This window comes from Trachypithecus francoisi, unplaced genomic scaffold (genome assembly GCF_009764315.1).
Source record: "Trachypithecus francoisi isolate TF-2019V2 unplaced genomic scaffold, Tfra_2.0 Lachesis_group4, whole genome shotgun sequence".
NCBI lineage: Eukaryota > Metazoa > Chordata > Mammalia > Primates > Cercopithecidae > Trachypithecus > Trachypithecus francoisi.
Genome location: NW_022681469.1, coordinates 135,927,605 through 135,999,693, shown reverse-complemented (window position 1 = coordinate 135,999,693; position 72,089 = coordinate 135,927,605). Strand labels below are relative to the sequence as shown.

The 72,089-nt window shown below is 38.7% G+C and overlaps 1 long non-coding RNA gene across 1 annotated transcript; it reads right to left on the bottom strand.

The window, feature by feature from the left end:
* Window positions 1-33,983: 33,983 nt before the first annotated feature.
* LOC117073222 lies at window positions 33,984-61,517 on the bottom strand. Its single transcript, XR_004433174.1, has 2 exons — window positions 61,440-61,517; window positions 33,984-34,049 (listed from the first exon to the last, which is right to left on the bottom strand). It is a non-coding gene; the product is annotated as an uncharacterized LOC117073222 (long non-coding RNA).
* Between the last annotated feature and the right edge of the window lie 10,572 nt (window positions 61,518-72,089).

Sequence of the window (72,089 nt, the reverse complement as noted above, 5' to 3'; positions counted from 1 at the left end):
TAATCATGGCACCAGCTCTGTGACCTTATAGTCCTCTGATGACTCCATTGATCAGTATTTTGACTTGTCATTAGGCATATGATCACAAAAGACCCTTAGGAAAAACCTGGGCATTATTCATCTTCACTTGTATTCAGAATATATTGCTTCTGTTAAATCAAATTTAGCCTAAAGCTGCCTCCTTACATATTTTAAGTTCAGTCTAAAGGTTTCTCTGTACGTCATGAAGTATTATAAGTGGATGTGTAAACAGGTGGTAGCCTACACTTGTGCCAATCACTGTGTTTTGGCCAATCAAATGTGACAGATTGTTCAAACTGTGTTCAAATAAGGTAAATGCCAAATCATAACCAATCCAGTTGTCTCTGTACCTCACTTCCGTTTTCTGTACATCACTTTCTATTTTCTGTCCATAATCTTTGTCCATCATGTGGCTGCACTGGAGTCCCAGAGCCTACTCCGGCTCAGGAGACTGTCTGATTTGCAAACAGTTCATTGCTCAATTAAACTCCTTTAAATTTAATTTGGCTGAAGTTTTTCTTTAAACACTTCCCATGGCATTCTTTTAAAAGCAAGAAAGACATTTCACAAAAGTTACTGGTAAATCTTCCCTAGTGACTCTCTGGACCAAGTTGGCACAGACCAATCACAAGGACAGGAATCCATGATTGACTAAGACAAATCAGAACCAACTTCCGGAGATAGGGTCAATTCCCTAAATTGCTTTGCTACTAGATAATGTGGGACTGGATAGGGTGAATGATAGAGAGTCAAACATCACAAGTGCCAGAATTTTATTTTAATATACTTGAGGGAACTCTTTGTGCGGTTCTATGTTCTACATCCTTAAATAGACAACACCGAACATAATTTTGCCTTAGTTTTTGGATGATGATTCAGAAATTGTTCAGGTATAATCTCAGTCACTTCTATTTAATTAGGCAGGTCTGTTTGCTCTTAAACTAAATAGTTTCTGGATCTTTTTTGAATTCCATGACTACTCTTCTAAATACTTTGTCTCTTCAGTCATTGTGATGCTAACAACTTAAGTTCTTGTGATAGACAGCAATCTCCTTCCCAATTTTGCTTTGCTATGGGAGAAAATATTGTAGGAGACCTCTTAATCGATCCCACTTAATTTACTTTGTGATTGGTGGACGATTCTGATTTCCACATAAAACACATGCCTGATGCTCTCAGAAGATTGAATATGTGTAACTAGTGAGTCACTCTGTGCAATACCTGTGCATTTTTGCTCTCACTGGTTGAACTGTATGCTTCTTAAGGATCAGGTGTGTTTGTTCCCAAACCTGTTTCTGCCAGTTGTATTTGGGACTGTATCTCCTAAAAATTTAAGAAATCTAAGAAAAGCAAAACAAAACTCAAGTTAACAAACAAATACATTTTTTTCCATAAGAGTTCAAGGAAAGTCATTAAAACAAAACAAAACAAAACAAAAATGGCCATAGAAGAGAGAGATATAAAATAAAAAACACTAAATATAGAAAGGTTCTACATACATAGGTTTTTGCAGGGATCTTTAAGTTTGTGTTCTACTTAAAGAATCCCAAACTAGACATTGTAGAATATGCATTATAAATGTGATTCATACAAGAAAGGTGATGGCAAACTCTGATCAATAGATATACTCTCGAAGAAAAGGCCTTGGTCATGAATCAAAAGCTTGATGAATGAACATACAATGATGTATTTTAAGTTAAAACTTAATGTTAAGTGTATATATCATTTTGTATAATTACCCTCTTTAACTAACTTCTATTAACTAACTAACTTCACATCAGACAAGAAGACTCACGGTATACTGGAAGGGTGAGGTAGGAAGTGTGTGTGTGTGTGTGTGTGTGTGTGTGTGTGTGTGTGTTTATGTGTTTGTTTGTTGGTGAGGGATGGTTGTTGGGATATAAGAGTCAGAATGCTAAGTCCTTACCCAATGTCTAAGTCATTTAGACTTTAGACATTGTCTAAAGTTAATAAATCAAAAATCATACAAATATACATTCTTTAGCACTTAAAAATAACTACTCAAAAAGAGCTAAAAGTGTTAAAAAGTATTTGTCTTTGGAAAGTAGGGTTATGATAGTGGAGGGTGGGGCTACATATAAAAGCTATTGTTTTCACTATGTGCTTATTGTTTCTGAGTTTTTTAATGATGTATAAATTTTACTCTTATAAATATCAACATATTAAACAGGAGCATCTACCTGTCCTGATTTTGCTGTGGCAGCCAGCCTCTAACACAGCCCCCACAGACCCTGGCTTCCTGTATCACACCCATGTGTCCTCCCCTCCCACATCTCATGTCATATCAGATTGGTACGTGTGGCCACTAAGATGCTGCAGAGGATGGCAAGTCAGTTCTGAGATTAGATTAGAAAAGACCTTGTGGCTTTGTCAGAGGCATTGGAACCAGAGCGACTCCATTTTGAGTGAGTGCTAAGGCAATGAGGCTGAGACTTGCTGTACTGCATTCTCAGAAAGTTAGGCATTCCTGGACTAGATGTTTATGGTTGAGAGAACAAATTAATAATGTTTACTAAACAGACCCAGACTTGGGAGTGTCCGGATATCCGGATACCGGGATGACAAAGACATTCCTAATTTTGCTTTAAAGATAATAATATTAAATCTTGCAAAGTATAGTAATTAAAACAAGTAATCCTTTATCACAAACTCTTGTAGCACAGCACATCTCCCCATTTAAACAAGCACTGTACCTAGGGTAGATGCGTTCCTCCTGTTACTTTCAGGAACGCCCTACTCTGTCTATGGAGTAGCTGTTCTTTCATCACTTTACTTCCTTAATAAACTTGTTTTTAATTTGCACTGCAGACTTGCCCGAAATTCTTTCTTACGCGAGATCCAAGAACCCTCTCTTGGGGTCTGGATTGGGAACCCTTTCCTGTAACAGCTTCTGTCTCCCTCTTTCTCTCTCTCTCTGCATTCTCTCTCTGTCTCCCTAAGTGCTCCTTCAGGGGGAAGCCAGATGCCGCCTTATAAGAGGCCTTGTGGAGAGGCACCTGAAGTGAGGAACTGAAACCTCCTCCCAAATCCTTTAAATCTCATTTCTTATTTGTTAATTCTAGATAATAATACCTTCCTTGTGACTTATTGTAAAGTTTAGATATAAAGTATTTAAAGTTCAAGATATAGACCCACAATCATAGTTGACCTTATCATTCTAAATATTTTAATTATCAATATATTTCTTAAGCTTGAAAAGTCACTCAGCTTGTATGTGGCAGACATACGAATCTAGAACAGATTTATCTGCATCCTAAGTCCATTATCTGGAGTGAGTACTGCGGAATTGCATGCTTCCAGAAAAGGCAAGATAGAGAAGAAAATAAATATTGCGTATATCAACTCAGACTGACAGGAATGGATGAAATAACCTGCTAGAAGACTTTTGAACAAGAGAGGAGCTTGGTGGCATGGTAGGGGTAAGAGGAGAGGAGTCATATGTGTGGGCATGGATTAGCTTTTTATTGGAAATATGGAGAAAGATCTTCATGTCTATCATCAGAAGAAAGATCAACCAGAAACTTCTTGGAAATTTGAACCAGAGTCTCAGAGCCTTCCAGGTTTGCAGTAAGGCAAGTCAGGGCTGTAAAGTTGTTAAAATTGAGCCAAAAACAGATGACAGGTTTTGGTAGGAAGTTAGAAGCACTCATTTTGACTGGAAGGCAGAAATGAAGTAAGTTTAGACAACAGGCAGTGACTCCAGCACTGAGAGATGAAAGGCTAAATGAAGAGAACAGAGGACAGGATGTGGAAGGCCCAAAAAGAAATGCTTGTGCTCAGTCTTGTGAGCTGAGGATCAAGAGACTGGTCATTTTAAGGAACACAGCCTCTAAAATGTGGTAAAAAAATTAGTTGTGCATTTGAACTATTGGGTGAGCTAGATAGGATGAATGCTCCTCAAGACTTGGGAAGAGGTATCTGATGTCGGTGGTATAGGATTTGGGGAAGACCATTTTCCTTTCCCTGCACTTGGTCACTAACCATGGTTCACTCTGGTATCCTGAGAGTGAGAGGACACCCCACAGTGGAGACCAGCTGCACCTGGTCAGGAGTCCATTTGGCTTTAGGTAGTATGAGTCAAGGTGGAGCTACAGTTTTTTTTTTTTTCCTGTGGTGCTTTGCTGGATGGAGTAGAACAGTCATTGCCTAAAGGTTTGTGGCTTGCTAGGCCACCCCTTTCCTGGTCCTTTGATTAGAAAACACAGGCTTTGTTGGGCTTTTTTGTCTGTGTTTGTTTTTATTTCCAGATTGCCAACATCTTCAGCTTCGGTTCTGCGATCAAGGAAAAAAACAAACAAACCCAAAGAACTCACCATTATGCTGTTCCTCTCATCATAAGGTTCCAATAGTTCTGCATCCCTTTTTTCCATCCTTCAAAGTCTTCTTGTGTTTATTTTATACATAATGCCCAGGATTTTTAGTTCTGCTTAGTGGGAGGAAGAGGAAAAGATAAGTCTACTCCATCCACTCAAAAGTAGAATTCTGCTCCTCTGAACAGTGTTTTAAATTTCTTGTTACCATTGTCAAATCCATATTGCTCAACTAGATCTGTCCAAAGAGCTCTGGCAAGTGAGTTTGCCTTATTGAATGTTTTCACCTGGACAGACCATGAAAAGCTCAAATTAAGCATAAATGTATGGGCTCACTCCTTGCTCCTTAGCACCTTAGCCCTCCTCCTCTTTTTACTCTATTCTGGTTATTATTACCACATGACCATCCAAGCTGGAAACCAGGAGCTATTCCTGTCTGCCTTTCTTTACCTCACCTGCCATATCTTAGCCAGCTAAGTACTAAGCTGTGCCCACCTTTTCTTTCTCACCCATTACCTCTGTGGGTTTCAGCATATTCCAGTTCCAGTAATTTGTATCATCTTCTGTTCTAAACATTCTCCTCTTGCATGTTTGAAACTTAATGTGACCTTCATTTTTATTTATTCGTCTTTTCTCTTCTTTTTTTTTTTTTTTTTTTGAGAGAGAGTCTCATTCTGTCACCCAGACTGCCAGACTGGAGTGCAATGGTGCGATCTTGACTCACTGCAACCTTCACCTTTCAGGTTCAAGCGATTCTCCTGCCTCAGCCTCCCCAGTGAGTAGCTGGGATTACAGGCACTTGCCACCATGTCCAGCCAATTTTTTGTGTTTTTAGTAGAGGTGGGGTTTCACCATGTTGGCCAAGCTGGCCTCGAATTCCTGACTTCAGGTGATCACCCACCTCGACCTCCCAAAGTGCTGGGATTACAGGAGTGAGCCACCGCACCCGGTCCATTTTTCTATTCACTATTGTTCCACTTTTTTTTCTGTCCTGTGTGGTTACTCACCTTTGCCTATACCCAAAAGTTTCAAATGTCATCAACTCTACGATTGACATCTTTCCCATCAGGATCTTCCTATCTATTTCCACTCTCATCCTCTGGATCTTAAATACTAACAGAGCTGTGCTCATGTCCAGGTCTGCATCCCCTCTCATCTGTGTTATCACAGTTGCCTCCTAATTGATCCTTCCTCCTCCAGTCTGCAGCTGTCTTTCGTGTACACTGATTCATTTTCTTGAAGCAATGTTTTTCAATGAGGTTCTCCTGCTTCAAAACTTCCAGTGGCTCTTGATTACCAGTAGAATCATGTCCAGGGGTTTTAATTTGATGCTGGAGACCCTCCACAATCACATCTTTTATGCTGGGTTTCTTTTCTGAGTTTTGCTTGTTTCTCTCCTCCAGACCCTGTCGGCCCTTTGCAGCGACCCCAGGCAGGTTATGAATGATCAGCTAGTTCATCCTGAACCAATGCTTTAATTCAAGGACAGCACAGATTAGGTTGTTTGGTTTATTACTTCTGGCCTTGACTGCAAGAGCTGTAAGGTGAAGGAGGGAAAAAATATAACAAAGCAAAGATGAGTGATGTGAGAAGACATACATTTTAAAAAAAAAATCACTCCACGTTGAAGCTATCCTGATGTAAACAAGAGTGCTGGGGAAGTCTTTCTCCACAGGCTGGAGGAGGGAGGTGTGGGCTCCCAGTGGGCCATGCCTGTGACTTCAAAGATATGATCGTACCAGTTGGCAATAAATATTTATAAAATGAGACATAGGTATTTAGACCATTAGCCTGCCACATCATCCTTCTGCACAATAAAACACAAAGTTTAAATCATGATAAAAACAGGCAGAACAAATAGTAGTGGACCTAAATTGAGGCTCGGGTAAATGTTCAGATTTATTTTAAAACACAGATCTGTGCATGTGGGCATTATAGACAAAACCAGATTTTCAAATGGCCACAACTGTTTTGCATTCATCTCCCTTTGTTTCTTTTATATTTTTAATGAAAGGAAAAGGTTTTCTCTAAACTCATGGTCTCTTTTCTTTTGTCTTATAACACTTCATTATATCCAATATGACTAGGGATATCTTTGCCTTGTCAAGTCATGTGATTCATTTGGTAAAATGAAAGAAAGAGGCACTTGACTCTCAGGAGGCACATTCATTTCATCCAAACCAAATTTTTAAACTTTCTTCAAAGTGTAAGCTAGGCAATTTCCAGCTATGTGTCTAATGCAGAACCTTTCTTCTCCACAGATCTTCCTTGAAATTTGCCTACCACAATCACAAACTAATAAGCTTCAGGAGTGAACATAGGCTGTTGAATTCACAGAAAGTTTTAGGGGAAGTTTAGGGCTTATCCCAAATTCTGGCCTTTCTGAAGTCCTTGCTGATTATCAACTAATGGTTACATTATCTTTCCTTTGAAACTGTGGGAAACAACTAGATAATGGGACAAACTCACTTAAGTGAAGCAGCTAATGCCTGACAGAGGTTTAACATGCTATACCTTCCAAACGAAAGAGACTGTCTTCCCAGGCACCCTCGACGTCTCTACCTCTGAGGCCTGGCTGCAGGTTGGGGGGTCTCCCAGTCCGGGGCACTATCCAAACGTTGTCACTGAGACCACCTTTGTAAAAATTATGACAGTGAGAAAATTATGACCATGAAAGAGATCTGCCATAACTAACTCTATCTTGCCTTTAACCTGCAAACTGCCCTTGGTCATTTCCAAGTGTGGGGCAAACTAACTTTGGGAGAAATTTAGTTTATAGTTTAAATGACAATTGTTCTTCCCCAAACTAAACAACTTTTATAAAACTAATAAAAGACCAAAAGTTGACGAGGATGAGAGGGGCCTGAATTCTGCTAAGATGTTGGTGGATTACCAGCCATTGTTATGGAGGTCATGAGATTTTTTAACTTCTTCAAATACTCCTATAAATAACATCACTATTGTATAAGGTTGGTGCAAAAGTAATCGTGATTTTTTGCCATAATGGCTAAAACCATGATTACTTTTGCACTAATCTAATAGACCCTAAGATTGGCCTTTTCAGACTGTGGATTTCTGATGACTGGATGGCTCCACTCAGACCCATGACTCATGACAACCTGTCCTGTGCCCCCCACCTGGGAGCAGACTCAGCATACAAGGACCATTTTTCACACCCCATGATTGCCTCGCCTACCAATCAGCAGCACTCATTCTCTAGCCCCCTGCCCACCAAACTATCTTTAAAAACCTCTAGCCTCCACATTTCTAGAGAGGCTGATCTGAGTAGTAATACAACTGCAGTCTCCTGTTTAGCCATCTCTACATATATTAAACTCTTTCTCCATTGCAATTACCTTGTCTTAATAAATCAGCTCTATCTGGGAAGTGGCAGAGAAGAACCCATCAGGCAGTTGTATCATTTCAGCAGGGACTTTTATGGATAGATGTGTGGATTCTGGAGTATAAGCTCCAGAATCACAGGATACGGCATGGGAAAATGCACATACAGCCTAGAGTTTAGTGGTAAAAGATTGACTTTCACTTAAATGAACTTGAACCAGTGATTTGGAATTTCTGACCTTTAGTTCTCTCACTTATAAAATGGGAACAATATTGAGTTCTCAGTGTTTTTGTGAGAATTCACTGTGGAAGGTCTATGCTCTCTTCTCCCTGTTGATGTCATTGCAGGAAGGAACAGCTTCAGCCATAGGTGACAGTGGCACACATCTCACTGAAGACAGGGAAGGACAAGTTTAAAACATGGATTTTTGTGTTGTACCATGTCTTACGATGGTATCATTCAACAATTTTTAAAATTAGATTTTGGAAAACATTTTCTTATCTTCTACCTCATTGTATTCTTTCAACTGTTCAGTGAAGCCAGGTAAAAGAATTATGCTCACCAGCAAAAAATGAGATATATATGCAAGAATTGTCCACAGCCACATTGCTATTTTGTTTAGAAGTCAGTCAAGAAACATCTTCATGTACTTCTTTATGTAATTCAATAGAATTACAAATCCTACTGGCAAAGCCCTTTTCAATTGAATAAGAGGAATTAAGAAACTTCCAGGCAAGAAACCTTTGATGGTGGCATCCATCAAAGGTTTTAGGGATGAAAGAAGTTTTCCATAAAGAAACTTATTATTTTTAATTTTTAGTTGAGCCCAGCTTACAAAATCTTTGTAAGAGAACATGAAAGAAGAACAAGTCTAATTTTGATACATTTTATGTTTGACCAGAAGGGCTCCTCAGTTCAATTACTTGGTTTCCAGGTCAGAATTTCCAGGTCAGACTGATTGTGGCACCCATCAATCAGTATTTGTAGCCCCCCAAAGTTCACTGGATACTGTTTCCATACATTAACAATGGATAGTTGCAACATCTTGAAAATATATATTTTAAAGATGAATATGATTGAAATCTCTTTCATTTGTATTTCTCCTTCCTGCAGTACTTTAAGCCTCACTGCCAATTTACAGAGCACAGAATAAAACAGAAGACAATAAAATGATATGGGTTGCAGCTTTCCAGTTGTAATGAACAAAAGGATAGGAGCCTCAGACCCCTAGTTCTGAACCCTGCCTGGGTTCCTCCCCAGCTCTGTGGCATTGACCAAGTTATTTGATGTCATGAGTGTCAATTTCCTCATATACAATATGTCCTCACTTAACATCATTGATAATTTCTCGGACACTGTGGCTTTAAGAGAATCAACTCTGAGAAAACCAATGTTTCCCATAAGCAAATTAATATAAACAAAACTTAGGTTCTTATGGCATATTTCTGGTCACACAAACATCACCAAACTTCTAGATAAAGACCAAAACATTAAACATTGAAATAAATGTGAGCAATATATACATTTAGGAAAGATTAATTAAAACAAGTAAGATAATTATTATATTTACTCAGTTATTTTAGTTCAGGGTCTTGGGTGGCCGGAGTGTACCTCAGCAGCTCAGGGCACAAGGTGGAACCAGCCCTGGACAAGACGTCCTCCGATCTCAGGGTACATTCACACCAGGACACTTTAGGCATACCAGTTCACCCAACGTGCACATCTTTGGGATATGGGAGAAAACCGGAGGGCCTGGAGAAAACCTGCAACAGATATGGGGAGAATGTGCGAACCCCACGCAGTCAGTGTTAGAACAAAAAAAAGTGTGGTGACCTTATAACAAGACCACGTTGAAAGAAGTGATGCTATTTGAGGACCAGCTGTACAAAGATGGTGATGAGGTTGAGGAGGATGATAACTACCTCCTAGAATTATTAGAAAATTAAATGAAAAGTGTTTGAAAATTGCTAACACACGATCAGGAACATGATAAACACTCAACAAACGTATGCATTTGTTTTCTTTCCTCCTACATGTTGTCTTCAGAGTATCTTTTTGGGGGCTCATTATACCAAATTCCAGTTTGGATAGAAGCTTAGAAAGTTTCAACTTCCCTAATTAACTAGCCAGATCTTTAATTCTTTTGTTCAATGAATCACAAGCAATTTAGCTGAGTAAAAAGTTTGATGTAACCGTTTCCTATAAGAACGTGTTTAAATTTTGTTTTTGAGGTTGCAAGAGCATTGGTGAACTTTTGGAGAGGGGATTTTTTTTATTTGCTTATTGCTTTATTTTTAAAAATACTAATGAGATTGGTAAAGACAGCTGATCTACCCCTGAGACAACCCAAGAGCAGGAAAAAGAGATCCACTGAAATTCTGACCTGGAAACCAAGTAATTGAACTGCGGAGCCCTTCTGGTCAAACATAAAATGCATCAAAACTAGACTTGTTCTTCTTTCATGTTCTCTTACAAAGATTTTGTAAGCTGGGCTCAGCTAAAAATTAAAAATAATAAGTTAAGTTTCTTTATGGAAAACTTCCTGTGTCCCTTAATGTCCACTGAAGTATATAAAAAGCTCATTTGTAATTAGGCCCCCCGGCCTTCTAGATCCCAAGATTTTTGAAAACGTGGGGAGGAAAACAAGCCAGCAATTTTTTTTTTCCCCCAGTACCAATAGTCTACCTATTGAATTTACCTTGGGGGCTTTCAAAAAAACAAAACACTATGGGTATGTTTATTATGTAATGTAATGTAAGAATCCACTTACTCACTTTGGGAGGCCGAGACGGGCGGATCACGAGGTCAGGAGATCGAGACCATCCTGGCTAACACAGTGAAATCTTGTCTCTACTAAAAAAAAAAAAAAAAAAAAAAATACAAAAAACTAGCCGGGCGAGGTGGTGGGTGCCTGTAGTCCCAGCTACTCGGGAGGCTGAGGCAGGAGAATGGCGTAAACCTGGGAGGTGGAGCTTGCAGTGAGCTGAGATCTGGCCACTGCACTCCAGCCTGGGCGACAGAGCGACACTCGGTCTCAAAAAAAAAAAAAGAGCATCCACTTACTGTTTTGGTGATTGACTAGAGCCTTGAAGAAAGCTGAAGATATGCACTTAAGCATTCTACTTAAAGCATAATGTGATGGCAAATTTCATATGACATATGTCCAAAGACTATGCTATATTTTGGGATAACCATGTTTTCCTTTATGTAGATTTAGATGCCTTTATTTCTATCCAGCTATTGCATGTACTGGTGAAGTTTTTAATTCACTTATTCAACAAGAATTTACTAAATGCTTGCGACATCCTAGCCAGTGTTCGAGACATGAGAGTTATAGCAATTAAAGGAAGTTTAAAAATGTTTGCCTTTAAGGAACTTGCATTCTAATATAGGAAGTTAGCCATATTTTAATATGTAATATATACTAGTTAGTATATTAATATAGGATATGAGCATATAGTTATTGACAAAACTTAATGTGTCCAAGACGAGCCTGAGTAGAAGGAATCACCGGCTGTCTTCTCAGTGGAATGCCTCATGTACTCCAGAGTTTATCGGAATCTATAAGGTGTTCACCTTGAACTGTTTTTGATTGACTAGGCTATCTTACACCTCTGTAGGGACAGAATTTAAGTTGTAGAAACTGATAAGAATGCATAGTTTCCTATCCATAGCAAAGCAAATGCTTCCTGGGCATAGCAACAAATATTAATTTTCTCAAGCAAAGAATATAAATCTCAAAGAACCAGCTTTAACATCTTACTGTTCACTCAGTTAATAAACAAAATAAAATATTTGACTTGTTTTTATTTTATATTTGTATGAGACACACATCAGCATTATGCTGTTTATATATTTATTTATATACAATATTATATTAGTATATAATATGGCATATTACAAGATGATAATGTGCTAGGAAGCAAAACAATATAGGGAAAAGAGATGGAGGAAGAATTCCAGGTGGAGGGAAATGCTAGTGTGAAGGCCCAGAGATGCAAATCTGTCTAAGTATCCTGGGAATAGCAAGGAGGCTCAGAAGTTTGGAGCAGATGAGGTTGGAGAGATACGGGGGGGGTGGGACAAATATGATATAGCCTTGGAGGACTTCAAAAGCTGTGACTTTTCTCTGGATGACATGGGAAGCACAGATAGGCCTCTAACAGTTCTGGGGCCAGGGCAAGAGGGAAAATAGAGATCCACAGCCACACCCTTGACCTTGCCCCTTAGCCATTTTTTAAGCTTAGAGGTGTGGTCAGATCTTACGCAGGTTGTCCTAGAGAGGATAGACAGAGAAGAGGCTCTCACAGAAGTGATCTGGGATCATTTGCTCAGAGAATTCCTGTCCAAGCTCCTCATATTGCAGCAGCAGGCGGAGAGAGAAGAGAAAGGGGTTCTGTATGATCGCTGTCTCTTGGTTCTTGAAGACAACTGTTAGTGAGAGGAGGGGCTGAATGAGGCTTAAAAATATGGGGCTCAAGCCAGGGCTGGTAATAGGGAAGGAGTGGAGGGTCCCAAACAGAGCTGTAAAATAAGTGGACCTAAATAGTAAAAGTGTCTTTTTAACTCTTGGGTGGAAAACATAGCATTAGGGGTAGGGAAAGCAAGGTCTAGACAAGGCGGCAAATTAGGAGGCTACTTCATTAAGTCAGACAAAAGGTGATGGATGTTTGGAATAAATGGTAACGGGAGAGTCTGAGAAGAGTTCAGGTTCTCGATATATATTGAAATTAGAAGTAAGAAGATTTGACAGAGCCCACATCCAATGTGAGAGAAAGGGAGAATTCAGAGATGTCTGTAGAAGTATTGGCTTGATTATCTGGAAAGAAGGAGGAGTCGCCCAGGATGAGATGAACTTTAGCTAAACATTTTGCTTTCAACATGTTTTTTCTTTTGTTCAAAGGAGGTTAGGCTGGGATAGAGAGGAGTGTAAGGATTGATTAGGGTAGTCTGCTTTCTATTTTGAAGGCTGGTTTTTGAGGTTCAGGAGAAATTCTTTTTTGTTGTTTTTGAGATGGAATCTCACTCTGTCACCCTGGCTGGAGTTAGTGATGTGATCCCGACTCACTGCAACCTCTGCCTCCCGGGTTCAAGCGATTCTCCTGCCTCACCCTCCAGAGTAGCTGGGATTACAGGCACCCGCCACCATGCCCAGTTCATTTTTGTATTTTTAATAGAGACAGGGTTTCACCATGTTGGCCATGCTGGTCTTGAACCCCTGACCTCAGGTGTTCCGCCTGCCTCAGCTTCCCGAAGTGATGGGATTACAGGTGTGAGCCACTGTGCCCAGCCAGGAGAAATTTTTATTTGGAGGAGGAGCCTATCAAAATGATAGAAATCTGGGAGTGAAGCTGTGGTGTCACCCTTCTTGGCTTAGAAGACCGGAAACACAACTAGTCATAGTCAAAATTGTTTCTCTCTCTCAATTTTTTTACCCAAATTCAAGTAAAATCTCTTAAAGGTAGAACTCAGTCATCACTATCACTCTGGGGAATTGGGACAAGGGTCTGTGTTCAAACTTGAGGCAAAGCAATGTAGAAAAAAAAAAAAATAACATCTTGAAAGACACCATGCCTAAGATGGCAAGGGGTGACCTGCCACAACCTTCTGATGAGAAGACCACAGAACCTATTCAAGGCAAGATGTCTCCTCAGATGAAAATGACAACAGAGTGAAACTGCAGCTCATTTTTGGGGAGGGAAGCCCTAGCTCATCCTGGATTTCCCACAGTCAATCAGCATGAACGCTGACACTCTTGTACCATGGGCAGTGAATCCTCATAGACTATACCATCAAGAAGACACTTGTGGCCAGGCGCAGTGGCTCATGCCTGTAATCTCAGCACTTTGGGAGGCCAAGGCGGGTGGATCACCTATGCCAGGAGTTTGAGACCATCCTGGCCAACATGGTGAAACCCCATCTCTACTAAAAATACAAAAAATTAACTGGGCATGGTGGCGGGCACTTGTAATCCCAGCTACACAGGAGGCTGAGGCAGGAGAATCGCTTGATCCTGGGAGGCGTAGGTTGCAATGAGCCAAGATTGTGCCACTGCACTCCAGCCTGGGCAACAAGAGCAAAACACCTTCTCAAAAAAAAAAAAAAGACACTTGTCTTAGTTCACAGTTAATGAGAAATCATGGTGCAGAACCAAAAATAGAACTGTTTGAACTAAAAAATGTTATTTAAAGAAAATGAACAGGAACAATACAAACAATAAAATGCATGGTGAGTTTTGGAGTTTTGTACCTGTATCTGTAGAACGCCCAGAGTACAGTCTGTGAGCAGACGTACGCATTGGATCAACCCATGAGGAGCCTGTGTATCCATTTCAAGAAACCCTATCAGAGGACGAAATCAAGACACACTGGAAACTCCCTCACTCCTTCTCACACGTTCTTGGAAATGTGCTAATTATTCAATCTTGTATATGAAGGTTTTATAAGATTTTTCTCTATGCAGTGTTTTTAGTTATAGCTCAATCAATCTATAAAAATATTTTGTCCTAATGATTCAGTATGTCTGACTTATGATGTTAAGCTTTCTTCCAGGTCAGTTAATCTGCCTTTTGCTTTCTTCTTTGGTTGTCTATATGTCATTTCCTCCTAGCTTGAAATGGAACAGCCTACCCCCTGTCAATTCTGTACCATTCATAAAACATTTTCCATTTTATAGGCTTACACTACAGCTCAGGCTTGCTTTTCCTCTCTAAACTGAAAGGTAACATTTATTGACACACAGTGATTCTATATTTTTGTCTGCTATTTCAGAAGGGTTTGCAATCATGGTACATTAATTTCCTGCAGCTGCCATAACAATTTATCATGAATTTGGTAGCTTAAAACAAAACAAAACAAAATTCTCTCACAGTTCTAGAGGCCAGAAGTCCAAAAACAAGGTGTCCACAGGGTTATGCTGACTCCAAGTCTCTAGGGGAGAATCTTTTCTTATCCCCTGCAGCTCCGGTGGCTCCAGGCATTCCCTGATGTGTGGCCCATCACTCCAGTCTGCCTCAGTCTTCACAGGGACTTCTACTGTGGTCCACATCCTCTCTCTTCTGTCTGCCTTCAATCTCCCTTTGTCTTTTCCTGGTATTTATCATTAGAGTAGGATTCAATTACATAATCTAAGATAAACCTACCTCAAGATTTTTAACTTACTTAGATTTTTTTAGATTATTTTTCCAAATGAGGTCACATTTATAGATTATAGGGTTTAGGGCATGGACGTATCTTTTTAGAAGCCACAGTTCAATTCACAGCACTTACTGGGTGGATGATCTCTGCTCCCAGATCTTGTTAGTACAGCGGCTATTGGTTATCAAAAGCGATGTTGTCAATGTGGATTTCAGGAGGTAACAGGCATCACTGGGTTCCAGGATGAGCAGCTATTGGTATAAGTCTGCTCTTCATTAAGTATCTACTTTTAAACCATCCTTGGCTGAACACAAATGTCCCTTCTTTTTTGTAAAATTATAAACCAGGGGCATATAGTATGTTAAATAGAAACTGCTCACTTAAGAATCATGCCCAGTCTTGATTAGATTTATATAGTTGTCTTTCTGCATTTCCTATTTTTTTTGGAGTAGAAAACACTTGAAATTTCAACAATATACAGCAGGTTGTCAGATTTAGCAGGTATCCAAAGGAATTATGAAACTTCACTGAAGGTAAGTATTTTCTGGTATGATGTCTCTAATACTTCAAAGAAACATTTCAGCTGGGCACATTATTGCTACAGCAGACAAGGGCATAGTGACCACAAGCTGTAATTGGTTTGGACTGAAAATTTCTAAGAGATAGAAAGCCACAGCTTGAATTCAGGAATAGTAAATGAGTCTATTAGTTAAGATGGCAACACTGTAAATAAATATAGCAATATGAGCCTTCCATTTTAAGCAAGCTTTATTAATTATGTGAATTAGGAGAGTCAGTCCTCAAATGCACATCTATAACTTTCATTGGCCAGACAGGTTATAGTCCCAATAGCAGACTTTGACTCAAAGTATGTTCATGTGTATGTCTGTGTGCTAACATATGCTCATCATTTAGACATGTGCAATGCACTCCTTCTTCTGTAAGAAATAACTTGTGAGTGGCGGAAATTTGAAACACATGTTGTTGCCATAATAAGATAGGGTACCAAGGAAGAATTTACTAATGTGATTAGCAAAGATCTAGGGGATTCTAAGCAATTCTATTATATGTAGACGTTCTGGTGCAAGGATATGAAAATTGATGAATGGTTTTGATTCAGAAGTATAAAACTCTAATTACAGCACAGAAATGAGTTATAGATTTATTAAGAATTAGAAATGTCAGAATGCATAGGATTTTGAGACATCTCAATCACACTTAAATATAGTGGGTTAGGAATGTTCTACAAGGGATAGCAAACTATCTAGTTCAAAATAACAAGGAAATTTGGAGTATTCCCCTCTCCATCACATGAATTGATTATGGCCAATATTATCATTTACAAGTTCTCTAAGTCTTAAGGATTTAAGTTTGAGTTACAATGAAAAATGTTTCCATTTAAGCTAGGTTTAGCAACTGAATCCCTGTGGCAATGCCTGAAATTTACCATGAAAGTATAAAAGAAAGATACCTATGAGATTTCCTTGTATTTGTAATTTAGACAACAAGTAGCTGTTCTGTGGGGTTGGGCAAAGGAACTGCAAAGATGGGAAATTAGTGGTGGTGGCAGGGTTTCTTTAGGAACCTGGCATATGAAAAGAATCCACATATCATCTCTTGAGGAAGTAAGTTGAAGACTGAGACAAACGTAGAACTCCAAGGACTTAGATTCCCTTGTTTTTGTACTTTCCTCTGCAGAGCTGACATAACTAAAATAATTTCCACTGGCAGTTATGGCCCTCCAAGAGAAGCAAAGAAATTGACACTATGCCGGTTGCCTAGGTTAATATACTCTTGCAATGGGGTATTACGGGGGATAAAAGAGACAGGTTGATTGAGGCATTAAGCCTTCTAATTTTTTTCACTTGACTTGAAGGAATGCCAAGGAGGCCCCATCGTGAATATCATCTGAAAAATCATGCTAAATAGCACCATAAGGTATGATAACTTAGAAGGTGGTTTTCAAACTGTCTTATGCCCCAGATGCCAAATAATTTTCTGGGAACCAGTTACATCTACAGCAGAAATTGTTATTTGAGAAGCAGTGGAGCCTGGACCTAGAAACTCATTTCATTTCTCCTTCACCTCAGCTCCGCCTCCCCTGGGGTCCCCAGAGGCAGAATTGTAACTCCCCATGAAACATTGTTTGGATTTGAAAAATTGTTCATCTATCAGGAAGATCAAGGGAAATGCTGCCTCAGGCTTAGGAAAGGATTTTATCTCCTATTTTTCTCTTTCATTCTCCTGTCAGGTCGTCATCCTTTTTCTTTTTGTCTCTCTTTCTTACACTTTTGTTTTAAAAATTTGGTGTGTAATTTTTCCCAAAATTACATAAACATAATAACTCGACTTTTAAAGTTAGCTAAGTCTTACCCTTGGGAGAAGGAGTTTCATATTGTGTTGTATACCATAATCATGTCATCAGAGCTTGGCCCATAGTCCATTATCACCTCTTTAGTCTTGTTTTTCCTCTGGAAAACTAGATTTCTGTGGTCTTGATTGTGAAGACTTTCTAACCCACTTCCGTAAGGTAGTTTTTCCTCTCCCTCTTACTAGAGTCCAAATTCATTGTTTTCCTGCTCACGCCCTTGGTCATTCTCTTTCTCTCTTCCTAATAGCTGGTATAGAATCTGATGCAGAAAACTCAGTGGGTGTTACTACTTTGAAGTAATACACAGTCTTTTCAAAATCAGAATTCTTGTAAAATAAAATAAAGTAAGTAATAGTGTGAATTCTAAACCCAAATAAGTGCAAGTCATAATGGGTATATGCATGTTCAATGTTCCCCTTCATCTACCTCTTTTGCTTCTAGTTGCTATTTACAACAGCAAGACAAATTAAAAATGGTAAATCATAGAAGAGAAGTGTGCCCACTATGTCTCTACAGAAAGCATGTTTCTCGAGGGCAGCGAGCCTGGGAATGTTTCATTAGTATACTCTGCTGTGTGCACCTAAGCTCTTTATGCTCAGCACAATTGAATGCTGATGTGCGTTGAGCCAGACCACTATCAAAGTCTTATTGTGAACTGAGCCCTGGGTTATTAAAGTGCTGTCTCTCATTATTGCTGCAGCCTCTGCGGATGGAGAAAACACAACCTTTACACTTGTAGACAATCCTTGTGTTGTTTTCCTTCTGGGTAGCCTTGCCTTCATTATACATGGACATACCCGTGGAATTTATTCTACCATAGCGCTTCTTTTTCCTCATCATGCAACATGGTTTGGCGATCTGCTAAGTACCAGGAGTATGGAAATTAGTCACCCCTAGGATTTTAGCGGGAAAGGCAGAGTGCTTTGCCAAGCCTCCCTTGGGCAGGACTGTCTCCATATTCATGGCTCTGTCTTCCCAACCTATGTTCCCCAGTAGGAAAGAATGTGCAACACTGATGCTCTACTGTGGCCTGACATGCATTCTTCTGACTGAATGAGGAACTACCTCATCTATCCACATTTAAGCCTGGAAGAAAAAATACTAAAATAGATCCAAGAAAAATTCTTCTCCAAACTCCTTAGATTTGTGGCTAGTGCTCTCCTGAAAGAATAATGAAGTTGTTCATTAAGTGCCTGGTATGCTCCTAGGAGCTGGCTTTGGTTCCACAGAATGGGGATGGGGGTAGAGAAAAAGCCACAGTCCTCTCTGCCAGAGAACAGACACGGCTGACCTTTCCAGTGGACAGATGTGCCTGTTCTCTGGCAGAGAAGACTGTGGCTTTTTCTCTACCCCCATCTCCTCCCAACTGCCTGCCCCAGTTTCAGGAATGGCACCATTAGAGATTAATTCCTTTGGGTCTGGAAGGCCTTTTGGTCTAAACATAGTCCATATTACCCCCTCCCCACAATAAAATGTATATATGTAGGTACCCTTGGGATTGTTCAGTTCAGTAAGACCGAAGAACCATAGAAATATTTAAGTGTCCTAAATTATAAATGTGGAGAATGCTTATTATCTTTTTCTAGTAAGAGTTCTGAGTTTATCTTTATCAATTTGAGTAAAACATTTAAAATACCATCTCTTACAAGGTAGGGCATTAGTTCCTTTCTTTTCTTTGTACAGAGGCCGTCATAAGAATGTTCATGAGATTCTGTATAAGTGGCTCTCGGAAATCTGGGGTTGGAAAGCAAAGCCCTTAAATGCCTTCTAATAATTATCCACAAGTGGAATACACTGACATCCATTAAAAATTATAGAAGTGATTCCAATATGAAAAACCAGTTTTGCAATTTTGTTTCATATGTTGAGTTTCATTTTAAATTGAAATTAAAACGTGTTAATTCCTATTGATGCAGTCTCAAGTATTGTCAACCCCCACAAACACATTAGAAAGCTATCTAAGACAAAGCTGACACAGAAAGAGGCAAACACAAATACTGAGAGGTTGAAGCATAATGGAGCTCTCTTTTTGTTGAATCTATGCTACAGTGGTAAAAACTAGCTTTGCACAATCATGACGTGAGAGTGTATTTCTTATTCTTTGGTTTGATTTCTGTAAGGTGTTTGAAGCATATTACATTTTTTCTGAGTGTTCACACTGTCAATATTTGCAATGGGAAGATCAATGTTAGACATTGGGAGAGGGACTCTGGATATAGGAAATGAAGAAACACCTATAAGTTGTCTTTCCTCCCAACTTTTCTTCCCTCAGAGAATGCTCTGTTCTTTTATCCACGAGGGGCCATTTCTGGTGACCTACATATACATTTGGGATGTGTTATAGAATGAATGCCAACTGACCTGCTGACCAAGCTGGAAGATATACACACCCAGAGGACTCTATGGTAGCACTGGGCATAAAAAACATGCCTCTTGGAAGTGTGTCTGCCAGCATTCTCTGGTTATTATATAAGACATGGCCTTTCTTGAATGTATCTACAGTTCAGAGAAAATTCAGCCTGCAACTGGAACCCTGAATTCACTCAGGAAATGTGGCAGTAATATGTAAGACATATTTCTGGTTCTGAGCCAGCATCGTAGGCACAGTAACACCAGGGACTTAAGGTTGAAAATATGGTTTCAATAAGAATGTTCTCAAGGAAATGTGTGTATTGGAGATAATTTAGATCTACGTGGAGACTTGCACAGACCTCTACAAAACCCTAGGAAGAATATCCGAGATCTGTATAACATAAAAACAGTGAATCTAGTAAAAAGCTCAGATTCCTTATTAGAGCCTTTCCTTTTTGCTCGGTATTACAGGCTGCCAGATAATGTGGTTTCTCTGGAAAATATTGATTTTTATTGAGGGCTTATTGAGAACAAATTATATGACAGACATAAAAAAATCAAATCATGAAATTTTTAACTACTAGGTAGCTTTAGAGTATATGTAAATCATAAATTATTTTATACACACATACACACATGCTCTTCACTTATAAAACACAAATCAATAAATAATCTTCTCCCTTATAAAGAATAATAAAAATTAGTCTATAATTTCCTGGGCAAAGTAAAAATTTTTACATTTAAAAGGTTTGTGTTAGCTCCTATAGCTTTAAAAACACAAAAACAGACAAACAGAACACTCCAGATGGTTTTGGGGAGTGTACACTACAAAGCTGAGACAGTAATAAGAATCTTTATCCAGGTGAGGTACCGCACATATTCTATCAACGTTTTTGCCATCTTCTGTGAGTTTAGGTTTGGCACATGTGATCAGAGCTCAATGCCTCTTCGTGTTGCTGTTTTTGGGAAAGAGAAGGATCTGATTGTAGCTGGAAGTTTGGCTCCAGAGCAATGAGATGTGTTGAACCTCAGAAAATCTCAGACAGGAAGATTAGTTCCTCTATAAGTATTCAAAGGTTTATGGACACAAAGCTCATCTGAACTCTCTAAACCTATGGAGTCTGCCAAGTTGGCTAGAATAACTGACAGGATTGGGCTTTTTCCCAAGCCTTCTATCACTTTCACTCTGATCCCTGCCAGAAATCAAACAAGAAAAACCCTTTCTTGTCGTGTTTTGACACCCCCTGCTTTAGTCCCTGCTATAAACTCGGCATCCAAATATTTCAGCATATCAACTGAAGGTTGATAATATACATGGGCAAAGGTTCAAAGGGTGGCTAAGAGCCTGAAAAAGGGTCACTCAACCTTACATAAATAACATACTCCGAGAATACATTACAAAGTGACTGATTCCAGGTCCAGCCATGTTAACAGAGTCTTTTCCTATAGCCTGGATGTCTCCAGTAGCACTACGCTGGGTGTAGTGTCCAGTTTAGTAGGCATACTCTATGGCTGCAAAAAATACTATCTGTAATTGAAAATTTTCCGTCTATGTGAAAGAAAACGTTTTAGAAAACAAAAACCAGCATTCAGTAAATCGGTTGGGTATGAATATATCCCTAGTCATGGTATATATCGGTCATAGAATAAACTAACATTTCTTTCTTTCTTTTTTATCAAGTTGGGGTCTACTAAGTTGCCTAAGCTAGTCTTTAACTCTTAGGGCTCAACTGATCTTCCTGTGTACCTGGGATTACAGGTGCACACCACTGCGCCCTGCTTTAACATTTCATTCTTCAATTCAACTTTTAACACATTTTATACACACTGATTTCTAACATACACTACAACTATATTTTATCTCCTTCCCACTTAATATTTGACCTTAGTTTACTTACTCTGATAGCTTAATCCATAGTTTAAGGAGCTATATCTCTAGCTTAATCCATAGTTTAAGGAGCTATATCTCTGATTTACCTGAAGGTAAATATTGTTATCAGCTTCTACCACAAGAATATATCGGACTTAATATTATTTCCATTATGTTACGAACTAAATAAAGGATCTCAGCCTTATCTAGGGTATTCAGTACCAAGACAGCTATGGACCACCATATACACATGATGCAACATTATGGCCAAAGATCCCTATGTTTTCAAAACTGCAGATTATAGCTGATATACTCATAAAGTCAATTTATTGGGTGACAAACAGGCATTTTGGAAGTGGAATAGGATAGAAAACATCAGAGTTCATCCTATGTAGCATGAGTAACCAAGCAACTGGTGTCATTACGGAATTCTGTAGTTGTTATATATGTATGTGCATATGTCCTAGTCATCATGTAGAATGTGTTCCTTCCCATGAATCACAGTCCGAAAGTTTGAGAGCCATTGATTTAGTGAGGCATCTAGATACTGTTGGTTTAAATTTTTATTTATGTCTATTCTCACCACAAAGGACAGAGGGGGACCTTTTCAAACCTAAGTCAGTCCAGGTTTATTAATTTGCTCAGAACTCACCAATGGCTTCCCCCTTGAAATCCCAGGCACTTCTGACCCGGAAGCTCTCCACTCTCCCCTTCATGCGCTCTGTCCCAGACATGAACGACTCCACTCTGGTCCTCAAATGCATCGGGTGTGAGCCTGCCTCGGTCCTAGTCCAGGTTGTTCTGTTAGCTGGAATTATCTTTTCCAAGATCTAGTTCTTTGTCTCACATCTTTAAATCTTGCTCCAATATCTCTTTGTGTGTGAGGCCTCCCCTGACCATCCTATTTGAAATTGTGACCACTGCTCCTGTCCAGCCCTATGCACCCCCTTCCTCTGCCCTATTATTTTCAGTGACACCACCATCCTGTATGATTGACTTGTTGTGACATTTAGTCTCTGTGTCTCTCAACTAAGATGTGAACTCCAGGAAGACAAGAATTTCTTCTGTTCATGCCTGTAGACCTTTGATACTTAAAGCTGTGCATGCTACAAAGTAAGCACTTAATTTCTATTTGTGAAATTCACTGCATTTAGGGGAGAACTGCATTAAAATCCATGAACTGGAGCACTTTTCTTTGCCTCCAGGCAATTGGAGGTGTTAGAGATCTTCAAACTGTGCCTAATTCCCATTAATTCCAGCTCATCCCTCTATTCTGCTATGGAGTGGAATTCATGAGTGTCCGCCCATGGCTCATGCTAAGCCGAGAGGCTGACGAGATGAAAGGCACATATCATAGCAAATAAACTCACACTTTCTGATCACCGACAGTGTCCTTTTGTGCTTTAGTCCCCACTGACTTTTCTAGTCTCATTCCTCATTTCCCCTGGCTCTTCACAGACTCCACCTGCGTACCCAGCGTACCCAGAGCCTGTTTTCTAGACCCAATGCAGCAACTGTAGTTGTCTGTCTACATTGTCTTCATGATTTCATACTTTTAAACATACTATTCCCATTGCCTGGTGGGAATCGGGTTTCCTTACCCTTTGCCATTTGCAGAACTTTTATTTATTTATCTAGAATAGAAACTTCCCCTCATTTGTGGACCATTTTCTGACCTGCCATCCAGGTGTTCTTGGCGCTCAGAAGACAGCCTGGTTGAGTAGAGAGAGGATAAGGCAAGACAAACCAAACTTTGCCATATACTAGCTTTGTGAATTTAGCAAAGTACTTTTGCCTCAGTTTTCTCACCTGTTAAGTGGGAAAATAGGGCTCTTTTATGGGGCTGCCTTAAACTTATTGAGATGGCATTGTCAAGCCTGACACCAATGTGTGGCAATGGTGTTGGGGGGGGGTGTAAGTGTCTCTTTCCTCTCCCCTCTTCTGAAACACTGTGTGCACATCCCTGTCAGCACTCATCCACTCTGGGCAATTTGTGGTTTATTTCTCAGTCTCCTATAATTGACTGATGTTCCTGAAAACCATGACCTGGTTCTACTCATGTTTGCATTGCAGGACCCAGCAAAGCTCCAGGCAGAGCACAGGTGCTCAGTCGTTGTTTGTGTAATAGAAAGGTGATGACAATGAAATTAATAATTATAAATGGCTAGCATTTATTAAGGGCTATTGAGTCAGTATGTCACATGGATCACCTCTTGTATTCCTCACAATAATTCTGCAAGCCTGTGTTCCTTCTTATTCCCCCCATCTTACAGATGAAGTAACTAATTCTCAGAGAATTTAAATAACTTGCCCAAGCACAGAGCCCTGATGGAATGGAGCTGGAGTTTAAAGCCAGTCAGTACACTGAATGAGCTTCAAGCTATAGACCACACCTCTGACTGGAATTTTCTTATTTCAGGGGTAAGCCCTTGGTCAATCCTGATGCTATTTCCATGGTTCCCCACTCTACATACAAAACAATCCTGCTGGACAGGCCCAGACATCTGGCCAATGGGAACTGGACAAAGCTCCATCTGGAAGCCATCAGCACCTCTCATGGGTCAGCTGCGAGAGATTTTATTTCAAATGACCCAATACATTTCCTCTGCTTCCCCCTCACAGACAAATTTGTTGGCTGCACTGTTCTGATAGTTTAGGGGTAAAGGCCCCACTTAAATGGCAACTTAATCTCAAATCAGTGAGTCCCCAAATGCTATTTGCTATTGTCGGGGCGTATGTTTCCATTTTCCAACCAAATCTACTTCAGAGGTACTCAGATGGCTTCCATGGTTTCCAGGTACTATAGATCTGAGAGCTGAGAGCTTAGACTGGTCCTAATTATGCATTTTTTTAAAACTATTCATCTAAACAGTTTTAAGGTGGATTGCTTTATTGCATACCAATTTTCTGCTTTCAGGATTAAGAATTTGATGGTACATATTCCCTCTGCTTCCTAAAACTGACCACGGGTCTGAAAGTCAGAGAGTCAGAGATGACCATGAATCTCTTGTAGACAATATTAATCACATCCTTATACTTCACACCTCATTGGAGAACAAAATGAAGGTGGTGGGTCAAGTGGAGCCATAATGAAGTGTTTGATTCCTATTCCATTGTCATAACTCATAGTTACCAACCCAGCCAGAAAATCACAACTGAATACTTAATAAAGCACATTCGGATTCTTTATGCTCAAGATTCAGAGACTTAAAAATCATCGAAGTACACAAATTCCTTATTCTACTCTTAACAGTAACACTTGTGCTGATTCTTGTATTTTAATATTCAAAAATACTTTTTTCAGGAAACAAAACATCAGAATCAAAGATGAATTTTCTAAGCACCCAGGGAAGCATCTCCAAAAATTTCAAAAATCTTGCTGATATAATCAGAAAGAAAAGTTTTGAGACCAAACACTCTGTCTGTGCAACAACATACAGTTATAATTGAAAATTCATGCTTATTTTTCACGTGACTTCTTTTGCTAATGAAAGCATGCATTTCCTAAAGTCCTCTTACTCGAAGAATGTTGTGGCTGCAGATTTCTTGGTAAAATATAATATGATTTTTTTAATTAAAAAATTTAAAATTTTACATACACACATACAAACACACACCTTGGTTTATCTCTCCAAAATCACATCGTAGAAGTGGATTTGTGAATCAAGACATATGCACACTTAAGAAAGTATATCTTTAATCAAATGACCCTCCAGGAAAATGGTACCAATCTATACAAACAGTAGGAAGTGAACTCCAATATTTGAAAAGAGAGAAATAGTAGCATGGATAAATTATATTTACACTAAACAATATTTAACATATCTACCATGTACAACTCCAACCTGTAAGACAATAGGGTCTAGTTATCTTGGTTTGCCACTTTAGATCTTAATGGCATGGGTTGGTTTATATTCTCTTGTTTCCCAGAAAAAGGCACAAAGTGTGATAGGGTCAATGGTTGCGATTGCAGGTGTAAGATGGGACTAAACATTTCATCCTCTGTGATACCCTCCTTATGCATCCTGATTTTCTAGGCCAATGTATTTGATGATTTCTGGATAAAACAAAATTATTGAACAAGTTTAATGGAAAAATATGACTGGTGAATTTCAGGCTAAAAAATAAAGATACGTGATTCATATATAAAATACCTTAGTATGTCAGCTTTGTAGGCTTATAGAAAATAGTGACTCTCATTTTACTCCTTCAATAGGTATTTATTGAGTGCCTACTAGGTATCAAACACTGTGCTACAGGCTTGAGATTCAGTGATGAGCTACCTAACTATTGTTCATAGAATCCACATCCAGGTAACTACGGAAGCACAAATTTACCAATTGCTGTGAAGTACTGTGTGTTATGACAGGGAAAAATAGGGGAATTAGAGCAGATAAAGAGTAGGGATGTTTCTGGATAAGTGTCTTTTGAAGGAAGAGGAATTAACCAGATCAAAGATGGGAGTTCTGGCAGTTCCTCTGAAGTTTAACTTTGAGTTACAATATGACCTGGCAATTCCACTCCTATGTATGTACCCAAGAAAAATAAAAACACACACCTGCACAAAATCTTGTACCTGAAAGTTCAATGCAGTATTATTCATAATAGCTAAAAAGTAGATACAGTTAATGAAGGTGTAAATACAATATGGTATTTCTATACAATAGAATATTATTTGGCAATAAAAAGAAATACACTATTGATACCTGCTACAATGCAGATAAACCTCAAAAAACACTACGCTAAATGAAAGAAGCCAGACACAAAGACCATGTATTATATAGTCCCTTTTATATTAATGGTCTATAATAGACAAATCTATAAAGACAAAGTATAATAGTAGTTGCCTGAGTTTGAGATAAGGAGGCTGGGGAAAAATGGGGAGTGACTGCTAATGGACACAGAATTTCTTTTGGGGATGATGAAAATGTTTCAGCATGGACTGTAATGATGGCTTGCACAACTCTGTGAATACACTAAAAACCATTGAATTTTACATTTTGAGTGGATGAATTGTATGAGATGTGAATTATATCTCAATAAAGTTGTAACATTAAAAAAAGGAGAGGAAAAAAATAAGGAGCTACTTTGAGAGATTCATTAATCACGTATAAGTCCATTAGTTGAAGCCCGTGAAGAAAGGAATGGGGGTTGGTTTCCTCTGCCTTGGGCTCCCTGGAAACTCATTTTCCCATGGAAAAAATGGGAATAAAACTCATCAAATTTTACATCAGTCAAGCCACTTTATTATGTGTCATTTTAGCTGCCAAAAAACACAGGTCAGACTAACATGTAATCATTGATCAGTGGGCCCTATTTCTTATATGCCTCTCCCTCGTTGTCTGTTTATATTAGATCATAGCCACAGTGGAGGTTAAGGTGGAGTTAGAGGACTTTAAAATGTACTAAAGTTGTCAGTGAACCTTCTAGCATACAGTAAAGGCCTGAGTTTTCCTTTGAGTTTTTGTTAAGTTAGTTACTGCCATGTAAGTCATGGTCAGCAAGGAATAGTGGCTAAATATTGAACCAGGTTTTTTCTAAAGTAATAAAAGATCCTCAAGCCATTGTTGAGCTTTTAATTTTTTTTTTTTTTTTTTGGATAGTTTATCCGTTTAACAACCAAGTACAACGCTGGGAGGTACAATTGTACTAAGAAATTTGGTCCCAGGAGGGGAGATCCTGGGAAAGATCCTGGGGACATCCTCCAAAATACAAAGCAATGGACTATGGATATGAAATTGCTACAGTCCAAGAACTTTGGAGCAAAACAGAAGGTCCTTCTCACAGTAGCCAAACTTTTTGGATTCTTTTAAATTTACATGCACTGACATAGGTCATGGATCTTGAATGACTTGTTCAATCACGGGCATGAAATAGGACTGTTCTAAGGAGCTGGAGGTTATCCTTGCCAAGATCTCAGTGGGATATGGCTCTGTATTTGAGGTTGAAGTAGATTCCCTTTGAACTGTCCTAGGATTTTTCTTTTTTCTTTATGCTGTTTTTTTTTTTTTTTTTTTAGAAGAGAAAAGTAAATTGCTTTTCCTTATGCCTTGAAAAATTTATTCAGATAAACTGGAAGGAAATATACCATAATTTAAATAATGGTTATTTAGAGTTCACAATAACTTGTTTTGAAATTTTCTGCAATGAAGTTTTATTACATCTGGGTCAGAGAAAAAAATTATGTGCCCTTGAATTTCTCTAGTAAAGTCAATTGCTTATTTGCTTCTTAATTCAAGATAGCATCTGGAATTCTAGTTGTTCTAATGCCCTCAGTTTTCTCCTTATTTATTACATCATACAGCATGGATTTTGGACTCTGAAAACTAAGGTTTAAATCTCTCCTTTGGCTGACAGAAGAGAACTAATATAAGATGCTGCTTCTTGATGCCAAAACCAACTCTAGAGATGAAATAAAAGCAGGACAGGAGTTGATTGCGCTCAGATCTTTAAAACTGAAAATTCGTGGAGAGACAAATATGGAAAGGAAAAGAAACAGCAGGCAGTAGAAGAAGTGGATCAAGTACCTGAGGGAAGGAAAATTGGTGGGAATTCCACCTCTAGGGGTGCAAAACAGAAGCTGTGGCAACTGGGGTGAGCAGACAACATTAAGGTCAGTCTTGCCGTCCTTCCATCCCGGGTGCTTACTGCAGAGAAAGGCTGATCTTTCTCAAGCAAAGGTGAGGGCAAGTTCCCTTAGGGATAAGGGAAATGGAGGCAGGTGGACCTAGGCTGTAATTTTCTAGGTTTCTCACTTGAAATACACCCCCACAGTGAAACTGCTCTTTATGGCATTACAGTAATGAACGCATGTCGTTATGCATTTGTCCAAACCCACAGAACACACAGCACCAATGGTGAACCCTAATATAAACTCTGAAGGGTAAGTGATAATGATGTGTCAGTGTAGGTCCATCAACTGCAAATGGACCGCTGTGTGCCTGATAGCAGGGAAGGCTCTGTGCGTGTGGGAACAGGCAGGCTATGGAAACTCTCTGTACTTTCTGCTCAATTTTGTTTGAACCTCAAACTACTCTAAAAAGTAAAGTTTACTAATTTTAAAAGACCGAAAGGTTTATTCAAGAATTTAAATATCGTTTAATGTAAAATTTATTAATTTACCCTCCAGGGTAGAAAAATAGGTTAATGGGAAAATATCTTATTTTTATCTCAATCATTATTAAAAATACTTAAAATTCAATGTTTATAAATGACATAAATGTTTTTAGAACGACCAGAAGGTTATTTTCCTAACTTTATTCAATCATTACTTTTAATGGCAAAAACTGCAATTACTTTTGCACCAACCTAATATTTATTTTAACAAGCTACAGTGAACACCAGTTTTAATGATGAATATTATATACATTCTTTTTAGATAAGGAGTAAGACAAGGATGGCAGCCCTGGTGTTCTTAGCATAAACCTTGAAGGTCCTGGCTAAAATGATAACCCATGAAAAAGAAGAGTTTTATGAACTGAGAAGCAAAAGACAAGTATTTTATCTGCAGATAACATAATCATCTATATGGCAACCCCAGCAGAATTAACAAATTTATTGGCTATTAGTAAAAAATAAATTAAGTTGCAAATAAGATCAACTTATAAGAATCAATAGCCTCTTTTCACACTGATAATAATTGAGCAGAAAAATTTACTGGAATGTAAGACCTAGCCAGATGCGGTGGCTCACGCCTGTAATCCCAGCAATTTGGGAGACTGAGGCGGGCGGATTACCTGAAGTCAGGAGATCGAGACCATCCTGGCCAACACTGTGAAACCCCATCTCTACTGGAAAAAAAAAAAAAATAGCGGGGCGCGGTGGTGGGCGCCTGTAGTCCCAGCTGCTCTGGAGGCTGAAGCAGGAGAATGGCGTGAACCCGGGAGGCGGAGCTTGCAGTGAGCCGAGATTGCGACACTGCACTCCAGCCTGGGCGACAGAGTGAGACTCCGTCTCAAACACACACACACACACACACACACACACACACACACACACACACACATACACACACACGCAGAGAAAGAGAGAGAGAGAGAGAGAGAGAGAGAGAGAGAGAGAGAGAGAGGAAGAGAGAGAGAGGGTGCTGGGAATGGTGGCGGGTGCCTGAAATCCCAGCTACTCGGGAGACCACGGCAGGAGAATCGCTTGAACCCGGGAGGCGGAGGTTTCAGTGATCTGAGATTGCGCCACTGCACTCCAGCCTGGGCGACAGAGCGAGACTCTGTCTCAAAAAAAAGAAAGTAAGATCCACTTCCTAAAACAGCAGCAACTATAAAGTAGGTAGAAATCTATTTAAAAAGCACAGGAGAACTTTTTAAGAATAAAGGAAAGAGGCCGGGCGCGGTGGCTCAAGCCTGTAATCCCAGCACTTTGGGAGGCCGAGACGGGCGGATCACGAGGTCAGGAGATCGAGACCATCCTGGCTAATACGGTGAAACCCCGTCTCTACTAAAAAAAAATACAAAAAAAAACTAGCCGGGCATAGTAGTGGGTGCCTGTAGTCCCAGCTACTCGGGAGGCTGAGGCAGGAGAATGGCGTAAACCCGGGAGGCGGAGCTTGCAGTGAGCTGAGATCTGGCCACTGCACTCCAGCCTGGGCGACAGAGCGAGACTCCGTCTCAAAAAAAAAAAAAAAAAAAAAAAGAAACTCTATTAAAAGACCCAAAAGAAGACCAGAATAAATAGAAAGTATAGCGCATGTACAGGGATGAGGCAATTTAACTTTGTTTTTATATCAATTCCTGTCAAATTAATCTATACATTAAATGCAATTTCAGGCAAAATTCAAGGAGAGATTTTTTTTGTGTGAAAATTCCAAAAGTGATTCCAAGTGGATATGAAAAGATAAATGTGCCCCTTATGTTAAGCAAAGTTTGAAAGGAAAAAAAAAAAAAATGACCCCAGGATTTGAAGACGGGGTAAGCAGCACACTTGTTCTACAAGTTATTTAGAAAAACTACCAAATTATTTTTAAAAGTAATGTGCTATTGGTATAATAATAAACAGAACCCATGCAATAGACTAGAGATTCTGGCATGTATGGGAACTGGTATAAAAGTAATACCACAAATCAGTGAATAAAAAATGGCTTGCTTAGTAGAAATTCTTAGGAAAATTGGCTCACTATGGGGAGAAAAATACAACTCATCATATATAGAAGTGAATTAAATCCTAAATGTGAAAGGCAAAATATAAAATTTAGTAGAAGAAAATGCAAAAGAATATCTTTGTGACTTTTGGATGAAAATTTGTAACTCAGATTCAAAAATCATAAACCATAAAAAGGAAAAATTGATGCATTTCTCTACATTTGAAGTAATGATTATTCTTAGCTGGGCATGGTAGCATGTGCCTGTAGTCCCAGCTACTTGAGAGGCTAACATGGGAGGACTGCTTGAGCTCAGGAGTTTGAGTCCAACCTGGGCAACTCAACTTTGTAAGACCCCCATCTCTAAAAAAACAAAAATAAAAAAATGTGAAGATTATTCTTCAAGAAAGGAATTTGACACAAAAATAACCAATGGATAACAGACCAAGAGAAGATGTTTAATACAAATAAAAAGTTAAGAGCTGGGCACAGCCTCACACATGAAGCAAAGGGGGTAGGATGGCTTGAGGCTAGGAGTTCAAGACCAGCCTGGGCAACATAGCAGGACTCCATCTCTACAAAAATAAAAACAATTAGCTGGGCATGGTAGAGTGTGCCTGTCGCCCCAGCTACTTAGGAGACTGAGGCAGGAGGATTTGCTTGAGCCCAGGAAGTGGAGGCTGCAGTAAGCCATGATCATGCCATAGCGCTCCAGCCTAGGCGACAGAGCAAGAGCCTGTCTCTAAATAAATAAATATATAAAACAAAAAATATAAAAATAAAAACCTTTGGTCCATTAAAGGTTATATTTGAGGTTGTTTGTTGCTTCCTGGAGGCAGCAGTGATTTGGATAAACGTAATAATGTTTAGTAAAGAGGAGTGGACCTGCATGATGGAATACTACACACCTATCAGGAGCCACGAATCAGCTACAGCCTTGTAGATGGATCACAAAAACAGTATGAGGTTAAAAAACAGAGTTGTATCTATAATATAATATCATTTAGAAGAATTAAGAAAACAAATTTTAAAAAATTTCGAAGAAAGATAGCTGAGGAGCTATTTGAATTACACTAGAATAGTAGCTTTATGGGGGTGATGAATGGCAGTGTGGATGGGGAAATGCTGAGTAAAAAATGAATTTAAACACAGGAGGGATCTTGCTACAATGATAATTAGTGTACCACAAACTCAATGGTAAGAAGAGCTCAAATCTCTGTACTACAGGGACACACACAAAAATCCCACAAAAATATTTAAATCATTGCTTCATGCACTACAGCTGTGGTACTCATGGCTAAGTCACCTCACCTCTCAGAACGTTAGTTTTCTGGACCATAAAACGTGATGCAAAATAATTGCCTCATTCTTTAGAATTAGGATTAAATGAGATAAAGTATAACAAGCTCTTAGAAGACAACCAGAACACGGGATGGGGTTACATGTCAGCCACTGGGAAGCTGTGTGACTTACTGGTTTAGGACGGCATCCTTGATGCCAGGCAGGCTTGCTGCTTTCAAAACTTGCTCTGCCCATGACCAGCTATGAGCTTGGTCAGTTGTTCATACTGCTTAAGCCACAGGTCTATTTTCTGTAAAATGGGCTTAGAATAACATATTCTCAGCTATGCCATGAGGATCACCTACAGTCAGCGTAAACAAAGTTGTCAGCTAAGAGCAGGTGCAAAATAAAGGCTCAATGAATTATTTTAATTTGTTATTTATTAAAATGTTTAAAATTGAAAATTAGGTTCACTTACACACTTTATTCAGGTAATGGCTGATGTAAAAATTTTAGTGAATCAAGTTCCAATTGTCATCTTTTATTCATCCAATCCAATGGTTCCAAAAATTTTGGTCTCAGGACCCTTTACACTTTTAAAAATTACTGACACCTCCGAAGAATATTTGTTTATATAAGCACTATCTATCAATATGTACCACATTTCAAATTAAAATTGAGACATTTGAAAATATGTATTAGTTTAGCTAATGTTACAATGACAAACCCATTACATGCCAACAAAAATAATGCATTTTTATGAAAAATGAATTCTACAAAACAAAAGGAAGAGTGAGAAGAATGACGTTGTTATACATTTTTGCAAAACTCTTAATAGAAAACAGTTGGAAGCTCATCTCTGCTTTGGCATTTAGTCTGTTGTGATATGTTGTTTTGGTTGAAGTATACGAAGAAAATCCAGACATAGATATGTAGTTGGCAAAGATAGGAGTTTTAAAATAGCCTTTTCAGATCACTGTGGATATTCTTCTTTCATGTTGTACCAAAATAAGTGATAGCTTTCTGAAGGTTAGTTGCAAAACCTACAAATCAGGTGGTATCTGAAATTATATCAACACAATTTTATTTTCTATTAGATTAAAACCCATTGATCTAACTTATACTTTAAATGAATTTTCATATTGCCATGTGATTTTGTATTGCTATGCACTGGTCTTTTGGAAAATATTGGTTCACTGAGTTAATATTGACACATTTCATTAAATGATATCAAAAAATCGTATTTGTTAACGTAATCACCAAATCTCATCTGGAAACCCTTCAAGTAAAAGGAAGCTGTCTAGCTCATTGTGGCAGATACACATTTTCCAAAATTCTAATTTTTGCTTGAAAGCTCCAATTTTATCATTAACAAATATTGTCAGTTGTTTTCCTTGAAGTGACAGGTTCCTCTTTGAGAACATGTCTGCCACATATTAAAGACTGAAGAGCCATGTGCTTTTTTTCAGGTGTTCTTTCAAATAAAAATGGTGTTCCCTGAAGAAAAGCAGCTGCTTCAGCTAGACACCCAGTCACACAAGTCCTTTTCTGGAGACAACCATGATACTTCAATATACAGCAAAGGATTTTATGCATGCTTTCCATCTCATTATCCAGGATATAAAAATTGTATTCAAATGTTAAGATGTAATATAATTAATACTTTTTGTTGCTTCATCAAAGACATTTTACATTTTTTGGTATAATGTATTGTGGTAAAAAGTAGAATGACTGCTAGTACAGTTTGGTGTTACTATTTGATTCATACTGAAGTACCAACAGTCTTCTTACCCACGCTTCTTCTGCAAATAAGACTTTACAGGTATTCTTAAAATAGTTGTGACCTCATGAACTCCTGGACCCCCATCAAGAGTGCTGTGCATCTTATCTGTTGAAAGAAGGATTTCCTTCTCATTTCCAAGGTGGTGTCTTCCATCTTTGACATCGAATTTCTACATATGGTGCAATATGAAGGGAATCTAGGGAAGTAAATTATTTAATGCAGACAGGTGAGAGAAGAACAAGAAGAAGAAAGATGCCAAGTGTGTAGGGAAATAAGTTTAGTAGGGCTCTATCACCCTCCCACATAAGAAAAACGGAAGCCTCAAATTCATGAATTATGAGCTTTGGTAAAGGAAAATAGAACATATGCTACTTGACTTATGGTGGGATTTTTTTTTTTTTTTTTTGAGATGGAGTCTCACTCTGTCGCCCAGGCTAGAGTGCAGTGGTGTGAACTCAGCTCACTGCAACCTCCATCTCCCAAGTTCAAGTAATTCTCCTGCCTCAGCCTCCCAAGTAGCTGGGATTACAGGCACCCACTACTGTGCCCGGCTAATTTTTGTATCTTTAGTAGAGACAGGGTTTCACCATCTTGGCCAGGCTGGTATCAAACACCTGACTTCAGGTGATCCACCCATCTTGGCCTCCCAAAGTTCTGGGATTACAGGCGTAAGCCACTGCACCCAGCCAGGTTACATCTTGATAAACTCATCGTTAAGGTGAAAATATCATTAAGTCAAAAATACATTTAAACCTATCGAACATCATGGCTCAGCCCAGCCTACTTTAAACATGCTGGATACACTTACATTAGCCTACAGTTGGGCAAAATCATCTAACACAAAGCCTGGTTTATGATAAAGTGTTGAATAGCTCATGTAATTTATTGAATATTGTACTGAAAGCATAAAACAGAATGGTTGTGTCAGTACTCGAAGTACGGTTTCTACTGAATATGTATTGCTTTCACATCATTGTAAAGTCCAAAAATGTAAGTTGAACCATCCTGAGTTAGGGACTGTCTGTCTAACCTGTCTACAATTCTTGCTGATTTTACATGCAGTGAGTAATAGGGCCCAGAGCAATTGGCCTCTCTGTTTAAGGCAGCCTCATCATTGTCATCTGAGCGGCAGAAGGATTAAGCAATAAACCTCGAATCCTTCCCCACTGGCAGACCATCCTTCTTCTGTCATTTACAGCAAAGACTGTTGGGTAGGAAGGAATGGAGATGCATGCACATCCATTAGGACTTTTTAAATGCCTCTTAATACCTCCCTTAAGACTAAGTGCCATTTAGGAGATTCCGATTGCCCACAACTATCATCATCAATTATCTCCTTTATGAATAGATGCCCACTGTCAGGTTCAACATTCCACACACAGTCCTTATATTTCAGGAATATATACGTTGTCCCCCACATTTATCTTATTTTCACTCTGCTTTTCCACCATCCCTCCCAGTCTTCCCATTCAACCCTGTAGTTATTAGCTGCTTGGTAATGAGGAATAAATCACTTTTTTATGGCTTCTTCACCGTACTTCTGCTAACAGATACCATACCACATTAACACTATGTTACACACCCTCGAGGAAAGGGTATGACCCCCCCCCACCATTCACATTGTAAAAGATTTATTGCATGGTCAGACTGCTAGGCCATGAACCTATTTATCTTGTAGCACCAGGAGCTTAATATATATCCTACTCTCCCAAACCAGAAGCACTTCAAGAAAAATCAATGTAGAAAATCCCAATAGTGTGCAACACATTGGAATATTTGACATTTTAACAAAGGCGATAATACATCCCCAGCCTTGTTTAATCCTCTGACAAATTAAAATTATTTTTAAAACATAATAAAATAAATCATTTTATTTTAAAACATATTAAAATATAATTTACTGTCTTATTAAATATTAAATATTAATGTATATTTAATGCTTTAAATAGTAAATAATAATGCATTATTATTACCATTGTCTAATCCTCAGACAAATTAATATTATTTTAAAACCATATTAAAATAAATCCTTTCCTTTACCCCCCAATTCCACTTTCACGTACATACACAATAACAAAGTGTCAGGCAATGCTGAGTTTTAATTGTTTCTCTGACCAGAGACTCCAGATTTGAGATTTCATTGCATTTTCAAACCTGTCCCTGATTTGCATCAAGGAGACACATTCATAGTGCAGAAACACCTGCTGGGAAGACAGACATGGGAATGAGGCAGAGCCATCCCCACTGCGAGGGTGGGAACTGGAGTCTCTTCCGAGGGAGCGTTCACCACAGAGAATGCTTGGAAATTTGATCCCAGAGCAAATTTATCTGAGAATACTGAAAAAGGAAGCAGTTGCTCTTAGACTCAAGATCCATCCAAGAAAGGCAATTCGGCAGTAGGACAGAGGAAACTCTTGTAGCACCCTGTGCTGTTTTAACTTCATAGCTTCATTTATGCTACCCCATTTATGTGCAGTGAACTTCCGTACCCTGGAACACTGACTGAGAATGTAGTCCAGAGGCTAGTTGAGAAGGGGTTAGAGAAAGGACAGAGTGTGAGAGATCTAGGGTTGGGCCCCTTCCTGCCGCTCCCCATGCCGTGACTTTGGGAAATGGCAGTACACACTGGCTATTGGCGTCCTCGTTGTAGAGGAGGCATTAGACCAGACATTTGGCCTGGGTCTGGCACTTGGGTTGAGTAACTTGGATGAAGTCACCAATGAGGTCATTCTTGAGCTGAGATGAGAATGGTGGACTGGTTCTCTGTCCTGGGCGGTTGCTATGACATTGTGTGGTGGGGAGCGGAGGTGGAAGAACATCAAAGTAGTGAAGGGAATGTGTTCTGGCCATGGCCTGGTCCTGCCACTTAACTGACCACATGTGTGGGCTACTCACTTAACCTCCTTCTGTATAAACATGGATGAACCTTGGCCGAGCGCAGTGGCTCACGCCTGTAATCCCAGCACTTTGGGAGGCCGAGGTGGGCGGATAACAAGGTCAGGAGATCAAGACCATCCTGGCTAACACGGTGAAACCCCGTCTCTACTAAAAATACAAAAAATTAGCCGGGCGTGGTGACCGGCCCCTGTAGTCCCAGGTACTCGGGAGGCTGAGGCAGAAGAATGGCGTGAACCCGGGAGGCAGAGCTTGCAGTGAGAAGGGATCGCACCACTGCACTCCAGCTCTGAGCGACAGAGCAAGTCTCTGTCTCAAAAAAACAAAAACAAGAACAAAAAAAGGATGAACCTCATGGGCCTACCTCCAAAGTCAAAGGAACACAGTGCACCACACATAATAAATGGTCAAACTATTATCATTATTATTATCGCTACACAAAACCATTTCCATCATCGTTGTCGAATTTGATGATCTCTCAAAGTATCTCACAGTAATTTTCATATTTCTGCTCTTTTATGAATGCTATTCTTTAATAAAATAGTTAATTGATATATATTATTAAATATATTATTCTTACATTAGAAGTCATGCTTTTAAAACAAGAAAGCTAAAAAAAAAAAAAAAAAAAAAAAAAGCCCTGAACGCAGTGGCTCATGCCTATAATCCCAGCACTTTGGGAGGCCTAGGCGGGTGGATCACCTGAGGTCAAGAGTTTGAGACCAGCTTGGCCAACACGGTGAAAACGCGTCTCTACTAAAAATACAAAAATTTGCTGGGCGTGGTAGCACACACCTGTAGTCCCAGCTACTTCGGAGGTTGAGGCAGGAGAATTCCTTGAACTCGGAAAGTGGAGGTTGCAGTGAACCAAGATAACGCCAGTGCACTCCAGCCTGGGTGAAGAGCCAAACCCCAGCTCAAAAAAAATGAAAGCGCAACTAAAAAAAGAACCTTAATAACTCTATTCAAATGATGATTAATGTCATTTTGATGTATTTCTTTCTAATCTGTTTTCTTCACACACACTTCTTTAGTGCAGTTGTAATTATAGCATCTGTATAGTTCGTGTTTAGAAAAAAAAGTAACATGAGTAGAGAGCATGTTAGGCTTTAAAAATACTATTTAATGGCTCATAAAAATATGAGTTATTTAGTTTCTAAATGGCTGCATAACATGTCACATAGACATGGGTTAATGATGGATTAATCTATTTAATAGTGGATTCTATAGAATATTCCTTTTTCATTGAACATTTAAGCTACTTGTAGTTTTTTCTTTTATAAATATTATTCAATAGCATCCTCATAAACAGATAATAGCATCCTCATAAACAGATTGTTCATATACTTGATTATTTTCTTAAGATAATTTTGGTGTAGAATTACTGAATCAAAGTATATGATATCTTTGAATGCTCTTGATAAATATTAACAAATTAATTTTCTGACTGGTTATATCAGGTTACTCCCACTAACTAACTGGTCACAAGAGCAGTTATCTTTCTACACTGTTGATAGCATTTTTTATTTTTCTTCTTCTCAATTTAATTGGCAAAATATTATCATGTTACTTTTATTTGAGTATGTACTATTACAATTAATTAAATATTTTTCTATAGATTTGTTGGTTTTTTGTTTTCTTTTTATTTAAATAGTTTTTCATGTCCATTGTTCATTTTTATACCGAGAAGTAAGTACTTACATTATGACCTGTAAGAGCTATTTAATATTAAAGGCATTATTTATTTGCCTGTCCATTTGTTAATTTTCCACCTGACTTGTCATTTTTTAATTTAATTTTGTTTATTGAGTCTTGTTAGACATTTGAAATTCTAATAATTTTTCCTCCTGTGCTTTTATTTAAAGAGACTTTGCCCACTTCAATACCTTTTTGGCATCTAAGTCCAATTTTCATTTTTATAATTTAAATTTTACGTTTATTTTGTTAAATTGGGAATTGAGTTTTGCATAAAGTCTAAAATGAGATTTTACTTGATTTTTGTCAAATAGCTATATTCTCCTCAACTATTTAGTGAATTATTTATCCTTTCCTCAGTATTTCGTGATGTTTAGTTTATTTTATAAAAAATATGTGTTTGAGAGAGAGAAACCCTCTTATCCAATTCTATTGATACCACTAGTTAATTGGTAAAGCAAGAAAGCTGATTCTAAAATAAAATGTGATAAGAAATGGTTCTTATTCTCCTTACATATTTTTATATGCAGCATTTTGTCAATATTTTAATGTGGTTCCAAGGTCTTTTTGAGTGTAAGTCATTGATTGAAATTCTCAATCCCTTTTTTTGTGTAAATTACGTATGTTGCATCATTTATATTTTCTGGATTTAGTTACTTTAAAGTAGAATGAGGATGTACAAAAGCAAACCAAGATAAGAATCTTTGTATTTTTAGTGGCTCAGTTTTGACTAGTTTTTTGTTAGTTTGTTTGTTTTTTATGAGAGACAAGGCCTTGCTGTGTTGCCCAGGCTAGAGTGCAGAGTGCAGTGGCTATTCACAAGAGTGGTCATACTGCACTGTAACTTCGAACTCCTGGTTGTGTACTTCAAGCAAACCTCTCGCCTCAGCCGCCCAAGGAGCTGGGACTACAGGTGTGAACCACTGCACCTGGATCATTTGGCCTAGTCTTTCCAGAGCATGCAACGTAGTTTTCAGTTCATCAACAATTCCCCCTTAAACATTCACGTTTCAGTGGTTTCAAATAATAATAAAATAAATAATTATAATATTAAAAGTCAGCTACATAAACAGGTTGTAGAAAGACATCACTGACTTGGGAAGTAAATAACTCTGTGGGCGGCAAAATAATTTACACACACACAAAAACACACATGCATTTATTTAGTTTAATCCCTGAGTGTTCTAGGTTCTGGGCATTGGTCATTTTGCTTTATAGAGAGAATGGAGAGCGCTGAATTGCACAAGTTGGTTAAAAGAGCTTTTCACAATATGCACATACATATGTGTGCGAATATGTTTTCGTGTTTATGTAGCTCGTTTGGGGCTAACAGTCCTATTTCAATGGTTTTTCAGCTTTCACACCAGTAAGCAGTGCTTTCATTGTATCTTTAAAACATGTTTTATAGCTTTGAGAACTCCTGTGCTATTTATTTTTTTTTAAATGTTCTTAGTGAGACTCCCCTGTGAAATCTTCCAGATGAATTTTAGAATAATTTAGAATGTAGAATAGTTTTCCAAACTACCACTAAAAAAAATCCCAATGGGATCTTGATTGTAATTATATCAAGCCTATATAATACCTGGAAGGATTTTTTTTTTTTTTTCCTTAGGCATACGAATGAGTGACTCAATGAATCCTTCAGTGATTCGGATCTTGTCAGGAAAATAGTCTCACCTGTTTACCATGTTTAGCCTATTCCTAGGATCTGAGGATACCTTGGTGTGATGTTTAATATTGAGTGTCGACTTGATTGGATTGAAGGATACAAAGTATTGTTCCTGGGTGTGTCTGTGAGGGTGTGCCAAAGGAGATTAACATTTGAGTCTGTAGACTGGGAAAGGCAGACCCACCCTCAATCTGGATGGGCACCATCTAATCACCTGCCAGCCAGGCTAGGATAAAAGCAGGCAGAAGAAGATGAAAAGACTGGACTGATTTAGCCTCCCGGCCTCCATCTTTCTGCTGTGCTGGATGCTTCTGGCCTCGAACATCAGACTCCAAGTACTTAGCTGTGAGACTCTTGGGTCTTCAACCACAGACTGAAGGCTGCACTCTTGGGTTCCCTACTTTTGAGGTTTTGGGACCTGGACTGGCTTCCTTGCTCCTCAGCTTGCAGATGGCTTATTGTGGGACCTCACCTTGTGACCGTGTGACTTAATATGCCTTATAAACTCCCCATTATATATACATCTATCCTATTAGTTCTGTTCCTCTAGAGAACCCTGACTAATAAACTTGGTCAACCAGGGAACATGTTGCTGCCCCTGTGGATGGAACAGGCTGTCTGCAGTCCCCTCTTGTCCTGTATTTCTCAGCAAAGTCTCCATTTACTCTTCCTCCTGCAACCAGCTCCCTTCTCTAGACAGCACCCTTCATGCAGAAAGCTCTCCACGAGCACCTTATTGTTAGCTTTCTTTTCAACTGAACTGAGTTAAAGGGTTCTGTAATAATGCTTCAGCTCCAACTCCTCTCTGGGATATTCTCATTGTGATCAGATTATTAGACACTAAAAAGTGTTCAGAATTACAATAGCATAATTATATGCTAGGATTTGAAATTAAGATGTCAAGAAGACTGGGTCAGAGGAAAAGGCTTTGGCCTGAGTTAATATACGGAGCCATGCTGCTATCTTGGGGAAATCGCTTTTGTCTCCTGATTTCCAGTTTCCTTGTGTGTAAAATGAGGTGACTACAATACTTAACGTTTCCTTTTGGTTCTAGTATTTGTAGTGAACAGAAATCTTAGGCCATAAATCCGTAAGTTTAAGTACTATATCTTTACATTTCTATAGCTTAACTCAATTTCTATTTTCTGCTCCCAATCTGCTGGTGGACACACAATTCATCGGACGTGTCCTCATTCTCTTTTTCTGGGCCTGTCCTTATGGTCCTGGGTTTTTGGAGACATTGTATGGATAGTGGGAGAGATACCCCCAAACTTTGTACAGATTGGAAAAACAACTCCTAGCCAGGTGCAGTGGCCCAGGCCTGTACTCCCAGCACTTTGGGAGGCTGAGGTAGGTGGATCACTTGAGGTCAGGAGTTTGAGACCAGCCTGTCCAACATGGTGAAATCCCATCTCTATTGAAAACACAAAAAATTAACCGGGAGTGGTGGCGAGTGCCTGTAATCACAGCTATTCAGGAGGCTGAGGCAGGAGAATTGCTTGAACCCAGGATGAGGAGGTAGCAGTGAGCTGAGATCATGCTGCTGCACTCCAGCCTGAGCAACAGAGCAAGACGCCGCCTTCTCAAAAAAAAAAAAAAAAAACCAAAGTACTCTTTATGGAAATACATATATTTTTTTCCAAGGACCCTTTCCCCCACTGGTGCAATTCATGTCTGAACTGGGCCAGTACCCCATACACTGCTTCCTGGACATATGCCTGGAGTCAGTGGGTGGCAAGGCCATGGAGAGGTGAAATGGGTCTTTGAGAAAGGGCCCTGGTGCTCTGCTTCCCTAGCCGAGTCCATGGGAGCTGGCCAGACTGCAGAGACAAGATGGCCTATTGCAGGCACTACACTGAGGCAGAGGACATGGGCCACCTTACAGAGATCTCAATGTCACAGCTTGGCACAGTTCAGAGTGTGAGTCCAGTAAACACTGGTACAACGAAAGGAGACTTCTCTGCAGTCTCACCATCCACCTACTCCAAGGCTACGTACAGGAAGTGGCCACTGAGTTACGACCTCCTGTCCCCACCAGTATGCCTCCTGCCCACACTGGTCACACAGGGCCCAGCTTAACAAAAGTGGGGAGAGGTATATTGGCCTTTCCAAATACACACTTGTTGAACTTAGCTGAATTGTAATGATTATTGCATTCTTGTAACTTATCATCTCTAAGGACTATGTTTTGCATGATTATATCTTATGTTACATTTTCTGTTCCCACTTGACTGCAGCACCCAGGGCTAGCTTATGAATAAGGCAGAACAGACACTTGTCTATAATTGTGTGCACTTAGAAAATCAGTTTAGACTAATGAAATTGGCATTTTTGTGGTGCAAAATGGTTCAATGTTGGTGATTTTATGATTCAACGGAAATAGAATTGTGAAATTAGTGGCACAATAAAAAACATTAGAAGTATAAATTTGTAATTCTCTCTTATGTCTACACAGTCCCTTTCACCTCCTTTATTTGATGAAGCTGTTTGGTCCTATCCTCATTGCTTCAGGGGATAGATGTGACAGGACAGAGGTCCCTCAGGTTTTGGTGTCTGTCTCTAAAGCCCAGGCCCTTAAGGCAGTGGTTTTCAACTGGGTGGAAGTCGGTGGAGTAGGGTTAGGCATTGAGTGTCACAACTAGAAAGGAGGGGTGCTACTGGCATCTCATGGGTAGAGGCCAGAAATACTGCCAGACAGCCTAGATGCACAAACAACTCTCTTCACAATGAAGAAGTATCTGGCCCAAAAGATCAACTTGTTGAGGTTGAGAACCCCAGTCTTAGGGGAATTTAGGGAACTCAGGAATAAACAAAATATTTTGGAGACGCATCAAAGAAAGACAGTTTCTCTCCTTCCCACGCAGGCTCCTTGTCCCACCAACACTAGAAAAAATACGTCAAACCAGGAGTAAGAGAGAGATGGGCTGGGCATCTTCTCTGTCCTCTAGAAAGTTATTCCAAATTCGAGTGCAGTAAGTATTAGTGGAACTACACAAGTCTGCTGGATGCATTTGTGAAACATTTCAGAATAAAGTGTGACATTAATATTTCAGTTTGATTCATTCTTAGTGATTACTTGTAGTCACTGACGACAAGTGATTTCTGGATGTCACTCTCTCTGGGGTTTGGATGCTGCTGCATTCAGGAACTGAGTGTCTAGGAGACTGAGGACCTCCAGAAAAACTTCCAGGCTGCTAGCAGGATCTTGGAGAGTTCATCTCTGATTTTAACCAGCACGGGTTTCTCAACTGCTCATATTTTGACATGTGTTTATCTGAAGTAGAATTAACAAACAGTCCTGTTCAATCATTAATCCAGCACCTCACACTTAGAGTATGTACACAGCTTTCCATTAATCCTCTCTATCTTTTCATGGCAGCAGGTGAAAAATATCGTTGCAGGAAAGTATAATTGCCTTTAAATTTTTATCACACATCAGAAAAGGATCTAGAAGATTTGGGGTAAGAAATTACAAATGCAAGAATGACGTGCATATTTAATTTTAAATATTCAAATTAACTTGTTTTGTATCTATTTGCATAAAGATTCTCTAATTTTTAACTTCAAAATATCTGAACATTTTTCTAATATTAACAAAAAATGTTTTCCTAAGTGCCCTTAAACTAAAATGAGCTTTTTTTTTTTTTTTTTAGAATGCTTTTGAGTGTACTGGCTAGGAGAAGAAGAAATAGAAATGGGCAAAGCTTTCCATAAAGAAAGCCAGTTTTTTTTTTTTTCAGAGAATATAAAATTCTTCCCATTCATGACTTTATGTAAAAAATTAAATTGGAAGAGACCAATGTTACAGACACTTCTATTTCAGCGAAGGGATTCTAACATTAACTGTGATGATTATCCAAGGGTGCACTGGGCTGGACTCAATAAACAGTAAGGAATTTTGCAAGTCAGTTGTTAAATGTAGCCATTATTAAAAATTAAACTATGTAAATTTAGTATTAAATAAATTATTTTAGAGACAAAGCTAATAAATACTCCAAGCATATAACTGACTATTTTATTATATTTCACCATTATCTTTTTTGATCTCTGTGGTGGATATATGATCTAATGGTGTGCTATTATGCAACTCTTCCTAACTCCATGTTCAGTGCTCACAAGTTGGGAGCTTAAAATAAGCCCTGGTGGAAGTATTTACACTATGGAAATGAGCAAATACTACTACTAATCAAGCCTTCCTTTCCTGCCTGCAACCCCCTCCCCACCATACACACACAACTCCCCACTGACTGGTAAACATTTACTGGCACATCAGTGACAAAACTATACCAACATAACTCAAATCAGGCCCTGGGAAGCCTCTACCATGCTATTATCACACAAAGTGGAAAATCAAAACATGCTGACTTCACTGATGGTAAATGAGACATCAAGATCTCCATTCTCAAGCCAAACATACACAGATTAAACAGAAGAAGGTGGTCCTGCCTAGGTACTTCAGCCTTCTCAAAGATAGGAACTCTTCCTATGATGGGGGAAAAAGGCTTTAAAAGTAGAATATAACAGACTAAGGGTGGGCATTTTGTTTGGGGAGATAGGTGAAGAATAAAAAGCTCAGAGTTTTTTATTCGGAGTTTTGTCATGTGACTCTGGGCAAATCATCTCACCATTCTAAATGGAAATTCAAAGGATTTTAAGTCAGAAGTGAAACAATAAGATCTGCGTTTTAGAAAGACCCTTGTCTGGTGTCTTTGAAAGGTAGGATTTGGAAGTCAGGGATAGCCTAGAAAAAGAGAGACCAATTAGAATGTTGAAGCTTCTCATTCCAATGGGAAATTGAGCACAGAAAGCCATGGGCAGGGGCTGGCGGGATTAGTTTATTAATCTCAGGTGTCTTTGGCTCAAAGCATACGGCCAATTACAGAGTTGGGAATCAGTAATTACCTGATCAATAAAAGAAAAGATGTCAACCATCTTTTCTATACTCTGTAGTCCTTCCTCAGGCTTAGGATTGGTTTTGCCTGAAGGTAGTGCAACAGACTCAATGACATATGTATGGTATGATCTCCTAGCTCATCTTTCAATTTGGTTGTGGTTAGTTTTCTACGAAGTATATTCATACATACATTGAAATAAATTTTCTCATAGTAAACGAAGAAAAAAATGAAGAGTTACAGTTTAGAGTAGTGGCTTTTGAACTTTTGATCAAGACCCAACATAAAAAGTATATTTTTTAACATAGCTCACTGTGTGTGTATGTATGTGTGTGTGTGTATATATATATATATATATATATGCATATACAAATGTGTGTATTAGTAAAAATAAAAAAAGTTTGCATAACATATTACTTATCTTTATTGTGTACATTGTACATGGATTTTAAAATTCTATTTTGTTTCATTATAAAATGTTGGAGGCTCTCTAAGTTGATTTCATGACATACCAATGAGTTAAAACCTACAGGTTGAAAATCATTCTTCTGGTTGATGAGAAAATGTCATTTATGTCTTTTTTTTCAGACATACCACATTAATCTAAATAGTAAATAGGCAGTTTACGGATGCAATTAAATGCATAAACACATGTATTTATGAAACAAACAATAAAGCACTGACAATATTTAGTGAAGTCATAGAAAACATTAGCTTGCCACCTATAGCTATGCAATTTTTCATCTTTGCCAATACATTACAGTAATTTTTGATAATAAGTCTCTGTCCTGCTCAGAGATGTTGCATAGCTGGCAATTTTTGTTAGTGGCAGCAGTATATGTATGTGTTATGGATTGAATGTTTGTATCTCTCCCAAATTTATATACTGAGACCCTATTTCCCAACGTAAGGGTATTTGAAGGTGATGCCTTGGAGAGGTGATGAGGTTTAGATAAGGTCTTGAGGGTGGGGTCCCTATGATGAGATTAATGTCCTTATAAGAAGAGGAAGAGAGGCCAGAGATCTCTCTCCATCTTACTAGGACACAGAGAGAAGGCGGCTGTCTACAAACCATGAAGAGAGCCCTCACAGGGGAAGAGGATCAGCTGGTGCCTTGATCTTGGACTTAGCAGCCTCAAGACCTGTTCAGAATTACAACTACAAGTCTATTGTTTCAGCTACCCAGTCTATGATATTTTGTTACAGCAGTCCGAGCTAACTAAGACAATGTGTAATCCACCTGCTTTGACAGTAAAAGCCAACAGTGATTCTCCATCTGGGGGATTCCCCAAGATGGCAACCAACTTTCCCCATCATGTTCTCATTTACAAGTGAAAGCCTAAACCTAAACCAAAACCAAAATAACTTCGGAAACTCATTAGTATAAGAACACAGGAACAATACAGCATCCTGTGCTTTGCATCCTGCTGTCAATACAAAGCACTGATTGCTTCTTGGCTACCCTGCAACCCTCTTTTTTTTTTTTTTTTTTTTTTTTTTTTTTTTTTGAGACGGAGTCTCGCTCTGTCGCCCAGGCTGGAGTGCAGTGGCCGGATCTCAGCTCACTGCAAGCTCGCCTCCCGGTCACACCATTCTCCTGCCTCAGCCTCCCAAGTAGCTGGACTACAGGCGCCCGCCACCTCGCCCGGCTAGTTTTTGTATTTTTAGTAGAGACAGGGTTTCACCGTGTTAGCCAGGATGGTCTCGATCTCCTGACCTCGTGATCCGCCTGTCTCGGCCTCCCAAAGTGCTGGGATTACAGGCTTGAGCCACCGCGCCCGGCCGCAACCCTCTTAAACAACATTGCCTTTGAAAAATCCGACAGAATTTAGGGCACATTTTACACTTATGGAAATATACAGTATGAAAAGAAAAATTGATTAATTTCTTCATTGGTTTAGGTCACATGTGTATAAATTAATGGCATTATTTTGAAAGGTAGGTATATAGCCACACACAAGGTGAGTCATCTAGTTTGATCATATACTGTATTGAAGATCAATTCATTGTAGTAATTGTTCAAACTCTGTACCTTTGACTCCTCATGTCTTTCTTCCTCAAGTGGTACAGTTCTCCCTATTGATCTCCTGGCCTGGTTTCAAGATCTGTTTTGAATAAACCCATGATCCACAGAGAAAGATGTCTTAGATTCTGGCCTGTGATTGACAGCCGTAGTGTGGAACTTCAGATTCAGATCCCTTCATTAAAGTGAATCAAAGTGATTCTGTCAGTAGCCACTTCTCTTGGGGATCAGTAGAACTCCAGAGCCCTTCTCATTGAAATCAATGATGGCAAAGCCATTGCTTTGTTGTTAAAGAGAGCATACCAAATGATTGCTATGCCAGAGGTTTTGTGGTTCCTATTCCTAATGAGATAAAAAATGCTTAAACTAATTATATTATATTATATAGGTAGGAACTTGGGATATTCTTCAATGTCAAGAGAGCAGGCCTGGAACTTTAAGTAACAAATGCTTGGATGAACTCAAGCATTCTGAGTTTTCCTGTGCTTAATATGTTACATTGCTATGTTGATATGTAATGTCACAGATGGTAATATTAGTCATGAAAGAACAAAGAAGCCAAGTTCATATCCAAATGAGTTAAAAGGAGGGGACACAAAGTGAGCTTATCCCACAGACAGGTTTTTCTTATTGAAAACATCTTAAACACCATGGAACACCTTCCCAAGATCCATGTGTTGGCACAAGCAGATGGGGAAGACTGTAAATCTCAAAACTGGCTTAGTTCCCACTCAAGAACTAAAGCAAGGAGTGTGGTGAAATCAAATTCAGCAATGAATGGATGATCCTAATTTAACAATGGGCAGCCTTCCCACAAATTCTCATGCAAACCAGTGGTGGCTTCCTCTTTTTTTAATTAACTACACAGCCTTTTCCAACCAGGAGATTTAAATGTTTACTTCTGTTTGCTTTGCGTCATTTGCATTTCTTTTGCTTCTAAAAGGAAATTAACCCCTTCGACCTAGGAGGGCATCTTCTTGAAGAAACAGACAAAATTGCAAAAACAAACCAAAAAAATAAATAAATAAAACAAAAAAAATTACAAAATAAAACTCCAAGAAATAAGCATTTAAACACTCACTACACACATTCATGTCCAACCAAATAAGATGGCCAGTATTTTGAATGATAACAACAGTAAAGCAATCAATGTGCAATAGGCAGAGAAAAAAAATCTAGATTTAAATAGTGCTGCTTTTACCAAAAGAAAATTCTTTAAATCCCTAAGAAGGAAGAGCAGATTAGATATTGAGTCACTGTAGAGCAATGTAAAAGGTAAATTCCTTTTCTACTTGAGAAATTACACAGATTTCTTCTCCCCCTCAACTTTCAGATGAAATGTAGGAGGTAAAGAGAAAAGAGGAGTATTTCACCTACTCAGTATTTCTATTGTTGATTCATTTTGACAGATGCATTCTACTCGTCTTGGGCACCTGGGCTATGACTAAGAGAGACTGTGATAGCTGACTCTGACTACAAGAGCTATATTTGGAGGGTGTAGCAACAGAGAAGGAGAAGGGCTGGCTTGGGTACTCTAAATGGTTGTAGTACAAGATAATTAGATGGAATTGTACACGGAAAAAATTTGTTAGAGTTACCAAAAATATTTCCTAACGAGAAGCCTGTTGTGCTCTGAAGTAGTCAAAGGGATGCAATGAATATTTCATCTCCTGAAACATTTAACAGAGAAAGGAACGCAGGAATAGAAAGTATATCTTAAAGCTATTTTCTGTTGGGTGAAGAGTAGGAATCATCCATCTTTCTGGCCTTTGTTTCTGCTTCAACTAATAGGGTGGAGAGAGTGATAGCACAGAGAAGATACTTCTCAACACAGACATAGCCACACCATCATAAGAGATAAGATCTCTGGATGTAAAGTGGTGGAGATAAATCTTTCTACGCTTAAGCAGTGAAAAAACAAAGCAAATGTTTTTCACCTTTTCTGCTACTTAGTTCTCTTTAGCAGATCCTTTAGTATTTCCAGATCTAGAAAAAGAAGCAAGACATTTTTAGTTTATTGATACTGAGTAGGGATAGTTTATGGAAATAAAGGAATAGCACTCCTAATATTTTGAGGATGAAAGTGATTAAGGAGATCTTTGGTCAGGAGAGAAGTGTAATCTAAAGAGAAGCATACCATTCCAGAGAAAGAAAGAAAGAAAAAGAAGAAGGAAAGAAAGAAAGAAAGGAAGGAAGGAAGGAAGGAAGGAAGGAGGAAGGAAGGAAGGAAAGAAGGAAGGAAGAAAAGGAGCACCAGCTCTGAGGTTGGGTTCTGTACAACATCAGAACACTTAGGTAATTAAATGAGACTCTATACAGCATGGTTTATTTGACTAAATGTTTCTTACCTTTTAACTGGTTGTTTGGCTTTCACTTTAACTCAGTGATGTGACTACTTAAACACATAATCAGCTCAGCTATCTCTGGGTGTATTATGCAGCACTTTTCAAACGTGAATGTGGATAGGATTGCTTGTAGCTTGTAGGGATTTTGCTAAATCACAGATTCTGATTGGGGAGGTCTGGGTGGGGGCACAAATTCTGCATTTCTAACAAGCTCTGGAGTGATGCTGATGCTGCTGGTCTGGGGACAACACTTTGAGCAGCAAGCGTGTGCAGCATGACATCACTGCCTGCATTCTTCCGTGGATACAGACTAATGAAAGATATTCCCCTCGTTTAATATTGGTGAAGGTATAAATTAAGTGATACTGTGTTTCATATTCCTCTTATATTTCCTAGAGCCATCTCAAAACTCTGATGGCAAATTACAAAATCATTTAAATCTGATGGTCCCCAACCCTCACTGCACATAAGCATCCCCTGGGGACCTTTTGAAAAATACAAAAGTCCAGGCCCTAACCAAAGTAGATTAAGAATCTCTGGGAGTGAGGCCAAAACATAATTTTTTCTCCTCCTCATATTATTAGAAAGCCATTTTACATTTATAGTGTGTTGATTACCCATATGCCCACTGCCTAGGTGAAAGAACAGCTTAATGATTATCCATACCCCCATGTACCTAGATCTATCAGCTGTTGCTATTCTGCTGTATTTAAATTATTTAAGGATCTATTTTTGCTTTATCTAAGGCAATTCTCAACTGGGGGCAATTTCACCCTTCGGGGACATTTAGCAATATCTGAAGACATTTTTGTTTGCGACAACTAGGGGAATGGGGACAGTTTGTGATGCTAATAAGAGTAGAGGACAGGGAACTTATTCAACAACCTATAATGCACAGGCCAGTCTCCCATGACAAAGAATCATCCAGTCCAAAATGTCAACAAGAATATAACATAATATAATAAATATAATATAATATAATAATATTGAGTCACTTGGAATTAGCTTCAAGATGATTTTATTTATCACTCCTGAATACTTTAACATCTCCAAAGATCCTTCCACATAACCACAACATCAGTATCATACATAAGAGGATGAACAATTATTCCTTAATATCTCCTAATGGTGAGTTCATATTCACATTTTCTCAACTGGACTCTACTTTTTTTTTACATTTTTAAACCAGAATTCAATTAAGTTTTGTGCATTGCATTTGTTTCATTTCTTTAGTCTTAAAATTTAGATCAGTCCTCCAGACATTTTTTTTTTAATTACTTTTTCTGAAGAGACTAATCTAGTTGTCCCACATTTGGGGCTTGATTTGATTAATTCCTGTTGTTTCATTGTTTGACTTATTTCTCTATTTCTTGTATTTCCTATGAAGCAGATGTGAGATGTTTATAAAGGCTTGATTAAATTCAAATTAAACATTTATAGCAAGAATATTTAAGGTGGGGCCATGTACCTTACATTGCATGAGGGTAGGAGCTACATAATTTCTGGTTTCTCCTCTAACAGTGTTGCTAAATTTGATCACTTGATTCAGGTAGTGATCTCTCCCCATTGTAAGGTTCATTTCTCACTTTGCGATGAGCAAGTCCTTCTTGGGATGGGTTTTTGACACCTGCACGTCTCCTAGCCTCCAACTAATTTCACTTTATAGTGTTAGAATCCACTCATGCTCTTTGCCAGAGTCATAGGAGGTCAAAAAATCCCATTTCTTCATTTATTAATAACTTTTAAATTCTATAATATCCATTTTTAGCTAGAATTCTTCTATTTAAAAAGCTCCTTGTACTACAATTTCTTCCAAAAAAGGCAGAATCAATGATTAATTCCTTCCTTTAACCTCTGCTTTTCAGAATAGATTTCAGAATAAGAAGTTGATGTTGTACTTACTTGTCAACTAGTTACTCCTAACCTGGACTTTTATGCCATATAGGAAAAATGGATGAATACAGCAGGAGATGTTACAAACTTTCTACAATCAGAAAAAAATAAAGCTACAAGGTTTTATTTTTGTTAGAGTATTTATAGTGTATAAAAACCATGTATATTAATTAATTTCAAGTTAAAAGAGATAAACTTCTTCTAAAGTTTCAGAAAGGCATTTAGCTTTATAAAGATATTTGTCAAATATCAACTGTTAGAGGGAAGATGGGTTGAAAGTCATCAAGTTGAAATCGATTTCTTCATAACTTGGAATATATTTGAATAGGCTGTTTAGTCTCTCCTGAATCCATGGGTGTAAGTGATGTGTGAAAGCCAAACCCTTTACACACAACAGTTAAACAAATATTCATTCAAGTTCTTGGATTTAAAAGACGGTGGTGTTTGGAAATCATTATTTTCCACAAGGGAAAGAAGACATGTTACAGGAAGCAACTAGAACCAGTTCTTCCCCTTTGTTCCAAAGCCTCCAGTTCTTCATTTCTGAGCATAGAATCTCATCTTGGTTACTTTTTTTTAGGAAGAGCAACTTTTAGCTGGCTGGCAGATTTTAATTCACCTTGGTGTGGCACACCAGTTTCCTAGGCCAAGTTTCAAATCTATACCTGGGAAAGTAAAAGTTAATTATTTGAATTCATTGTCTTAGATCCGGCCATAAGGGAGAGCCCTGCCTTCGGTTTATAACACGGTAAATTTGATTTTATGATGAATAAATGGGCACTTAGCACCAAAACCTTGCAGGCATCATCCAGATGTCTCAGAGCTTGAGTGAGCACATGGATCTGGTCACACGGACACTTGTGTTCACTGGATGGATGCACAGTCTGGAAAGAAGTTGCATTTTTTCAAGGTCTGGAAATTTTAACAGTATCTGGCAGCTACTTGGTTTTCAAGATAATCCTGTCACTGTTTCTGGTTATGAATAGGGGTGGGGGTGGGGGCTCCGGAAGCGACAGATTGGTGGCTTATTGAAATTGGGTGGAGACGTTGGCATGTGGGAGCCTGGAGCGTGAGCATAAGCAAGCTTTTTGGGAAGAGACCTGTGATCGTGTTACTCTTGGTCACTTAAGTACCTAAGTGGTGTGGGTATGATGGGTGGAGGTGGGGGTCAGGGGAGAGAAAAAAGAGAATCAGAACATGAGTTCCGTGGACACAAAAGCAATTGGTTAATTTACCCAGACTTTCACTTTTCAAATAATTGTTTGGCTGGTCCTTAATCCTTAGCCAAGTGATTCCCTAAGGATGTGTTAATTCATTATTTTATCTATTAAAGATGTGCCATCCAAACAATCCTTTCTCAAGTTACAAAAGCATCTTCTCAGTTAGCCTTTGCTTGTCTGGCAAGGTTTGATAAACAGGCTAGTCTGTTGTCCTAACGACTCAGCCAGGGCTCTGCCCTGCCTCTCACTCTCATCCCTTGCTACTGGTGGCAGAGGAGTAGACTGTCACCAATGAGTACATGTGCATGCGATTAAAAACAAACAAACAAACAAAAACAACCACTGAGCAAGTGCTTCCTCAATTTTCTTTTCATTGAATCAAGAGACTCTCTTCATTACTCTTTATTGAACAGTCAGAAACAGAAATAAGAAGGCCACTTCCAGATAGATGGAACACCATGATCATTTTGACCTCTTAATTATTCAGTTGAGTCAAAATGATAATTTCACTAATTTCACCCTGAAATTAAAGAGGTCTGTGACAGAATCAACCCGAGAGATTGGTAATTTAAATAGGTATCAACATATTTAAAACAGGAGAGAAGTCTTTTGGTAAATGACAGGATTGCAGCTTTGAAACACTTCTGTCTCCCTGGAGAGTAATGTGCTCTCCTTGGAGAAGCTCACATATTTTAGAAATATCAAGGAGTTAAGGCTACTAGCTAGGAGGACCTAACACTATCTCCTTTTCCTTTAAAAATTATATTTAATTATTCACATAATATAAACCTATGTACACAGTTGTATTGTGTATCATACACATAATATAAACACTTAAGCTTCAACTTTATAATGCACAAATAGAGATAGTTATGATCCAAAGAGGAGACATGAAAAAGAAAGTAGAAAACAACAGTGACTCATACAAATTGCATATTGAGGCCTGGCGCGGTGGCTCAAGCCTGTAATCCCAGCACTTTGGGAGGCCGAGACAGGCAGATCACGAGGTCAGGAGATCAAGACTATCCTGGCTAACACAGTGAAACCCCGTCTCTACTAAAAAATACAAAAAACTGGTGTGAGATGGTATCTCATTGTGGTTTTGATTTGCATTTCTCTGATGGCGAGTGATGATGAGCATTTTTTCATGTGTCTGTTGGCTGTATGGATGTCTTCTTTTGAGAAATGTCTGTTCATATCCTTTCCCCACTTTTTGATGGGGTTGTTTGTTTTTTTCTTGTATATTTGTTTGAGTTCTTTGTAGATTCTGGATATTAGCCCTTTGTCAGATGAGTAGATTGCAAAAATTTTCTCCCATTCTGTAGGTTGCCTGTTCACTCTGATGGTAGTTTCTTTTGCTGTGCAAAAGCTCTTTAGTTTAATTAGATCCCATGTGTCAATTTTTGCTTTTGCTGCCGTTGCTTTTGGTGTTTTAGACATGAAGTCCTTGCCCATGCCTATGTCCTGAATGGTACTACCTAGATTTTCTTCTAGAGTTTTTATGGTATTAGGTCTAACATTTAAGTCTCTGATCCATCTTGAATTAATTTTTGTATAAGGGGTAAGGAAAGGATCCAGTTTCAGCTTTCTAGTTATGGCTAGCCAATTTTCCCAGCACCATTTATTAAATAGGGAATCCTTTCCCCATTTCTTGTTTTTGTCAGGTTTAACCACAATGAGATACCATCTCACACCAGTTAGAATGGCAATCATTAAGAAGTCAGGAAACAACAGGTGTTGGAGAGGATGTGGAGAAATAGGAACACTTTTACACTGTTGGTGGGATTGTAAACTAGTTCAACCATTATGGAAAACAGTATGGCGATTCCTCAAGGATCTAGAACTAGATGTACCATATGACCCAGCCATCCCACTACTGGGTATATACCCAAAGGATTATAAATTACTCTACTACAAAGACACATGCACACGTATGTTTATTGCGGCACTATTCACAATAGCAAAGACTTGGAATCAACCCAAATGTCCATCTGTGACAGACTGGATTAAGAAAATGTGGCACATATACACCATGGAATACTATGCAGCCATCAAAAAGGATGAGTTTGCGTCCTTTGTAGGGACATGGATGCAGCTGGAATCCATCATTCTTAGCAAACTATCACAAGAAGAGAAAACCAAACACCGCATGTTCTCACTCATAGGTGGGAACTGAACAATGAGATCACTTGGACTCGGGAAGGAGAACATCACACACTGGGGCCTATCATGGGGAGGGGGGAGGAGGGAGGGATTGCATTGGGGAGTTATACATGATATAAACGTCATGCACATGTACCCTAGAACTTAAAGTATAATAAAAAAATAAAAAAAAAAAATACAAAAAACTAGCTAGGTGATGTGGCAGGCGCCTGTAGTCCCAGCTACTTGGGAGGCTGAGACAGGAGAATGCCCGGGAGGCAGAGCTTGCAGTGAGCTGAGATCCGGCCACTGCACTCCAGCCTGGATGACAGAGCCAGACTCCGTCTCAAAAACAAAAAAAAACAAAAAAAAACCCAAATTGCACATTGATCAACGTAAGTTTCACGGAGTCCTGCAATAGGAACCGTAAGACCAGCATGAAGGTTTTTCAATTGTAGACCATCATAAAATTTCTCAAGACAGAGCCTCCATTTTTGTCTACTGGCTTTAATACTTTTTACTTACTTGACTACGTTACTCATTAATTCAACATATATTTATTGGAGGCCTACTGTATGCCGGCATTATGCCAGATTTTTAGGTTACAAAAATAACCAAAAGGCAACCTTCTGGGGAATCGCTATTCCATAGAAAAAACATGGTAAATTTAAGCATGAGTAGGTGCTACAATATTAGGTTGGTGCAAACGTAATTGCGGTTTTTGGCATTAAAAGTAATCTGAAAAACAGCAATTACGTTCACACCAGCCTAATAGAAATAAATGCATGGATAGTGGAGGCTCAGACAAAGGAGAAGTAAATTCTATTTCTTGATGAAGCTATTTTGGGGAAGCATGGACATTTGAAATTGCCAATTAGAGCTGCTACTATCTCAAAACAGTAGCCACTTCTTAATAGAGTGGCAACAGCTTTTTGATCATAGCCTCTTGCAGAGTCAGAAATGAACAATGCCTTTTTTTTTTTTTGAGATGGAATCTCTCTCTGTCTCCCAGGCTGGAGTGCAGTGCCATGGATCTTGGCTCACTGTAGCCTCCGCCTCTCAGGTTCAAGTGAATCTCTGTCTCGGCCTCCTGAGTAGCTGGGATTACAGGTGTGCACCATGAATACCTGTTAATTTTTGTATTTTTGTAGAGACAGGGTTTCACCATGTTGGCCAGGCTGGTCTTGAACTCCTGACCTCAGGTGATCCACCTGTCTTGGCCTCTCAAAGTGCTGGGATTACAGGCATGAGCCACCGTAATCAAAAATGAATGATGCACATTTTTTGTTTTGTTTTGTTTCGTGTGTTTTTGTTTTTGTTTTTCCCCTGAGCAAATGTCTGCTTTCACATTTTCCTTCATATACTCCTAGAATAATAAACAGAGGTGCAAAGGCTCTGGGTGTAAAGTGGGGGCTTTACTTGACACAGAAGGGAAATAAAAAGCAACGTAGAAGTGACACGTGACAGCAGGGAGGGCAAGAAGAGGACACAAGGGCCACAGACGAAGACAGGCAAAATGGGAAGAACCTCAAACGAGAAACAGGGGGAAAAAAGTAAATATTATTTGAAGGTGATTTAAACTATAGGAATTAAAATTATGGTGAGGGGAAGTGCTGTTTGGACATTAAAGAAGAAACGATCAGCTAAGCCCCAAAGGGCAGGCATGATGAGAACACTTTCTGTTGTTGTGGGCGAGGAAGTTTGGTGCCAAGTCGGCTGTGTGATGAAATCTGTTATGAATTCTCTCCATCTCAACATTAGATTAACACACGGGGCTTCATTTTCAAAGGGGTCCGAGGAAAGCAAGGCAGACTACTCACACAAATAAATGGGAGTTGTGTGTCTGAAATTCCCTCAAAATGCTGAAAAACAGCCCCCTTTAATGTCATTATGTATTTTAACCATTTGAAACCAATTTGTAACAGACATGAAAGTATTCTTGCCCACAGTAGAGTTGGCACATGGCACTTCCAATGTTAAACATTTCCAACAAGCTTCCATTCACACAGCTCCCTGTGCTGCTGATGTTCCCAAGCTTCTCTTAAGTGGTTCACTTACACGGAGGCATTTCTGAGACAGGGAGCACAATTACAACTCCCCTGGATTGTCTAAACCCTAAGGCGTCTCTGAAATTCAGTCTGTGTGCTTCAGGAGGTTACACTTTAAAAACAGTGAGAAAATTCTCAGTTCAGGCTATAATAGACAACAGTTAGCTTCCATTTTAGAGGTAGGCATCTTGAATTTTTAACTGATCATTTGTCTGGAATGCCGCTGAGGACATGGTGAACCTGTGACCTGAGTGATTCCTTCTCCTGGAGCTCGACTTTTCACAACTCAGGAGAACCCAGGAACGTGTTTTTCTAGTTCTGCTTCCTCACTCCTCTTTCTTGTCCTTTCTTCCCTCCTGTGTTCCTTTTCTTTCTTTCTTCTTTCCTCGTTTCCTTCCTCCCTCCATTCCTGCCTCTCTCTTCTCTTTTCTTCTTTCTCTTTCTTTTCTTCTCTTTCTTCTTTCTCTTTCTTTCTTTCTTCTTTCTTTCTTTCTTCTTTCTTTCTTTCTTTCTTTCTTTCTCCTTCCTTCTTCCTTCCTTTCTCTCTCTTTCTTTCCTTTCTTCTTCTTTCTTTCTTCTTTCTTTCTTTCTTTCTTTCTTTCTTTCTTCTTCTTTCTTTCTTTCTTCTTTCTTTCTTCTTTTTTCTTTCTTTCTTTTCTTTCTTCTTTTTTCTTTCTTTTCCTCTTTCTCTCTTTCTTTCTTTTCTCTCTTCCTTCTTTCTTTTTTCTTTCTTTCTTCTTTCTTTCTCTTTCTTTCTTTCCTCACTTTTTCTCCTTCCTTCCTTTCTCACTCTCCTTCTTTCTCCTCTCTCCCTCCCTTCTCTCCCTTTCCTTTCCTTTTCTGTCCTTTCCTTCCTTCTTTCTTTTTCCTTCCCTTCCTACTTCTCTCCCTCTCTTCCTCCATCTTTCTCTCTCTCTCTTTCTTTCTGACATCCTTTATCCTTTCCCATTGTACCACACAGACTCATATATTCATCACCCAATGAGAACAAAGATCAATACGGTTAATTAAATGAACATTTAAAGAAGCAAACTGAGAACTACTCAAATGGACATAGGTCAAATCTTCCCCAAACCTTCTTCCAATTGTAGTATTTTCACAAAGTGAAATCACTTGTTCAAAGCAACACAGCTGCAGAATCTAGTTATGCTTAGACTAGAAAAGCTGCTTTGAGGTTGGAAGTCCTTTCTCCTACTCATAGCTTGGATCAATACACCCATTTCCAGCTTTCCTTACTATGGTTAGCAACAGGCCACAAGGAAGTTACCATTCTGGCCCTTTCTTAAAGGATGAAAACTCAGTTTTTCATTTTATCACCTACTGCCCTGAGAAGTCTCACTTCTTGAGGAGAAACCTTTATCCAGTGACTTCCACTGGTTTATTGTTTATCCATGTTCTCCTCTGATCCATTTTCTGTGCCTTTCTTCCGTGGACATGGTGGCTGCCATCCCTTCACTGTATATGACTGATCCAAGCCCACTGGGGTCACGTCATCCCCTAGGTGATTCCTCTACAAATAGCTGGTATCCTTGTACTAGGTATTGTTATAGGAATAAGTAAGCTTAAGACTGTGGGAGAGTGAGATGTAGGAAGAGGTTTACTCTGGGTTGGTAGGAAAGTAATTCCACTTACCGCCTCTCCTGCCATCCTGTGAACAGGAAATCTCACTGGCTCCATTGCTACCTGCAGTGCTCTTAGGACCAAGAGGGAGCCCATGATGAAATGAGGCAAATGCCCCAGTAAGCAGAGGAGGGAATCAGAAAGAATGTGCAGTGTCCAGGCACTGATTCAACCTACCCTGAAATTACCTTTGCCTCTGACCTTCCTGTTATATGAAATAATAAATTTCCTCATTCCAGTTAATTGATTTAAGGCAGAAGTGTCCTCATTGATACACGTTTTTTTTTTTTTTTTTTTTTTTTTGAGACATAGTCTCACTCCCATTGCCCAGACTGGAGGACAGTGGCACCATCAAAGCTCACAACAACCTCAGCTTCCCGGGCTCAGGTGATCCTCCCACCTCTGCCTCCTGAGTAGCGGGGACTACAGGTGTGCACCACCACACCCAGCTGAGTTTTTTTTATTTTTAGTAGAGACATGGTCTCATATGTTGCCTAAGCCGGTCCTGAATTCCTGGGCTCAAGTTATCCTTCTGCCTCGGCTCCCCAAAGTGCTGGGATTACAGGCACCAGCCTTTGTGTCCAGCTATCACATTCTAGAGTGAAAAAATCTTTATTCCAACCCCCCTTTCCTCTCTTTTTTTTTCATTTTTAAAAAAGTATTTTATAGTGCTGACTAGTGACAGCTAGTGTGACCTATTCTCTTTATTTTCTTGGGACTAAGGAGTTTTGGGGGATGTGGGACTTTCAGTGCTAAAAATGGGCTGACCCAGGGCAAATGGGATGGTTGATTCTCTATAAGGTTAATGAATCATTTGTATAATTATACTGAAGACCACCAATCCCTGGAGTTTGGCTGTTACTTTCCATAAGGACTAGCTTTCTATCAAAATCTGCAAAAGGACTGGGCGTGGTAGCTCATGACTGTAATCCCAGCACTTTGGGAGGTGGAGGCTGGCAGATCACTTGAGGTCAGGAGTTTGAGACCAGCTTGGCCAACACGGTGAAACCCCACCTCTACTAAAAATATAAAAATTAGCTAGGCGTGGTGGTACATACCTCTAGTCCCAGCTTGGGAGGCTGAGGCAGGAGAATCACACTAACCCGAGAGGCAGAGGTTGCAGTGGGCCAAGATTGCGCCACTGCACTCCAGCCTGGGTGACAGAGCAAGACTCAGTCTCAAATGAAAAAAAAAAAAAAATCTGCAAAAGCTCTTTCTTTTTACTATTGAGACGCAATACTAGAACAGATCTGGGCCTGAGAAAGAAAACAAACACACAAACAAACGCTTGGATTCTCATTCCTAGCCTTCCTAGTTCTCTCAGCTGGCCACCACTGAACAGGGACCACCAGGAATGTCAGAGGTGTCTGGCATAAGTCTCTCATATCATTAGAAAGGGAGAGAGAGAAGAGAAGAAACCAGGAAGGAGGTACAGGAATGAAGATTCACCAAAGATCTCAGAGCAACTAAATGGCTGAGCTGAGGCAAAAATGGAGTCTCTTACCTGATACTTGTTCTTTGCACATTTTCAGACATACATATCAGTTCTCTACATACAATGCTTCCATTCCTCTCATTTACCTCTATTCAAGAAGAATACGGTCTAGATTAGAAGAGGCCAGGAGAGCTAGGTGATTCTGTACTTAGATGATCTCAGGAAAAGCTCTCAGTGTCTCAACAGCGAAAACAGGTCACTCGTGTTTGGTTTTCCATTCACACTCAAAACTCATACTCCATTGCTTGCTTTCCTGCTTTTACCTCTGAAGATGTTTAAGGAGGTACTTCAAAAGTAACATTTTGGAAGCCATTATGCTCAGCAAATAATGCAGGAAAAGAAAACCAAATACCACATGTTCATTCTCACTTATAAGTAGGAGCTGAATGACTAGAACAAATGGACACATTGGGGGGACAACACACACGGGGGCCTATTGATGGAGCAGGGGGAGGTAGAGCATCAGGAAGAACAGTAAACGGATGCTGGGCTTAATACCTGGGTGATGGGGTGATCTGTGCAGCAAACCACCATGGCACACATTTACCTGTGTAACAAACCTGCACATCCTGCACTTAAAATAAAGTTGAAACAATAAATAAATAAAATAAAAAAAAATTTAAAGTAACTTGTTCAAACATTCTATTGACTACACCTGAGAAACATACAGACCTCCCACTTTCCCCTCTATGACCACACTTCAGGAAAGCATCTGCTCTTGCCTGAATATTGCAATAGCTCTCTGAGGTCCCCACTTCCACCCTTGTCCACCACGCCCAGAGGACTGTCCACATGCAGGCAGCGACCTCCAGACACTTGGGCCAAACCATGACTTCTCTTCTCTGTGAAGTCTTTCTTGGACAGTCTCTATCCCAGCTGGCTTTATTTTCTCTGTAGTACTTATTATCATCCAATAGCTTATAGATTTTACTTCTTTATTTGTTGAATACATGACTTCTCTTACTAGAATGCAAACCCCATAAGGTTAGGGATTTATCTGTTGCGGGATCACCAGCACTCAGAACAGTACTCACTACAAAGGCATCTTCAATAAATATTTCTTGAATAAATGAAAATAATTTATCCATTCCAAACCCCTCAGAGGGTTCTCACTTTATTCAAAATAAACACCAAGGTAATGGCCTACAAAGCCTTCCATCACCATGTATTAGTTTGTTTTCACTCTGCTAATAAAGACATACCCAAGACTGGGTAATTTATAAAGGAAAGAGGTTTAAATGACTTACAGTTTCATGTGGCTGGGGAGGCCTCACAATCATGGCAGAAGGCAAAGGTGAAGCAAGACACATGTTACATGGGTGGCAGGCAAGACAGACCATGTGCAGGGGACAGGGGAACTCCCCTTTATAAAACCATCAGATCTCATGAGACTTATTTGCTATCATAACAGCATGGGAAAGAGTTGCTCCCATGATTCAGTTACCTCCCATCGGATCCCTCCCATGACGCATAGGAATTATGGGAGCTACAGTTCAAGATGAGATTTGGGTGGGGATACAGCCAAAACATATCAACCCACCTCCCACTCCAATCCCCTAGCCACCCACACTTCTGTCTTTTCTGCTTCCCCACCTCTGAAACTGGACTCCTCACAAGTCTGGGGCATGCTTTTGACAGGTCTTTCCTGATTTCTTTTGCTATTGGAAAGCTCCTTTTGCAGATACCTGCCCAGCTTTTCTCCTTTACATACTTCAGGTTTCTGCTCATATGACATGCATCAGAGCCTTCCCTGAACTCTTAGCACAAAATAACCTCAACCCTCCCTGTATTCCCCACTCCCCTTGGCCAGCATTATTTTTCTTTACAGTACTACCATGACTTTTTTTTTTTGAGACAGGGTCTAGCTCTAGCTCTGTCACCCGGGGTTGGAGTGCCAGTGGCACAGCCTCCACTCACTGGAACCTCTGCCTCCTGGGTTCAAGCGATTTTCCTGCCTTAGCTTCCCAAGTAGCTGGGATTACAGGTGAATGCCACCATGCCCAGCTAATTTTTGTATTTTTATTAGAGACCGGGTTTCACCATGTTGGCCAGGCTGGTCTCAAACTCCTGGCCTCAAGTGATCCACCCATCTCAGTCTCCCAAAGTGCTGGGATTACAGGTGTGAGCCACTGTGCGTGACCTCCTTTATCTCTTCAATTATTATTATTATTTTTGTTATGCCCCACCTTCAGTCTGCCCCACTGAAATGTAAGCTTCATGTAGAAATAAAATTTGTTCTATTGGCTACTGTATTCTCACTTGGCAAAGAGTAGTTGTTCAATAAATATTTGTTGAATGGATGAATGGATGAATTATTGGCTTTTTATGGGCTTTATAGTCATTACTATTTGTCATTACATTTATTGCAAACATTTTCTCCAATCTCACATTTAACCTCTAAGTGTTTATGGTATTTTTATACAGAACAGTAATTTAATTTTTACCCAGTTGATTCTTTCTGTTCATTCCTTTGTAAATGCATTTGCCTGAAAAGCTCTTCCTGACCTAAAAATCAGTTAAAGACACACCTATGTTTTCTTCAAGTATTTTATAGTTTTACTTTTTGCTTTTTATCTTTTAATATACTTGGAAATGATTGCTTATGTGAGTTAATCTAAACTAATTACTTTCTACAAAACAATTTTCTGTATGTTACAATGTATTGATTATTATATTGTATTGATCATTATTATGATGTATAGCTTATTGACTAATTCATTCAATACTTAACTATTTCTGTCTTTCTATTTATAAATGATTCTAGGTTATTTATTCTTTCCATGTACCTTAGGATACTGTTCTAATCATTACAGTTTTACAATGTGGTTTAACGTTTTATATTTTAAAATTGCTTTTTTAAATTCAAATTTTATTTATGTTTCCTCTCAATTTTTAGGCTAACTAGAATTATGTTAGCAAAGTTCTCAAACAATATTATTGAGACATCGACTTAAACTGTGTTGAACATCATTACCTACTGGAGAAACAGTGAACTTACCACAATACTCTTAACAGGTGTTGTGATTCTAACGGCTGTTCTAATAGGAGATGATTGCTTAGTAAAGGTATATTTGGTCAGGTTTCTCCTCTGTGAAGTTACTGTTTTTTTCCTTTTGTAATTAGTAAATATTTGGTGAGTAACACACTGTCACTATGAAACTACTCTGTTTCTTCTCCAACTTTTACTCAATGTTTTTTTTGTTCATTGGTGGGTCTTACCAGCAGCAATTAGAACCATTAAGTCACCATTAGAACACCCTAAGATGTTCTAATGGTGATTTATCTTATTCTCTCTGCATTTATTGATTAGAATTCTTCAGTCAGGAGGTTATCCCTCCCCCCTATTTAGTTATTCAATTATTTATTTATGGCAGTAAGGACTCATAGATATTTACTTTAGTCTATAGACTACAATCTAATACTATTATTTGTTATTTGTTATTCAGATTGTTCATGCTTTGCCCATCGGAGTGCTTTCAGGTTGGCTCCTTTGCCCTTTGCCTAAAAAACTCCATCCTTTTTAGCACTTGCTTACTCTCTGATACCACATTTCTTACAATTTAGCATACTTTCTGATATTACAAGGTTCCTTACGATTTCTCCAAAGAAAGATGTGGCTAATTCTTAATTACTCAGCATTTGTTAAATAGTTTGAAGATTTTGAATACTTTTTTCTCCATCTGCAACCATTTATAGACTATAGAAATGCTGATTATCCTACCGTGACAAAGATACATAGTTTAGGAATCAGGGAGAAAGACAATTTTTATATTGCCTATCTTTGGTTACTTATTTATTTATTTATTTATTGAGACAGAGTCTCACTCTCCTGCCCAGGCTGGAGTGCAGTGGTGTGATCTCTGCTCACTACAATCTCTGCTTCCTGAGTTCAAGCGATTCTCCTGCCTCAGCCTCCCGAATAGCTGGGATTACAGGCATGTGCCACCATTCCCAGCTAAGTTTTTTTATTTTTGAGTAGTGACAGGGTTTCACCATGTTGTCCAGGCTGGTCTCAAACTCCTCACCTCAGGTCATCCGCCCACCTCAGCCTCCCAAAGTGCTTGGATTACAGGCGTGAGCCACTGCACCTGGCCCTTTTGGCTTTTTAAATGGATAACTCTGGTAAAATCTAATACGATGCTTAGAGATTCCTTATACATACAAATGGTCTAAGCTTCTAATTTCTTTCTTTTTTTTTTTTTTTTTTGTGAGGCAGAGTCTCGCTCTGTCGCCCAGGCTGGAGTGCAGTGGCCGGATCTCAGCTCACTGCAAGCTCCGCCTCCCGGGTTTACGCCATTCTCCTGCCTCAGCCTCCGGAGTAGCTGGGACTACAGGCGCCCGCCACCTCGCCCGGCTAGTTTTTTTGTATTTTTGGTAGAGACGGGGTTTCACCATGTTAGCCAGGATGGTCTCGATCTCCTGACCTTGTGATCCGCCCACCTCAGCCTCCCAAAGTGCTGGGATTACAGGCGTGAGCCACCGCGCCCGGCTTCTAATTTCTTTTTTTTTTTTTTTTGAGGCGGAGTCTCGCTCTGTCGCCGGGACTGGAGTGCAGTGGCCAGATCTCAGCTCACTGCAAGCTCCGCCCCCGGTTTCACGCCATTCTCCTGCCTCAGCCTCCCGAGTAGCTGGGACTACAGGCGCCGCCATCTCGCCCGGCTAGTTTTTGTATTTTTAGTAGAGACGGGGTTTCACCGGTTAGCCAGGATGGTCTCGATCTCCTGACCTTGTGATCCGCCCGTCTCGGCCTCCCAAGTGCTGGGATTACAGGCTTGAGCCACCGCGCCCGGCCCTAATTTCTTTAAGTAATCAGACTTCCGCTTTCTATACCACAGAATGAGCTGGGAGGAACCCCATTTTCTCCATCTGTGTCCCTCAGCCACTCTGCTACACCCTAGCAGTTCTGGAGGTAGCCCACGAACCCAAGGCTCTCCAAACACCATTTGTAAACAACTTACACTGAAGTCCAATCCCCTCATTTTACAAATAAGCAAACTGGGGCTGAGGATATAATGAGTTATCCAAACTACAGAGTTAGTCAGTGGCTAAGTTAGCAACAGAACTCTGTGTTTGGGATCTATGTAAGTATTCTTTCAGTTTACCATACACTGCTGAAGGAGGTAGGATTATTTCAGTTTCTAAATGTCTAGATTGATAGTAAGCCAATAAATGTAAGCTAAAATGGACTGAATCAAAATTAGAAAATAAACAAAATTATATTTACAATAAAATAAATGGCTTTGGGAAATTTGTTTAAATAAAAGTTGAACTTAAAGCTCACAAATGATGCAAGATTACAATTGTATCACATACTCCATGTGGGTCGCTCAAACCTTTGAAGTACTGTGTTATATTTGGTAAACTTTATGTTCTCCAAAGGCAGGGTCATTTGTCCTGGTGGCTTTTAAGGTGAAGTAGTATCATTACGATCCCTACAGAAAAAAACAAACAAACAAATATATATATATGTACCTAGACATAGTCATAATACGGAATAATTTTCCCACCATTCTACTGAGGTTCTTGTACTCAATTTTACTTAATAGTCTCATGTTTCAGGTAATCATAGCAAATCCAAACAGAAGTTTTATCTCAGTAGCAAGCAAGACCTAGATTTCCTAGCCTCTCATTTAAAAAAAATTTACCCTCTCATCTTCACAAGCTTCCAGGACCATACCATTAGACAAATGTCTTATATTTTGCTATAATGCCCCTTTCATGTGTATGACATTTTATTTTAAATATCTTACTAATTTTATCCACATAATAAGCTCTAACAATCTGTTATGAATTGGTAAAAGGGTGATAAGACCAGCATGGGCTGTGAAATGGTGAAAGAGTATTTCTCCAGGGTAAATGATATACTACTCAAGAAAATGCGTATCTTCAGAAACATTCGCAACCTTCAATTAGAAGTTCATATTTATGTGGCTTAAAGGAGAGAAGAAAAATAAGTGGTATTATTCTAAGAATGCACTTCAGGCCATTGAGCCCAATAAAGAAAGTCTAATTCTAAAATGAAGTAAAGTCGTGGCTAGTGGCTTTGGCTATTTGCATGTACGCTTAATAATTTATTTGGTGCAAAATAAAGTATTTTAAAAGTTATGGCTTGTATTTTTGCAGTAGGCAGAATAATGATACCCAAAATGTTCCCACCCAAATTTCTAGAACCTGTGAATATGTTCTGTTATATGAACAAGCAGAATTAAGAGAACAGATGGAATTGAGGTTGTTAATAAACTTACTTTAAAATAGGGAGATTTCCCTAGATTATCCAGGTAGGCCCAACGTAACCGCAAGAGTTCATTAGAATGGAAGAGAGAGGCAGAAGAGGAGGTCAGAGTCAGAAAGAGATTTGAAGATGCTATGCTGCTGACTTTAAATAGGGAGAAAAGGACCACAAGCCAAGTAATGGAGGCAGCTCTAGAATTTGGAAAAGACTGGAAAATAGATTCTCCCTGGAGCCTTCAAAAGGAATGCAGCCCTACCAACACCTTGATTTTAACCCAGTGAGACCCATTTTGACTCGGAACTTCTAGATATGTAAAAACAATAAGTGTATGCTACTTTAAACCATTACGTTTACGGTCATTTGTTATAGCAGCAATGACTAATGAATATAATTTGAACAAATTCTTACCAACAAGAGAAATGAATCTATGCATAAATAATAATTACCAAAAAGATTTAAGAACTCATAAAATGATGATATTTGAGAATGTGAAAGACTATCATCTGATAACGTGTGGTATCCAGAGAAGGGAAGAATATACTCCAAAGTTTAGAAAGTAGAACTTGTAAAAGTTGAGTGAAAAGTTTGCATTACTCCATAACATGAAGTTTTGAAAGGAAATATAACTTTAGAAGGTTGGAAAGTTCTCAAAAGATGTAATTATGACTGTATAATCCTATAGATTGAATTGTATGAAGCTACAGAAGGCATGCTTATCAAATATGTAGATGGCATGAAGCCTGGCAAGAGAATGAACACATTGTATGTCAGAACCAGAATTGAAATAACAAAAAAAATCTTGTCAGTCTGTAGCAATGGGATGAATCTCTAAAAAGATAGAAGTTAACAGGGATTAACATAAGATCCTACACTTGGGTCCAAAAACCCAACTGCCCAAATGCAGTTGGAAGTGATGTAGTGTAGCAGCCTGCAATAAAATGACGGTTGAGTTTTAATAAACCAAAAAGTTAAAGAGATATGATATGATAATGGAATAATAAAAGTGTTAACCATTTCAGAAAAGTTGTTGTTACCACTGTCTGCTGGTCAGATCATGTGAAGCAGTTGACTAGTTTTGGATTTGGTACAGGAAACAAATCAATAAAGCAAACATGCATGACACTTAGAAATAAAATATAATTGAATATATTGGTGGTGTTTACACTGAAGAAGACACAACTCTAAATTCAGAGTGAGGAAGGGACTGCTAGTTCTCTTCAAATATTTTAAGAACTTACAAGTCAAAGGTGTGAGACTTATTGTAATTGGATCTAAAGATTAGAACTAGGATCAGTGAGTAGAAGCCACAAGAAGACAGAGCCTAATTCAATTAAAGGAGAAGTTACAAGGTTGTCTAAAATTCAGATGCGCTCTTTACAGAGTGAGTTCACCATCCATGGAGACATTCAAACAAATTAAACCACAACTTGATAGAAAATGTGTTGAAAGTCATTCAAACAGTGAAAGAAAATGTAGATCAGATTACCTTAGTTTCCGATGCTCTGACCAAGGATTATTTTGAGAAATAATCCCTATGTAAGATTTGTTTTAATTCACTTTTTACAAGGATGAGCTTAATATTTTGGGTAGTATGTCCATATCTTGGCAATAACAAACTACATTGTCTCATGCTCCTTGTTGATGCAATGTAAAAAGCCTTACTGGAAAAGAAGAGAAACTGTAAGTTTCAGGGAACTTGGAAAGATTTATTGTTTTGTTGTGGCTCTTAATGATACTGCAAAAATGGAGATGTTGAATTCATAGGGAGCTAAGTACTCAGAAAAGCTGACTAAAATCTCACTGTTCAATTATAGAGGAAAAGAGGTTAATTAAATGGTAAATATTATCTGTTCATGTGGTAACAGTAAGTGATTCTCTCAGACATGCCACATTCTCAGTTAAGAAACTGCTCCTTTTACTAAACTCTCAAAGGTGAAGTTACAGTGGTAAAGACCTGTGTACTTCTCCATGGCCAGTGCTCACTGAGGCACCACAAGCTTCTGAAACATTTCCAAATTAATGCAGCTCAGCAAAGACTTTGTTGACATTCTTAAGTCTAGAAATCTTCTTTCACCTTTCAAGTGTCCTCAGAGTTATCACTTTTCATCTCTTTCTACTCTACCTGTTTCATTCTGTTCTTTACTTAAATTGCTTAAAAAGTCTCTTATTTTCCAAGATAATCTGTAAAATTTTCTTTTTCCAAAATCAAAAGAAAAACAAAAGAAAGGAAGAAGTTGAAGAAAGGCAAAAAGGGAGGCTTTGAGTTTTGATTCAAAATCTCCTTGGAAAAGCCTAAGCTAGGCTCTCTCTGAGTTGGGAAAGAACTTTTCAGGTCCAGTTAGTAGAACTGCATTGAGGAAAAGTGCAATTCAAGAAAGGACATAATCGGATGAAAAAAGGGAAAAACGATGTAAAAGATTGAGTTCATGAACAGGTAAATCTCCCATTTGCCATTGTAATGATTAGTTTTATGTGTCAACGTAGCCAGGTCATGAAACCCAGTTATTGGTCGAATACTCATCTAGGCATTGCTGTTAATTACTTTTTAGATATAATTAACATTTAAATCAGTAGACTTTGAGTGAAAAACATTATCCTCCATGATGTGAATGGACCTCATCCAAGCACTTGAAGGCCTTAAGAGGTCCCATGAGAAAAACATAATTCTGCTTCCAGAGTGCCTTTGGTCTTGAGACTACACCCTCAACTCTTCCCTGCTGGCTGGGTCTCCAGCCTGCTGGCCTGCCCGGCAGATTTTGGACTTGCCAGTCCAACAACTGCATGAATTAACTTCTTTAAATAAGTTATTATCTCTATGTATCTAGATCTATATTTATATCTGCATCCTACTTGTTCCATTTCTCTGGAGAACCCTAATCCAACCATGAATTTCTTCAGTCTCTTGCCCTACTCACTCCATGTTCCCCCTTTTATTTTTATCCATGAAATTTATTTTCCTCTGGGGTAAGACCTAGTATCTGCTACCCCAACACTTTCTGTGTCAAGCCACTTCTACCTCTCTTCTCATTTTGTAATCATACTTTAGGTAATGATATCAGAAAATCTACACTTGGGCACATTTTGAAAAAAACCTGAACTTACGGATATCTTCCTATCAAGTAAATGAAAACTATGATAAACTTCATAAAAGCCTCACCTAGGATTAGTGATAAAGACTAGTTGAAATAATATATGTGAAATAGCTTTTCAGACAAAACCCTAACACATTTTTTTTTCTTCTTTCTTCATTCTCAAACTTACATATATGCCACCTACTTCACTGAAGAACTGGTCTAGAGTACAGGGTACAAATCAGTTTAGGGAAATCCAACACATATCATTGAGAATCTATTATGAGAAAAGTGTTTGGCTCTCTTGTGGGAATCTTTGTACCACAGAAGCTCACAAAGGGGTAGAGGACATCTGTAAATACTTATATAACTTGGGGACAGACAGATCTGGGGGAAAATGCATTAAGAAATTCATAGTAATGAATGTGCTAAGGGAGTATAAGGTAAAATAATTTAATACTGACTAAAGATATCAAAAAGAATTTTTTAAAAATGTAGAAAATGTGGTGGTCTTTAAATGGAGGACAGGAATTTAATAAATATCCAAAGAAAGGACATTCTAGGCAATTATAATTGTAAATAACATTACTTTATTCCTGATTATGCTTTATTCCAGAGTACTTACACAATGTGTTCAAGATCATGTCCATAGTTTTTCAGTATGATCTCATTTAACTCTGTAAGAGGTGCACCATTAATAGCCCCATTTTATAGAGGCAGAAAGAAAAGCCTTAAAAGATAGTTAATGGCCCAAGTTCAAGAGTGACAACAAGTACTTGGATTTGGAACATCTAACTCCAAAGGCCAACCTTTTAACTGTCATACGGCAATGCCTCTCAAATCAAGAGGAATTAGTAGGATCATTGCCTGGAAGTGGGAAAACTTGGGAAGAGTTTTTAATGTGCCTGCATCATATCATGGTTAGACATTTACATGAGGCAACATGGCAGACTAGATCTTCAGAAATATACCTCATGGTATAATATACCAAAAATTCTGGATTAAATGTTAAATAGAATTCAAATAAGTAATTGAGATGGTAAAAAATAATCGATAGTCCTTCAGAGGATAATGATCATTAATCTAGAAAGGTACACAAACTCTGGGGATGGCTGGGGGCCCTCGGGATGTCTGCCTAGCTGAGGGGTCTAAAGCCTATGTAGTATTGGTCTGTATACATTGGGAACAGGAAACAAAGCATTAGACTGGAGTAGGACAGAAGATAGATAGCCAGAGACTTCTGCATGAAGGTCAAACATCTGAAGGGTGAGGCTCCCAGTGACTGACAGAAAAAAAAAGAAAGTTCATAGTAGGGATGTACATATTTCAGTCTTAGGACTAGATGGAATAGCAAAAAAAGTGTAAAAGTGTCTCCTGAAAACTCTTAATTGTAAGCATAAACTCACTGGATAGGAAATAGAATTCAAACATCTATGGAGGCTAAGAAACCCCAAAACATAGTGGAGAAAACAGTGGCTGTGAGGCTGAGAAGCTGAGCAGAGCTTTCAGTCATTTTAGGGGACTAACAAAAAAGATGGAAACCCCAGCAAAAATCCAAGTTTCTGAATTAGAAATTTAAAGGAGCAAACTTTAGGAGCAAAGACTAACTGGAATAAGATTATCTATCACAATGAATACAATGTATTTCAAATTAGCTCAATACCAGACTACATGGGGTGATCTGTGTTTATCCTGACACCTGCAATTTAAAAAAAAAATCTATGGAGGGAAGTCATATTTCCGAGACTTTCAATTTATGTCTTTAATTTTTTATCACAGTATTTGACTTTCCACACAAAAAAAGTGACCCTGCATTTCATGAGACAAAATAATTGACCAAAAACTATGAGACTAAGTCGGGAAGAGAATAAAATCTAAGGTCAATTGACATGCAGAAATCAATAAAGACTTTAATGTAATGATTATTATATGTTCAAGAAATTGGTGAAAAATTTAGTAGACAATTAATTCTAATGAACAATTAAAATAGAAATTCTAGAAGAGAAAAATGCAATGATTACAAATAGGAACTCAGTAGCCAAATTAAGAGCAGACCAGTTTTAGCTAAATAGAAGACTAGGGAACTAGGAGACAGTAGAAAATATATAGATTGAAGAAGAGAGGAACAAGTGGATAGGAAAAGCAAGCTAAATAAAAACAGTCAAACAAACAAACAAACAAACGAAAAGCCAAAGCTATGACAAGAGACATGTGAAGCATGGTGGAAATGTTTTTCTTAGAGGCATTTGAAGTCCCATAAGCAGAGTAGGAGAATGTTGCCATTTTTGAAGTGATAGTGACCAAGAATTTTCCAAAATTGATGAAATACATCACGCTGCAGAATCAAATAGTATTATGCAGTCCAAAATGTAATAAAAACAAAACAACAAAAATAGGAACAAAGCATACTGTGGCATATCATTGTATAATTAATTGAAATCAAAGAAAAAGAAAAAAAATCTCAAAGGCAGCCAGATGGGAAAAAAGACATATTATCCTCAGTAATAAAATACTTTCAGTAACTTTAAGGCTGTAAAAATGAAACTGGTCCCTTAATAAAATGATCGAAGCCAAAAGACAGTGGAATGGCATCCTCAAGGTGCTTCCAGAAAATAACCGCCAAGTTTGAATCCTATACTAAGTAAAATGTTCTTCAAATGACCTAGAATTCTATAGCAGCAAAAGCATTCTTTGAAATGAAGGCAAATAAACACATTTCAGACAAAAAATTATCAGCAGCAGACATATGCTAAAAAAGAGAAAACAAACACAAAGAGAGTTCCTCAGGCAGAAAAAAAGTGGTCCCAGATGGAAGAAAAGAAAATGAAGAAGAAATGACGATCAAACAAGAGAATAAATGTGTACACAAATCTAAATAACTATTGATTATACTCAACAATAACAATTATATCATGTTGGGATTTAAGTATATATGGAATTAAAACATACAATAGTAGTGAAAAAGAGTGGAAAGAAGATACACGGTTTAACATCTTTGCATTGTACTGAAAATGGTAGAAGTATTCATTAAAATCAAACTCTAATGAGTCAAAGATGCATATTGTAAAGTCTTAGCTATCAAATGAAAAGTAAAAGAATGTACAATTAATAAGCTAGTAGGAGGTGGAATTGGGTTATTTTAAAATTTACTTGATTAATACAAAAGAAGGCAATAAGAGAGGACAAATGTCACATACCGCAGGTGAAATTATTAAAAAATAAGCAATATAATGGTAGATAAATCCAATACACCAGTAATTTAAGAAATAT